The sequence below is a fragment of the Hipposideros armiger genome, unplaced genomic scaffold, assembly GCF_001890085.2.
Source record: "Hipposideros armiger isolate ML-2016 unplaced genomic scaffold, ASM189008v1 scaffold_356, whole genome shotgun sequence".
Taxonomy (NCBI): domain Eukaryota; kingdom Metazoa; phylum Chordata; class Mammalia; order Chiroptera; family Hipposideridae; genus Hipposideros; species Hipposideros armiger.
Window position 1 is genome coordinate 56,101 of NW_017731706.1, and position 71,743 is coordinate 127,843.

The window sequence follows — 71,743 nt, forward strand, 5'->3', positions numbered from 1 at the left end:
TGATAACTGAGAGGTCAGTTGGAAGTGAATACAGTGAAGTGGACAAGCCATGAAGGGGTCCTGGATGGGGTGGTGGCTGAGAAGCTGGAGGAACTAATGCCCTTGAGATGTTTTATGGGGGGGGGGCAGTGCGACTGCTACTGAAATGATGTGGGGGCAGGGAAAAGAGTGGAGCCAGGGATTCAACCAATCATGAATTCCTCTCTCAGCTCCATCATCATCCAGTCTTGTAAACTCTACTTTATAAACTCGCTTGAATCTGTTGTTTCTCTTCCGTTCCCTCATCCATCTCCTTTGGTCAAGCCTCTTCATCTCTTGCCTGAATTCAAGATCTCCCCTCCATTCCCATCAGCATTTGGCACTGCCCCCCTGGATAGTGGATATACCCTCCAGTCTTGCAGCCTACAGTAAAGGCAGACACCGAGCTTGCAACCACCACCCATCAAATCAACTCCCCTCTTTCCCACATGGAATATTCCAGCATTCCTTCAACACCCTCCCATCCTCTGGGTCACTGGAAGCCTTCTGCCCGGGGTCTGCTCCTACCATCTCTGCCAACTAAAATTCTCCTCACCCTTCAGGGAACTTATATGGCACATCTTCCAGATGTTCTCCCACCAGCAGTCATTCCTTTCTCTGAATACCCAAGACCCTCAAAAGTGACCTCTTTCAATGCCTTACATAGTCCATCTTATAAATGTCACCCTTCACTGGTTTATAAACTTTTGAGAAAAAAAAATGTTTTTCGTGATCATCTGTCATGCAGAGAGCTTGGCACATCACAAACAGCTCAGTGCTTTGTGGAGCTGAATATGTTAGCAGAGTGGAAGGCCGCTACTGGTTCTGTTGGTTTGACCCTGGCAGGTTAATTCCCTGACTTCCCCACGATGCAACCACGTAGACACTCCTCATGTCTTCCTCACTCAGAACAAGGAATGAGATTCATACAGGGCTAGGCGGCCCAGGCCTGGTCCCAGGTTCTCACCGGCATTCAGGACTGATGGTGGGAGCACAGGTACAGGAGACAGACTCTTTCACTGAAGTCTCACCACTGGCTAGCTGTGTGCTTTGGGCAACTCACTTAACCTCTCTGTGTCTCAGGTTTCTTATATGCAAAGGAAAGGCAATAATAAAACCTGACCAGGGATGCTGCGAAGATCACATGAGATCTTAGCACAGAGTCTGGTATATAGGACACTCTCTATTAATGTAGACATTATCAGTCAAGTGACGAATGAAGCTGGAAGCCACAGAGAAAATCATAACTGAAGACGCTGATGGGCTTTGATCATTTTAAGTATTTAAAATTTTTTAATGATAATACTTAACCTTGAGAGAGTGGAGTGGAGCCTGCACCGCTGGTAGGAGTGTAAAGAACACATCTCCTCTAGAGAGCTACTTACCAAGAACCTTCAAAATACTCACATCATTTGACCCAGTAACTTCATGTCTGGGGAATCTATATTATGGAAATTCTCAAAAATGAAGAAAAAGCTTACGCCAACAGTGTTAACCCCAGGATTACTCATAATAGCAGAAAATTGGAATTGAGCAACTATTATATAAGGAAATATTTAAGAAAAGGTTGGCTTGATATCCAACAAAATGTATGTAGCTATGAAAAGCATATTTACCAAGACCTCTTCATAACTAGGGGAAATGTTTATACTATTAAGTGTCAAAAGTAGGCTACAAACATTTTATATACATGACCATGATTATGTAAAATGAACGTACGTGAAGAAGAGTGTAAATATAGTATTAATGTGTTAATATTGGGTTATCTCTAAGTGATGAGATAATGGACAGCTTTGGCTTTCCTTTCTGACAGTTTGTAAAATGAGAACGTACTACTTTTCCAGTCAGAAAGAAAAATGCTCTTTTAAGACGTTTGATAATGGTGGGTTGCTATTCCAGAGCATATGTCACATGTCTGTGACACGCCATTGGCATCCTCTAAGATGCACTATTTGAACACATCGTGGAGCTCACTGATTTGTCCCTCTGAAACTCAGCAGTCTCACGTATGCAATGGAGAGACTAACCTTCACCTGTTGGAAGGCAGGTGGCCAAATCAGGTGCTATTGGAAAGGCTTTTCCAGCCCTGATGCCATCTGGTCTCTGAGCATCTCGCAGAAGCTTCCTTGATGAGAAAAGCTCTACTTTTCTCAGAGTATGGACATATGCGATTAGGACGAGACGGACTACAGAAACAAGGAGGGTGGGGGCAGCTTGCTTCTCCACGTCATGGCACTGAACAGGCGACAGTAGAGGACTAATTCAAGGACCACAGCTGCCCCGAGCCTGACCAGGCCTGCTGGAACCAACAACCTAGACAGGAGTTTCAGAGAAGAGACCTGGTTCTGTCCTTTCTTGTTCCCAGACTGTGGCCCTTCACCACAGGGCCATTTGGTGCCGGCCTTGGGGCTTCTGAGGCACAGGGCACTTCTGTAGTTCTCTCCTCTGAAATATTTGAGGTGCAAAGGGCCTTTGGGGCACAATTCCATGTCATTCCAGCCTCCCTTCTCCCCTTATCCGTAGGAATCAGAGGAAGACCACAACTCGTGCTCTGAAAACCCAGCCTGTGGCCCCAGGAGATGGAATGGGAATATAGCATCCACTTTGAGCCTGGTGGGACAGACAGGCTGTCACAGGACAGACACAGCAGACACCCAGCCATGGCCTTCTACCTGGAATTAGCAGTGCAGGCACATGAGTAACTTTCATGTGATCCTGCATGGGACTCATCTTGAGGAACGTTCTGACTAAGCTGCATGTCAGCTGTGAGGGCCCAGGAGTCCCCCTGCAGTGCCAGTTAAATCCAATGAGATGGGCCAAGCAGGTGTGTGTGGAGTCCCATGACCAGGGTTAGATCTACACCTCACTTCTTCCCGGCAATGTGACTGGGAATATTACCCAGTCACTTGAAGTGCCGGTCTCCCCACTTATAAAATGAGAATCAGGGGCCTGCCAAGTGGCTCAGTTGGTTAAGAGCTTGCTCAAGAGTGCAAGCTCTGAGTAACAGGGTCGCCGGTTCGATTCCCGGCCCGAGCTGAGCTGCCACTGAGCTGCCAACAGGTGGCAGGATGGCTCAGCTAAAAAAATAAAAAATAAAAAAATAAAATGAGAATCATAGTGGCTCCTACCACACAAGGTCCAGTGAGGATTAAATGAGATCATACATGGGCCGTGCTTTCCCAATGTCTGGCAGGTAGCAAGGGCTCGAGATGTGGCTAGCTCTTTTGTTATGAAGCTCTTCTTTGGGCTCCGCACCACTGTAGGCAATGAAGGGAACACAAAAGGTTAAACCACAATTCTCCCTCTGGTGAGGTAGATAGGACTACCCCCAGGAAACAGTTAAACAGCGAAGCGGCAGGTGATTAAATGCAAAAGCAACTGGGAGGCAGCAATGCTATTTATAAGAGCAACTTGCTGGAAGCAGCCCAAATGCCCAGCCATCCCGTAATGACTAAGCAAACCTGAAACTTCGTGACGTGACAGCCCACTGCAGCGTCTTTGGAAATGGCAGGCATGCTGCTGATGGCCATACATGGAAATGTGCCTCTGAAATAAACATTTCCAGAGGGAAATCGCTCGATGGCATGTGCGCACTGTTTGCAAAGAGGAATACATAGAGGTAAAGTCACCCCACAGTGCTCAGAAAAGAACTTGGGGGGAATGGAAGTGGCTTAACTTGTAAAGCTCATCAGTTATTCCCCCATCCCCCAAGACAAGTTGCTTAAGGACCTGGTGTTTGAAAACGAGAATGGTGCAAGTAGAAAGCTTTGGAGGCGTTCAGAGAAGGGAGTGAGGTGTGGAGTAGAGGGCTCAGGAAGGCTTCGCAGAGAGGATGGTATTAGCAGATGTGGAAACCTCTGTGGATTTGAATAAAGAGGCAGAGTTGCCCCAAAGGGAAAACTGGGGTTCTCCTCCCCCACCAGTCTCTTTGGCCAGCAAAAGTTAGGTTAGTACTATTCAGGAAAGTAAGAGAAGTGGGTAGGCGAGGGCACTGGGCGGAGACCAGGGCAGTGGCAGAAAAGCTGTTGGTATATTGAGCATCAGGGCTTGTCTGTGCCAGTTGGTTCTCACCTGAGTCTTGCCCAGGTACCTCTACGTGATGGAGGTCGGAGGCCTGGTGTGGGCCGGAATCCTGATAGGCTGTGTCTTAGGATGAAGAGGGGCTGATGCCAGGGCTGTTTCTTGACTGGACAGTTTGCATTCATAAAAACACGCATGATGCTGCAAAAAGGGTCCCAGAGACACCAGGATGAGAGCTTGGAAATAGTTGAGGAAATTCACCTCCATCTTTGCAGACCAGCAAAGATTGCTGACTGCACCACATCCTGCTGCAAACCATGAACCAAAACTCCAGGGCATTTCTGGGCCCTCGTCTCCCTGATTTAGTTTATAGGGTAAGTCTTCCGGCTGTTGCTAGTGTCTGGCCAGCCTCCAGGGATCAACTGTTGGGTCTGGCTTCTGTCTCCCTAACACGAGCCTGGAGGCACCATGGGAGGACACAGAACAGACGTTGGCGCCTGACAGACGTGGGTTTGAATCCAGCCTCTGCCATTTAACTGTGACCTTGAGCAAAATTTCTAACCTCTATGAGCCTCCGATTACTCATCTATAAAAAGGGGGACAGTTATGCCTCCCTCCAGAGCCTGAGCACGAGCAATAATGTGTGTAGATGTTTGCCCAGATTAGAAGCTCAGTGAGTGGTAAGCGTTGCCCTATTTTTCCTGCTGAAAATGTGCCTGTGACGGCAGAGTTCTCACTTTTGTGAGATAACCATACACTGGAGACAAGAACTTGCAGCATGAACATGGCTCCCTCACCGTCTCACACTCTCTCCCCTGCCAGCAAGTCCTCCGTGATCCGGATTTAAACTTCTAGACCCACCGAGGGCCAGAGGCCATTTGTGCATCAAAGACAGGCTCCCTCTGCCAGCAGGTACGGGTGGTATCCAGGGCAGGTAAAGGAGACAGGAGGCGGTTGTTGAATCCTCACTGCAAATGGCTCATAGAATTCCATAGGAGTGCCCCTCCTCAGGGAGCACCTCCAGAGTGGACTAGCCACCTAGAGCGTAGTAAGAAATATATATATTTGGTTCCTGACACAGAGCTCCTACATCTCTTGGCGTTTCCTGGGTGATAGGAGCATCTTGTAATGAGGGACCCTGGGTAGGCCCAGAATAACTTCAGGATGGGGCAGGTTGCCAGAAACCAAACTTTAATTAGAAGCCTGAAAATTTCAGACTCCCGCCCCCCCCCCAACTTCTGGGGAGCGGGGAGAGGCTAGACATTGAGTTAATAATAATCCATCATGTTCATGTGATGAAGGCCCCATTAAAAAATTGCAATAGCATGGGGTTCAGCGAGCTTCTAGGTTGGTGAACACATCTATGTGCCAGCAGGGTGGCACACCCCTGCTCCATGGAGACAGAAGCTCCCGGGATTGGGACCCTTCCAGACCTCATCCTATGTATCACTTCATCTGGCTATTCACTTATACCCTTTACCATATCCTTTAGAATAAACTGGAAAATGTAAATAAACTGTGTTCTTGAGCTCTGTGAGGTTTCTAGCAAGTTATCATTCAATCCCTGATTTATAGCCGGTCAGTCAAAAGTACAGGAAGCCCCAGACTTGTGCCTGGCATCTGAAATGGGGCAGTCTTGTGACAAGGAGCCCTTCGCCTGCGGGTCTGCCCTAACTCTGGGTAGTTAGTGTCAGAACTGAATTGAATTGTTGAATACACAGTTGTGTCGGGAGATCAGAGAAGTTGTTGTTGGCACTGTAAAACACCCCACCGTGTTAACTTTCAAAGGGTCCAGGGGCCCCCAGGATGAGAGGAATCCGTCACAAGCACACTCGCATTAATGAATGGCCTCAGGCATGGGCCTCTGAGAACCTTGCTGAAGACATACATGGGCCTGCCTCTCGTATTAGGAGAACCCAGGTCCAGGTCCATCTTTGCCTTGGTGCCAGGGTTACTGGAGCACGTTAGTGAGTCCTAATAAGTCAGAAAGCTTCCACACATTTTTTTCTTTAAATTTAATTCCTAATTCATCAATAACGCTGGTTCATTAAAAGATCCTAGATTGTATACACGCTATGCTACTATTTCAGGTTTTCAAAGGACAAAATAACACTTTTAATCCTATTTTGAATATAGTCTTTAAAAAAAAGAGTTCTAGTTCCTTCTTGTTTCCCTCAAGAGACGCCAGCAAGACTCTCAAGCACCGTTCCCTCCTTGTTGTATTGGACAGCCAGGCTGGCATATGACAGAATCATCAAGAAAAGGAAAATACGGTGGGAAAATTAATATACACAAAGATCTAGAAGCCCGATATTACAGTAACTTCCTGGTCTCCTCTGTTCTCGCCCCTCCCCTTATTGACTTCTCCTCAAATTGACTCAGACACCACAAACCCACGTTGTCTAAGAGTAAAGCACCTGGTTTCTCCCAGCCCTGGCTGCCAGCCCCACCTGACCCCTCCTGAGGTTCCACTTCCATGAATGGCATCAACATCTATCTTAGAAGTGACACAAGTCAGAACACTAAGTCATCTTTATCATTGGCTTTATTCCCACCACCCAAACCAACCACTTTACTTCCTAAATATCTCTAAACCCATCCACTGCTCACTGCCTCACTGCCACCACCTTAATCCGGGCTGGTTTTATCTCTTACTTGGACGATTGTGGTGGCTGCCTCTTTGGGTCCAGTCAGATTCTCTTCTAATCTGACATCCCCACACTGCATCTATAATGATCTTTCCAAAATGTATGGCTGATCCCAGTGCTCCCTGCTTAAAAACCTCCAATAGCTTCCCATTGCTCTTAAAATCAAAACCAAATTCTCTAACAAGGACCCTATTCAAACACGCCTTGTTCTCTGTGCTCTGGCTACACTAGCTTCTTTAATTCCCTTATGCTCTGACGGCCATCCCAAACAGGCCCTTGCACATACTGTTCCTTCCATCTAGAACGATCAAATGCCACCACAGCCACCCCTTCAGCTTGCTAGCCCCAGCGTGGCCTTCGTGCCTTTGCTCAAGCATCATGTCACTAAAAACCTTCTCTCACTGCTCCGCCTAGATGGCTCCTTTGTAACAAATTCCTCTTTAACCTTATTCTTTCGCTTCCTCAGAACATGCAATTGTGTATTATGAATGTGATGGCTTGATTGATTTCTCTGCTCACTATTGTATCCTAGCATCTTCACCAGTGCCTCACTAATAGTAGGTTCTTCACAAATATTGATTGAATGAATGAATGAGTGAATGAGCAAATAAGTGAGTTAAAATATGGGGGCCTTGACTCATTTTTGCTATGCTAAAATTTATGATTTTGCAAAATAGGTCAAGGTCACAAGTTCCACATCTCCACAGAGATAGGTCCTTACCAGACGGATGGGGTATTGTACAGCTAGGAATAACGAATAGGAAAACCATCATGCGAATGTGTGGTTATTCAAAGTCACTCTCCTAGAGGAGAGGTCGTACACTGAGAGAGGAGTCGAGCCCAAAGGCATTGAGAATCAGTCCAATTCCATTTGGAGAGCACACCTCCAATTTTGGAATGGCTCCAGCAGTGGCTTTGGAAGAGTGGTCGGGGCGTTTTTGTTATCACAGGGTCAGAAAGTGTCCCATTTGGAGCGCCAGGGAAACTAAAAGTGCTTCAGTTTTGGGCCAATCCCATGCAACAAAAATGTTTCCATGCTCTAATGCCAGTAGCACCTCTGGTGAGAAATACTGAAGGAAATTCGGGAGGGGAAAGGATAATAAAAGTATATATTTCCCCTGAACAAGCCCCACAATTCTATGGAACTGAGCCCTCAATACCATGAAAAGAGGAAATTGCTGTTTATTAACATACAGAGAACAAAGTAGTGGTGCCAACAGCAGCATTTTCTTGGGTTTACCCATCCTGGTGCCAAAACAAAGCAGGACTTACACAGTCTGGAAGATCGCTGGAATATATGCAGGTGTGTGTGCATGTGCGTGTGCACACACACGCGCATGCATGGACTCTGACTAACAAACACACACTCACATGTAGTTGGATATGGCCAGCATACATACATGTGGATGGATTGCTAGAACGCGCACACACACATATGCATGCACACACATACACACACACACGGATGGACTGTAGCTGGGGTACACACATTCATACACACAGGTGGATGGACTGTGGCTGACAAAGGAGGTGGTATGAATGGGTGGTCCTAGATGAGGACAATCGATATTCACTCTCCCTCCCGTGGCTTCAAATACCATGGGGAAACTGGGAGGCTCAGGGCTGGGTATTGTGGAGTCATGAACAGGGTGGATGCAGTCACCAACTCCAGCTGTGCAGGCCGGGTTTCCCTCTCTCTGGCTCTTTGGGCATAAGACCCACCCTGAGCAGTGGGGGCATAATTAGTATAGCTTCACTGCTCTATCTCGCATGGACAGATCATTTAACTAGTGTACCAGGATCCAAAACTATGTTATGGGCTATCTAAGTTGACCAAGTTCTATCTAATTTATAGTGAATTCCAAACCAAAACATATCTAGTACACTTCTTACATCTCCTTTCCAAGGTGAGATAATCATGAATGATATTATTTATAAAATGCCCTCTGCCCAGCTGACCCTGGCTTTCCCGTCCCTGCTTCTCTTCAAGGACACTTGATCATGAACAGAACTCCTAAGAAGTCCCCAATCCATGTCCTTGTGTTTAATAGAAACTTCTAGTATAATACGGCCTAATAGAATATAGTATAATATATCACATACATTCTTATAGTCTTCGTAAGAATACTGCTAACTTAACTGGCTAGTGTTCTTCAACAAAAACATTGCTTCTTTTTCTCTGATAACAAACACAATGCATGTTTATTACAGAATAGTCAGAAAAGCATACAAAAGAAGAATTGAAAATCACTCATATCTCACTATATAGATAATCATTGTTAATGTTTTAGCGATTCTTCTCCTCCAAGCATATGTAATATATATTTTTTTACATAAGATTGCAATCACAGGATATATTTTCCTTTTTAGATGGACCCATGCATTGAGCATTATATCCATCACATGTTCCATAACATAACGTATATGGTTGTATATCATTACATCGCATGGATGTCCCAAAACTTACTCAGCCACTCTCCTTATGCTGCACATTTGTAAACTCAAGTGACAGTAGCTCAACTCTCCACTAACCATTTTCCTTAGGGTAAATTCCTAGAAGTGAAATGGCTGGGTGAAAGGATATAAGTTTTGATCCTTACTGCCAACTTGTCTTTCCCAAGTTTCAGAATGGTGTTTACCTTCGCTACCATTTCCTCAGACGCTTACCATCAGTGATTGGTGGTTTCTTCTTGGCTCCTTAATTTTAAATGCAATGGGCCATGTTCAATGAAATTCATCTTCAGAATTCATCACCATCCTGGGGAGCCCTACAGGTACACAAAAGAGAGCACTTCTGAAATGATCAAGGAAACAAATGACATATTTAAATGTAAACTAAATGCTGAAATAGGTTTTATAAACTAAATGATAGAACAACACTGTTTTGCTGGCATATTATGGATAACATTTTTGAGCATATGCCTTGCTCATATATTTAAAATAACTTATTAGTTGGTGACAATGTCCCCATCACTTATCACTCTTGCCATTCAGTTTCGGGTGGCACAGATTCTACACTTCAGCGGTTCTCAACCTGTGGGTCGCGACCCCTTTGGGGGTCAAATGACCCTTTCACAGGGGTCGCCGGGTACTCGTATGTGGGCGTATCTGCATGTGGGCCTGGAGACGATAGAGGAGCGGTGTCTCGGTTCCTAAGACCATCGAAAATATGTGTTTTCTGATGATCTTAGGCGACCCCTGTGAAAGGTTGAGAACCGCTGCTCTAGAGGGTCTGTTTTCAGATATTACTCCAAGCTTTATTCTTCTACAGTCTCATGTCTCCTGCTTCTCATCTAGGGTCTCCCAGGCTTGTATCTTTGTGTGATTTCCCTGAGATGGAGAAAAACAAGGGGGTGCCCATCTAAGACCTGCCCCGGAGAGCACTGTTGAGATCTTACCATCCATCAAGGCCAAAGGTCCATCTAATAACACTAACTGCTGCCTCTGTAACACTGACTCAAGCCTAGAGGACAGCCATGGTATTTGAATGCAGGAAAATACCAATGACTCATTTCCCTCTGGAAGGCTGGGCAAGAAGACTGCGGCTCTCTCCTAAGGTGAAGGTGCCTCATTTGAAATTCACCAAAAATCCCCAATGTCTCAAACAGTTCCTTCTGTCTGAAAAGCTGTATAAGATTTGTTGTCACATTTGGCTACTCACATTTGGCCAGACCAAGCTCCAACTCAGGAATTTAATCATTGTATTGAGCCACTCATTTCTAAATCGGGCTTGTGATGAAGATCATTTTATAGGAATATTAATTGTTTGAAGTTTGCAGCCAGAAAATGCATGACAGTTTAGATTTTATGGCTCATTCTAGATAATGGTGACACATAACTGAGAAATGCATCTGCTTCCTAACTCCACAAATTGGATGTTGTTTATAATAATGCAGCCAGAGCTGTAGCACTTTATCATAAGAGCTGCTGTCCCCACGGAAAATCATCATTCAGTGTATACCTGATGAATTGGTCATCATTCAAAAGCAGAAGAGAAATTGATGGGGCCCATTTTATTTACCGGGGGATCAGGCAATATGTTTTCTCCTTATTAGACTGATGTTTTTCCCACCAGAAAGATTATGTTTCCTCCTGCATGTCACTGAGAATTTTCTCAATGTCATTAGTCTTAAAGGCTTTAATACCCACAGTACAGGAATAACCATTCCTAATCTCAGCATTATTTTCAGAGGACAACTTTGGAAAGGTATTTTCAAATACAAATTGAATCTCTCACTTCCCAAATGAAAAAACGAAGAGGAAATGATGGATGATGATGAGTAACTTTGTTGCCCAAAGCTGGGCAGGTTATGATAGGCAAGTCACAATGATGTCACCCGTCTTTTAAATTTGGGAAAGTAAGGGTTAACTGTGATTCAGTAGATGGTATGCTGCTGAGGCTGGGCCTTCCAGCCTCACTGACATGTGTCCCCACTGGAAACTTGGCAAAGTCTCCCTGGAGATTAACCTGGCATCGCTGCCAGGGACAGAGTTGTGCTGTGGACATTCATGGCTATGTGGTCTGCCCTCTCCTGCAAGCTCTAGGCCCACCTCCTTGGGTGTGAGCACTGCTGCCCCATCCACTGTGCTGCTGCCACCAGAGGGAGGCTGCCCTGGACCCTGGTTGTTGATTTCATGGACCACCTGCATGAACGAGTGAGCCCTGTGCTGGCAAAGCTTACAGGGGCTGTGCGACCTCTGAGAATGGCAGTCAGGCTGGGGATGGGCTGTGCATCACTCTTACTCACAAGGTCTCAGGCTCCTCTGGGGCCACGGATACTCTCCCCAGCTTCCAGTGCTTTTCCAGATTCTGGTGGTTTGGCTCCCAGGCCACGCAGCAGCCTTCAGTTTTTCAGCCTCTCCTGACTCAACGGAGTAATTCTTATTGAATTAATAATCTGCAGGTATTTATTGAGTCTCCTCTGCGTTGCCAACACTGTGCTGTTGCAGGAGGTGACACAAGAGGGGTTACAGATAGAGAGCTGCAATCCCATGTGTACAGTGTTTCAAATGCTTTTACAAAAATATTGTCTCCTGGTGATGAGACCAGTAACTAGAGTGTGAGCCCAGAGGTCCCACCTCCTCCACCACTGAGTCTGGGCTTTTGGCTGCTTCCTTGGTGGCTATCAGTGTCCATTTTCTCTTTTAAACAGTGGGGACCACACCAGTGCCTATGCAGTTGGGTTTCCACAGGGATCCAACAAGATAACCCATAATAAGCTTCCATTCGATATTGGCTGTCGTCCTCACACCATCCCTCCTTCGTAGAAAGAAACACAGTCAGAGAGGTGTAGAGAGTAGGATATAAATAGCATTTACAGTTTTCATCTGCTTTCACACAATTCATCTCAGTTGATTTTTTTCACAACCTTCCTCTTTTATAGGTGAGGAGACAGAAGGTAGGGCAGTGTTTCTCACTATCTGTCACTATTGACATTTGGGGCCAGAGAATCCTTTTTGGGGGCTTGTCCTGTGCATTGTAAGAGGTTTAGCAGCATCCATGGTCTCTATCCAACAGAGACTAGAAGCACTGTCCCAGTAGTGGCCACCAAAAAAGTCTCCAGACATCGCCAACTGTCCCCTGGGTGGACAGAGCAAAATCGCACCCCAGTTGAGATCCACTGAGGTGGGGTAATTTGTCAAAGGGCTAATGAGCAGCACGGAGCCAGGGTCAGTGCCCAGAAGCCCTGCATCTGCAAGTGGCTCTCATCCTGTATCACCAAGGCATCTCTTCAAAAGGACTTATTACAGAGTTATGGAGATGAAAACACCAGCAAGTTCTGCCTGATTCTTAAGTGCCATCTGAGTTTGGAAAAGGAGGCATTTGAGGTGAGGTTCCCGTGACATAAGGTCAAGAAGAATGAAGGGATGTGGACTGGATGCTGCAGACTAACAGAAAGACTGGACGGAGGGATGACCATGTGAGGTGTGACTGCTGAGGCAACTAGAGGCAAAGGCCAGAGGGGGACTACATGGGGCACCCTGAGGACAGAGGGGTCAAAGGAAGCTGGACGGGGTGTGGATGAAAGGACAGAGGCCACAGGAGCTGTCAGAGAAGTTTGGAGTGATGCCGGAAGAAGTCAGGCTCCGAGGGCTGGGCAGGACTGGTCCCTGTGGGGGTGAAGGGTTGAAGGCATATGCAGGCAGGCTGGAATGAGAAAATCCATCTGGAACAACAGGACCCCCGCGACCCGAAAGGGGCTCTTCCCTGACTAACACCAGTAGTTCTGACTACTGGCCTTTTATAGCTGGTCACCAGAGAAATGTGCTACGCATACAAACCTCAGTGAGGATTAGGTCAGCAGTGGGGCCCCTGTATGCCCGGCATTGACCTGGGCCAGTCAGCAGCTCTGGGCCTCACTCTGCTCAGAAGTTGTGGTTGATGACTTCCGCTAAAGACTGGCCAATTACCACAGAAACCATTGTCTTTTTCCCTCAGCCTCCCAAGGACAACAAGCCAAGTTGCCTTTGATTAGACCCCCTTCCAGTTCTGAGAGTCAGGCTACAGAGGTGTTCACTCCAACCGCCATCTGGGGAGCCAGGATTTCCTGAGGTGGGCAGCAAAGACTCATGGCTTTTGCACTCATACCCCTCAGGAAATCCGGCTGTGAGGCAACCAAAAAAAAAAAAAAAGAAAGAAAGAGAGAAAGAAAAGCAACATGTGGGTCATTGGTCTATTTTTACTCTTTGTGGCCCAACTTGGTATCTATGTGTTTGTAGCACTGTTTACCTGTGAGAATCCCAACACGGCATGTGTTCAGGATGATGTTCTTAGCATTTCCAGCCTGCAGGTTCTTAGCATTTCCAGCCTGCAGGGCTGTTAACAGAGGTCAGACAGTGGTCACTGGTAGTCTGCATAGAAGGTACCACATTTGAACAACTTGTGAGAGACATTGGTGACTGGCCCAGCACCCTTTTAATTTTTCAATAGTTCAGTAGACCAGAACTTTCTCCCACACAGAGACAAACCACTCACTGAGACATTCATAGAGTCATTTACATACTAATTCAGAAACATTTACGGCTACTGTGGGTCAGGCTCCATGCTCAACATTGGCTCTCTGGTGAAGAAGCAAACAGAAAATTGACCTAAAAGAATAAAGCTCATTGGAGCATCATGGGAAATTGTACCAGAGGTTATGCAGGGCTGGATGGCTCCTCCTTGCTAAGAATGCATCTTAATTGTGTACACACAACACGGGCAGCCAGAATGTTGGTAGTTCAGCTTAGGAAAGCAGGTGTTATCAAGTGAAGTATGACCAGCTGGACAAATTCTAACTTCATTTCCCATTATCAATTATTTTGGGGTGCCAAGAACATTGCTTGCTTGCTTGTTAACTTGCCGAGTTCACTTCAGCAGCTCCTGAGGCCTGGCGCTGGGTGCCATGGAGGCCGGCCGCCAGCAGAGGGGGCCTCAGGCTCGTCAGGGAGCCAGGCCTGCAACAGGGAAAAAAAAGGCCGGTTTGTGCCTAGCCAGCTCAGAGAGAACCGGGGGATGAAGTTGATCAGAAAACTATTTGGCTCAGTCCCCGCTCGCTGAACTGACAGAGCCTTATGTCCACGATGAAGTCACATACAATGGAAAAATGCCTGGCAATCAAAAGGAATTACAAACCCAGGGGAAGGAAGCCGCCGTCCGGGAGGGGGCATCAGGGACCAGGAAGTCCTGCTTTTCCTTAGGGCCAGCACCCATCTGGGACTGTGCCAAAGCCTACAGAGTTGGCGTAGGCTTGGGAAGCCCCCCACCTGGGTCTTTTCTTTGTTGCCAACTAGGAATCCTGAGGCTGAAATTGTATATTGAGGAATGGAGAGTGAAGACCCTCAAGATGGTCGCCAGGCGGGCTGGAGGTCCAACCTCTGACTTCACCGGCTAATTGACAACCCATTGCAGACATCAAGAGTTAGAGCCATTTGGCACACAGAAGGGGAACCATGAAAGCAAGGCTCAGACCTCCTTTCTTCAGGGAGCAGAGCCTTTCAGAGGCTGAGGGTCTGTGAGATGTGACAGCTGAAGGAAATTAAATGTGACTGCAGCACGGTGCCCGCATTATCTGGCCCGGCGGGCAGCCTGTAGCTTCCACTACCCTTGGGCCTAGAAAGGGTGCCTGGAGGGACAGCAGGACAAGAAAGTGCTGTGACAGAACCCCGTTTAGGAAGGTGCCTGCCCATTTGCTTATCAAACGGAACAGCAGCTCCTTATTACTCCAGTTCAACCCAGAGGAGGCCCTGCCTCTGTGACTGCAGGTAGCCTTACAGTCAGATTGCACCCCTGCTAGGAGACAGCCTGGCTGCTGCTGGAGAAGCCGGTGACTCAGACGAGGAGTTTTGTTCCCTCCTCCCAGAAGAGGCTGGGGCCTGCACCCTTAGTGGGTAGGGGGAGTATGCATAGCGTCCTGATGGCTGGGAGGGGTCCGGTGCCAAGGACAGACCACACAGGAAAGCACCTCGCCCCCACCCATCCCCTTCCCCATGCCCTGCCCACTGGTGAGTCCTGAAGGAACCCGAGGCCCTGGCTGCATGCACTCACACCGTGCCCAGGGCTGGCTTTGCCAAGTCACCCTGGAGCTACCATGGAACTGGAACGGCTGCTGTGCCCAGCCCTCCCCCAACCCACAGGGGTGACACTGGAGTCACCACAGGCTGGGTCCTTTTTGTAGAAGTGATATTATGTAGATAATAATCATTTATTCACCAGTCATAAAAATGATCCGTGGCCCGTGAGGAATTCAGAGCAGGGCTGATGAGCATCAGGCAGCAGGCCTAATCAGAAATTCAATATTCTCTACCCTTCCTTTCTATTAAGGATCACAGCGCTCCAGGAGCGGCATCGCAGGCTTTCCCTGCAGTGCGCGGAGCCCGGTACTAGAGGTGCGGGGGGTGCCATTGCTTTCGGTAACATGTGGGTGATGTCAGGGCGGCCGGCCCTCTGCCTTCCTGGGCGCCCCCTCCATCGTCTCCAGCAACCCCTCCCCATGGAAATGGGTCCCAGCCCTGCATGTCGGAAGCAGAGCCTTCCGCAGCTGCGTGGTCGGGCTGCCTCCATCTCATTTCCGAGCCTGCCTGAGGTGCTGCTTTCCCACCTGCTTCTGCATCGCTTTATAAATCATCCTGGCCTTTTAAGTCAATCTGGGCCATCTTTCAGGTTGCTCCTGAGCAAATGAAAGTCAGGTCTAAGGGAAAGAGTGGTAGCTATCCTCGCATTCTTTTATTTCCCTTTTTTTTCAAAGACTCCTTTATTTGTTCTCTGGGCTGCCCAGGCTGTGATTTAAAGGAGGTAAAATATGGTAGCAGTCTCCTCTTTCTCTGCCTTTCCTCCTGCTTGTCAGCACCCCAGGGGCTCCTGTCCTAGAGGAAGCTGGTCTATAAACTCTGAGTGCAATGGTCCTGGGGGAATTTGCACTTCGCAGGATAAGAGACTGCCTAGCTCCCACAAATGGTAGCATTTCTGGAATGGAAGGCAGCAAGGAGTTGTCTCCTGGGTCCCTTCCATCACAGCATTTGGAACATCCCGGAGGCCTGGGCCCATCAGCAGTATATGCCTGCCTCCTTTTCTCCTAGTCCTTCCTTCAGCCTCCCCCGCTGGTGGTACAGACAGGCTGCCCTCCTTCCTGTTGCGACACTGGCTTACAGCCAAAAGATGGTGGTCTGCGTCTTTCACCTCAGTCCTGATCTCCAGGCTGCTGCCTTCTTTAACGCATGCGAGACTCAATAACAGTTTAGAAAAGGCCCCATGCATTGTGAGAGAACCACACCTCTCCACTTATGAGGCTGTTTTCTCTCAAATCCTGGGTGTTTTACCCTATTCCCTTAGGCCAGGGGTCGGCAAACAGCGGCTCATGAGCCACATGTGGCTCTTTGGATACGTTCCATCTCAAAAGTTTGCCGACCCCCAGAAGAGCCAATCCTGTCTCTCACAACAATTTAAACTTTTAAAATTTTATAAATGAAACTATGATAGTTTTATTTTCATTTTCAATCTTACTTCAGAGCCACATGTACGCACCCAAAGAGCCGCATGTGGCTCGCGAGCCACAGCTTGCCGACCCCTGGTGGCTCTTCTGTCTCAAGTTTGCCAACCCCTGCCCTAGGCTGTAGTGGGATGTATGGAGGGTTTTATGGGCAGTTCCATCCAGCCAATGTGCCTCCTGAAAACGAAGGCTGAGGCAGGGGTCCCCAAGCGAGAGGTGGGATATCTAAGAAAGGGGCAGTAGTAGCACAGGAGGGCAAAATATGTGCCGGATATGTGAAGACTCGACCAGTGAGTTCTGAACATTTGCAACTCATTGGAAAATACCAGCGCTATTTACCCACCAGCCACTTTACCATGGACCATGGACATGTATGTACCTGGTGGTGATCTTCGTAGGGAAATTTCTGCATAAGCATAAGATACAGATCTAAGTGGGCAGCAGGAACTACCACTGACCGGATCCTAAACTGTGCTCAACACTGGACCAGAATTTCTCAGGTATGAGCTCTCACTGACGCTCACAATGGCCCATGAACTAGGGTTGCTGCAGCTGATTAGCAGAGGTGGAAACAAACTAAATGGTCGGCGTGGGAATTTGTCTTCCATCTCACTATAATTTAGTTTCCTTTTATAGTCTTTCTAACAGCAGGCTCCTGTGGGTAAGCTCTGTGCAGCTTTCTGAAGAGGGGATAAGAGAGACATCAAGCCAATCATGAAAGAACGTAAGACGTTTGCCTGCTATTCCTGGCCTCCGACACCTTGGCCCCAGCCCATGCACCCATGCCTCTTGCTACTCTTCCGGGCGGGGTCCAGTGGAAAGAGAGAACCTCACACTCTTGGGACCTGATACTGAGAGAGGACGAATTCCACCTCTCCAGTCCAAGATCCCCATGTTTAGTTAATTGGTTCAGGGAGCGGTGATGAGGATCAGTGATATGTAGGGTTTTGTTTTCCAAAGGCTAGAGGAAAAGGTACAATGTTTGACAGGAACATGGAGGCCTCAGCATACCCGCAAGGAACAATGAAGGAATGAGCCATTTGAATGGTATTTTCCTTTCTCTCCGAGCTCCTAAATTCACTGCAGGAAGCAGATGCAGAAGCAATCTGCTATTACCCAACGTGGCCTCTTTGCCCACACATGCTCCTGCTTCCTTAAAAGTCAAAAAGGAAAGGCAAAAAAAAAAATGCGCAAAAATTAGTGCTTTGGGTTCAGGAAATCCCAACTCCTGGAACCAATGGGTTAATATGGGGTCCATTGATAAATTCCAGCTGTTGCAGTGTGTGCTCCGCGGTGCATGCTCAACATTCCAGCTGGAGGCCATGTAATCAGTGTCGGAATGGGCAGAAAGGATAATATCTTGCACGGTTTCACCTTTGTTCCTGCTTCCCAATGTGCCTATGCTAAAATTTCAATTCCTTGCTTCAGCTTGGACAAGCGAGTGTAAAGTTACTTTCCAAAGAATCCAGAAGAATATTTTGTGTGAAGAAGGTGGGGCAGATGGAGCTGGCCCACATTTGATGGAGAACAATTTCCACTTGGGGCTGGGCCTGCCTGCCCCAGGCTTGCACTGAATGATCCCAGCTGTGCAGCTTCTGGCAGGCCCCTGCCTCCCGCCCACTCGGAGGGAAGGACGCCTCCCCTCCTTTACTGGGGCATCCGGGAAACAGGCGGGAGAACAGGTGGGTCACAGCCAGATGCAGACTGTGCACCAAGAGGACCCGGCCAAGTCCAGAGAGCCTGTGCGGCTTCTCCACACGAGGCAGCATCAGCTCATTTGGAAGAAAGCAACTGGGAAAACAAACATCAAGTCAAAAGAGGAGAAACCATGAGCTTTAGAAGGAGCTGAGAACCTTTTAGGCTGTAGGAGTTTGTTCGTGCCATAAACTTTTCGGTCTCCTTGGCCAGAACCAGCACTAGCAATGGTGAAGTTCTTTTAAGGAGAGGCGCATCAGAGTTACAGTCCAGCAGAGGCCCATATGCACTTGCTCTGGGCCTGAGTGGTTTTTTTTTAGACTTGAGAAGTTGGAATGGATGACCGTGAAGGTTCCTTTCAGGTTGCTCTAAGACTATCCAAATCTGGCTATGATCCATTTGACCAATAAACAGCTATCTATAGAGATGCACTAACACATCGTAAGTGTCCCTTGGCTAGTATTGGGCTCACTAGTGTCCCCAGACATGAAGGAGGTGGACACCAATAAAAACCCTACTGTAATGCTAGTACAGAGACACAAATGTGTGGTCAGAGCAGAGGGAATTTTATTAGGATAATTTCTAAGCAATATCCTGCAAATGATCGCTATTTCAAATCCTCACTAACTTGAATCTCTCGGCGGGGGGAGGTGAGGGGGGGTCTCAGTAGGTCACTCAGACGCCATAGCTTAGCATGAATAGCTAAGAGTTTCCACCTGAATCCACAGGCCTAGGCCATTCCACTTCACTGAGGGCTATAAGCAAGATGGAGACCCTGATCTGCCCCCCACAGCCCCCAATTTAGGTGTGAAGCACCAGGTGATGGGTCTTCGTTTCAGACTCAGGGGTATGGTACTCAAGACTGCATCTTTATGTGTATATTTCAGGACCGTTTATGTGTATATTTTTATGTAGAAGGCATCTTGCATGTGTCAACTCAGGTTCTCAGATCTGAAAAGAACTGGAATCACTGAATCAGAAAATAATTTATTCCATCCAGCTGTATTTTAAATATCTTATGAGTCACCTTAAATGCTTTCTAGAAGAAGGTAAGTATACATAAATAAAATAATTTAAAAAGAGTAAATGATTCAGCACATATTTGTTCACTTTCAGAGTGCAGAGGACTGCTAGGCTTTATGAGGTTGGAGAGTCAGGGTGTGGAGGAGGTAAAGATGGGCAGGATATGGTCTCATAGGAAGATATGACAGAGACCCCAAACAATGCAAGACTGCATGGGAAACATGAACCATGGGTTGCAATGACCACAAGTAAGGCAGGATTTCACAAGATAACAGTACTGGGCTGGTCAAGATGATGGCATAGACATTGAAATGAAATGTATAAGGGGCTATTTAAAGATCTCTTACCTGCCTATGAGGCCTGTACCAATGCTGAAAGGTGCTTATTGACCCCCAATACCCCCTCCTGTCAGTACATACAGCTCACATGGGAGTTCTTTCTCCTGTCACCTAAGCCCCCTCAAGGTCCAGCTGAGGGCAGTGCAACTGAGTTAACAAGGAGAAACAGGAGACAGGGATGCTGAAGAGATGGGCAGTTTTCACACCCTAGGAGGTCATGCACAGACCAGAGTATGGAGGCTTTTGAAGCCACAATTGTCCTCACTCTGTCCTCACATCACAAGGGCTTCTCATCCCTCCCATGACCCAAGCAGACCCAGAGATCTGGAGGGGAGAAGGAGCCTGCACGTGGCCCTGTCAGTGTCAGGCAGGCATTGGGAACCGAGCCCCAAAGGGTGGCCAGGTGTCCTCAGTGGTCACTGATGAAAGGATGGAACCAGAGCTGAGGACTCATGGCAGTGAGCTGGAGAGAGAGGCTAAAGACCCAGTTTCTACCCTAATCAAATCAAGTTTTTCTCTTGTTTTTATTAAGAGGATCCCCGTTTAGCATGAGCCCACCCCCCCACACTCAGGACCCACGGACAGAATCCTCAATGTGACCACTTCAAATGCCCCTGAAGTGGACTTACAGTTGGAAACTGCCTCAAAGTCCTTGGCTTTCAAAGTTTAAGATGGTGGCTTTTGGTTACGGAGGCTCTTAAATGAAGACATTTCAAACATTTTTGTGTGCGTGTGTGATTTGTCTTCTTCTTGGTAATTAGAGGTGAGGAGGAGAATTTCATTCCCATTATGAGGTAGCCGTCCTTTCATGCCATCAGCAAGGTTTTCTTGTGCCTCCTGCCAACACAAACCCAGTCTGGTTTGGTTTATTTTGCTGACTACCCAGGGATGGCCTCTCGCTCCCTCACGGCATCCTGGGGAGCCTGTGTGCACCCAGACACAGGAAAGACGGGGCCGTGGAGGAGTGGCTTCCAGCTCTGCTCGCCATGCTTCTCAGATTCAGCCGTCCTCAGCAAAGGGAGGGCTTCTTTTCCAGAAGTTCCAAAAGGCTTACAGAGGTTTTATTTTGTTTTTTAACAATTACCAAGGAAAAGAAACATAAATCAACCTGAGTGAAAGCAGAAATCCCTACCCCCTGACACACACGCAAATCAAGCAGTGAAATGATATGGACTTGCAGGCATGACTTGCCTAGCACCAGAGCTGTTAAGGGTCCAGAGTGGGTGTAATTGGCCCGGTGGACATTTTCTTTAGCTCTGTACAATTCCCCAGGCCTGTTCCTCATTGGATAAACTTACTCATGAATTAAGGTTTCAAAATTAAAATATATAGATCCCCAAGGGCAACTTTCAAATTGCCTAGTCAGAGCATTACACAACTACTGGTTTTCAACAAGCGAAGCTGAGGCTGCTCGAGGCTGACCCCATTTTGTGAGTGTGGCTCAGGCCCATGAACAGTGGGGTCCACTCAGGATGCCTTTTAACTGTTAACTCAAGTCCCCTGATTGTTGTTGGTGACCATCGCTTATAGTCCAGGAACAACATGGGAAAGGGACTCATGAAAAACTCTCCAAAGACTTTCTGAATAACCTATTTTTGCAAAAGTTCATACTATGCTTGTGTGTTGAAACTTTGAAGGTTCCCTAATTTTCCAGGAATGAATTTCTCTTCCAAGTAATACATGAAAAATCACTTCTCATTAAAGTAGCCATCAATACAAAAATAGCTTTACAAAATATATAACATGACATTGGAGAGATCCTAAAATATTAGCTACATGGTCATGACATTCGCATACTAAACAACAGATCGGAGTTAGGGTCTGGAGATGAGGTTCAGAAGCATGTGACTGGATGGGGTGAGGGGGCTGCCCCAGGTATGTGAGTCACCTCACTTGACCCCCCAGGCCTGGGATGGGCCTGGAGCAGTCCAGGATGGAGCTGGGTACTCAGGTAAGCTCAGGGATGGACCAAAGTGGAGGTGCTCCAGATGGGCCACCAAACCTGTGAGGGGACAGTGTGTAGTGCCAGCAACCCACCTTGATGCATGCTCTGAACCTGCCCTCCAGAGAGAAGAAGGGGCACAGATAGAGGGCTCTTTCTGAAATATACCAGTCTGTTGTGGGAAAAGAGGCAGCTTGCTCGGGATTTTAAAATTTCCTAAGCCACCTAGTCAAAGCATATGTAGCAAAATGGAGTATAGTGAGAACCACATCTCAATATTTACATTTGAGGAAACTTCACATTTGAATAGAGTATTTCCCAAGTCATATTTTCCCCTAAGGTGATGGGGCATTTGGATGGAAAAAGAGACGGAGAGGAAAATTGCCTGGAGTGAATTGCAGGGAGAGCTAAGAATATTATGGAAGATCCACAAAGCCTTCCAAGCTTCTAAATGGACCAGCTGGATAAGATGACAGCTCAAAATGTGATCAAACATTTCAAGTTAAAAAGGAATCCTAGATTTACTGAAAGCTGAACTCAAAAGCGTAAGGCTGGGTTTTTACATTTTCTAACTTTAATCAATCAAATACTCCTTTAAAAAATATAGTGCAGCTGAGTCACATAAGGCCCTGTGGCCCTGCTATGCTCACCAGGGGTTGTGGGGGTGGCAGGAGCAGCTTCCTCCTACCCCAGGTCAGACCCTGACGGCCACTTCAAGAGGCCTGAGTAGGAAAGTGATTCTTGGAGTTCTTGACCAAATGAGCCCCGATTGAATCCAGATCAGCACTCCCCAGAAGGTGCTCAGCTGAAGCCCAGGGCCTAACTGGAAGCAGAGTACTCCGAGTTCACGGCCCCTGGGAGGAGGCGTGTAATAAAGCACTGTCTGCCCTTGCGGTAACTGGCGCCCTTCACTTTCCTGTCCCCAGCCCTGGAACTGATTAGCAGGACATGAGTAATTTACCCATTAGACCACCTCAGAAGCAGGTGGGGTAGAGAAAGCAGCGGGCAGAGACAAATAAAAGTCTCCATTTTCACTCTGCGAAGGCAGCACTTACGCGAAATGAGGGGTTTTCATAGACTTCTTTGAAACCAACCTGGGAGGACCAAGCTGCAGCCTTTTTCTTGGCAAAGGCTGTGGCTGCTTTGTGCTCCCACCCCTACAATTAGGGCAGAGGCCACGTCGCTTCCTGAAACAAGATCTGCACTTTAGCCCTTAGCTCTGGGCGGGACCCAGTTGCTGCTGTGGCAGTGGCGTGGTCGGAGGGACAGGACAGCCCACCAAGGCGGCACAGGGACAGTGTGCAGAGATGCCAGGTGGGCAAGGCGCTGGCATGGCTCTAACCCCAGGTGACCGGTCCTGCTTTGCTCCTAGCAACCCAGTGGTCTGGAGAGAGTGGGCCAGGCTAGGATTCCTGAGCACCTTCCAGAAGGTTGGCAAGACCTTACATTCAAAGGTGAGCTCTCTGGCCCAGCCCAGGGGAGGTGTTGGGGTCCTGTCACTGGGGCTCCATGAGCAACAGCCTGGGATCATTTGTTCCCTCTTATAACGGGAGTTCATACCTAATATGGAATAAAAATATGTGTTTCCCAATGTATAGCCCACCTTTTCCAGCTTCCTTCATCACCTTGGTGGTGATTTTAGGGGCTGACGAGCCAAACGCTGCTTCCCAGCCAGTGCCAGCTTCTGCCGTGTCCACTCACCAGTGCCAGCTGCCACCTGCACCTCTAATAACGTCAGGAGGCTCCAAAATGCTGACATGTGCTCCTGAAGTTTGGTTTTAAGTGCTTTCTCAGAAATCTGAGTTGACTGAATCTATCTGGAACGTCATTTGGAAAATGCTTGACATTTCTATAGCAAAGCACTGCTCATTTAGGAAAAAATGATGAAGAGGAAATAAAGACTGGACTCCCAAGCCAGCTCTTACAAACCCCCAACCTTCCCACTACCAGGAGCAGCCCACAGTCTCCTCACCCCTCTCTGAGTGTGGCTTTCGCGGCCTCAGTTCTCGGCTGTCACATTTCAGACAGTGGGAAGCACAGCTCTGACTGGCAGTTGGATGTTTGGCAGCTCCAGCTTCTGTCCCCCAAAAAAACCTTAGTCCCAGGCTCTTAAATGGGCACACGTCATTTACTTTCTTTATAATTACTAAACTGCAGAAGATTAGGTCAAACTTTTTTATTGTTCAACTCCAGGTCATTATGATCATGTGCAATAAAGCCCACTTGGTTCAGTTATTTAAAGGAAGAGCTTAAAAAACAAGTACAAAGCTCCTGGCGGCTTTGGAGCAGAGAAAGGGGATTTCTGGGAGAGGAGTATAGGAAGTGTTTGGAACTCTCTCCTGCATGGATACGGCTCCTCCTGCTCCACAGTGGAATTCACACGAGAGCCCTGACCTTAAAGTCTTGGCTTCATCAGAATGTCTAAACTGTTTCTTGGGAGATGGGGGTAAACGTGCCTTCAGAAGAACTGCCGAGTGGATAAAACTGGATGTGGTCACAGAGCTAGAAGAAAACGTAAGGGGAACATGCAGAGTGGAGGAAGCTATTCCTGTGGGGGCTCGTGGCAGGGCCTCCTCATCCCTGGGCTCACATTGTGCTTCTCCCTCCCGTGGACATGTGACTTCCCATGGGAAAGAGTTTAGGGGCACGCCCACAGAGAACGGAAAAACTCACATTTTCTAAGACGTTTCGCACTGCCTGTCACAGGAGCTGCATCTCGCCGTATGCTCCTTGGCTCCCTGCTGCCCACCTGAGGTTCTTAACCTGCTGCCTCTGCCCTTCCACATGTGACCTTCCATGAGGGTCAGAGCAGGGTCCATTAGATTGTGTCACCTTCCCCCCTGAGGGGCACCCTCCACAGCCCCAGTGGAAAGCTGGGAACATGAGCGCAGACCTGGAGTCTGGTCACCTGAAGTCCGGTTACTCTTTGTCACCAGACTCTCTAACTCTCTCTCAGTTTCTCGATCTCTCGATCTCTCAATCTCTCGCAACCCCCAGCCCCCATATAATGTTGTCATCTTATCATTCCTCAGAGTTCAGCTTGGGTTTTCTAGAATTCAAGTGCTAACTGATTATTTGTAGACCCCAAGGACTCACCTACAATGTTTTCATTAGCACTGAAACTATAGAGTTGCCTCAAATGAAAAACCCTCAGACCCAAAGCATGGTGGGTGAGTGTCAAATGAACTTGTTGCTATATATCTAATCCACCATCAACCACCCTCCATCTCATGTCTGAAAGCAGGGCCAGGTCCATCTGGGTGTTTTCTCGGGAGCAGCTCCTCAAGTCTGGTTCTTCTTGTTCTGAAGATCTGTGAACGAGAGAAAGAATGCCATGGCCCTCACACATTCAGTGAACAATGGTGATATCGGGGTAGGAAAACTCCATTTAACACCCTCCATTCATAAGAAGAGAGGAAAGGAAGCCTAGATCAGTGATTGGTCCACAGCAGTTAGGAAATCTGGTCAGGCACAGGTCTCCATCTCGTCTCTGAGCAGAGCCAGGTCCTGAGTAGAGCCCAGAAGGGCTCCAGAAACTCTTTGTCAGGAGCTATTGTGGGCAACACTCTTAACATTTTTTTAAGCCCTGTTATCTAACTGAGAAATCCTACAACACATGTCTTTAAGACTCTTAGAAGCCCTACTAGGTATATTCTGAAATCTTTCTAAGGTCTTGAAAGAAGTCTTACAGCTTCAACCTTGTGATTGTCACCTGGAGGCCATGCTATACAAACATGGATTTGATCTTTGTCCTAAAGCCAATTCTCATCATGAGACACTTTGGCTGAGAGACAATGAAAATGAGGAACAGTCTCATTATCATACCCAGAAAGTCCTGGCCTCTTTAGATTTTCCCTAAGCTCTGCTCCGGGCCTTAATAGTTCCTTTCTCAGTCCATTTCTTTTTTCTCATAGTTTATCACAGGGAGCTGGAAGAAGCCAGTGGTACTTTCTGTCTTCTGCCTGGTGTCTCCTCAGCCAGGCCCAAGAGTTTATTGGGTACCCTTTTTGTTTTCCATGTTACCACAGGCGACAATACTGCCAAACTTTCTGTCCAGCCTTCAATAACATTTTCCTCACTGTCCTCCAAGCTCTCATCAACAGTCTCCTTGAGGTCCTTCCAACTTTTATTAATCTTCTCCAAGTCCTCTCAGCTTTTGCCCCATGCCTTGTCCCAGAGCCAAAGCCATGTGTTGGATTTTGTTATGGTAGCAATCCACTTCTAGGTACCAAATTTTGTCCTGATTATCTATTGTTGCATAACAAACTACCCCAAAGCTTAGTGGTTTAAAACAACGACCATTTTTCACAATTTTGTGGATATGAAACTTAGATAGAGCCCACTGGATGATATATGTTTTTTCCTCCACTGGATCAGTTGGTGATACTCACCTGGTGGGTGTGCTGACCCATTGGGACCAAGATGGTTTTGTTCACAGAGCTGGCACTTTGGGGGAGATGACTAGAAGGTTGAGCTAAACAGAGACTATCAATCAGAGTCCCTACACACAGCTTCTCGAGCAGGCAGTCAGGATGGTCACGTGTATCACATGGCAGCGCAAAGCTTCCAGGAAGAATGTTCCTAGAGACTGTGGAAGCTGCCATTTTCTGATGACTTGGGTTGAAAACCAGCACACCATTTCTGCCATCTCCTCATGAACAAAGTAGTTCACTCAAAAGGAGAGGACATAATTCTCACTTCTCAGTGGGAGAATTGTAAAAGAATTGATGGCCATCTTTTGTCTTGCATACTCCTTCCTCATCTCTTCTTTCTTCCTTTGGCCTGGAATGACATGTGAAGGCTGGAGCTGCAGCAGCCATCTTGGACCATGAGACGTTTTGGGGAATAAAAGGAATGCACTGCAAATCGACAAGCTAGAAGCAATCTACAGCCCCAACACCATGGAAAACCATCAAATCTCTGACCTGTCTACCCTGAAATTTTAGAATGTGAGAGAAAATAATTTTTCTTAAGTCACTGTTATTTGGGGCTTTTCTGTTGCTTGCAGCCTAAAACCTAGCAGTAGTTTGGGGTACCATGTATCCTTTGGTAGCTCAGAGTTACAGATTGAGGAGACTTTTCTGCACTCCAACAATCCATCCTCTACCCCATAGCCAGAGTTTCCTGAAGCGCCACATATACAGGTGGTAAAAGCTCCCCTACCACACCTTCCATTATCCGAGTCCTTGACTCACACTCTGATCTCATCGCTTCTTTTGAAACAAATTTTCTGTCCGATTAAAGTTCAGTATACAAGGCCCTGCATGGTTCGTCCTGCACAGTTTGGCCTTGACCCATCTCTCCTGACTTGCCCGCACTCCCCTGCATCCCACCTGGAGGGCGAGCCACTGTTCAATGTGCCCTGTGGTATCCTGCCCGGGGGGGTGTATATGCCTGCTGTCCTCCCCCACCTACACACCTTCCAAATTCTATCGTGTTTTCAGGGCAGAGGTAAAATCTCTCTTCCTTGGAGAAGAATTTCTATGATCACAAAGAAAGGGGTTTCTCCTTCTCTTGGACTTTTACAAGGAATCATTGTCCAAACCCCTTGTTTGACAACACATTTCACTGTCAATGGAGTGTTTGGTTGTTTTATTCTTCCCACATGGACACGTCTCAATTCTTCAACTCGACTCTGAGTCACCAAAGTGCAAGGGCCCGCATCACCATTCTTTGGGTCTCCAGTGTCTAGCTAGTCATGGCTTTGCTTCCAGGAAGCCACCCGTCTGGCATAAGCAGAGTCAACCACTGGCCAAAAAGGAGAGAGGAGGAAGAAAATGCAGTTTATCAAGCCACTGCTTTCCGGTCCCTTGCATACCAGCCGGGCACATGTGGCCCACCATTCCTAACTCTCTTTCCCTAACTCACTAGTCACTCAGTGGTGTAATCACCTCAGAGGACTCACTGTGCCACTGTAAATCCAAAGGACCGAGGCCCAGGCCCCAATCCCTGGGCAACCTCATCAGCCACTTGAAACATAGACTGATGCTGAGGCATAGGGGGGATGTCCTGGTTGCTTGGATTTTGTTCCACGTCAGCACTTTGCCCTACAATCATTAACAGAGATCAGGGCGGGACATGAGTATAGACATGAGAATGTCTCAGCTTTGCCTGTGATCACCTGGGAGGAAAACCCAATGTGTCCCCCACTCAGTGCCCTGCAAGACCGCCCCCGCTGCAGTCTGAGCCTGCAGAGAACCAGGACGGACTCTGCTGGGACATCAGATGGCCTGGGAATCAGAGAAGCAGCCCAAAATGGCAAAGATTCTGACTGGAAACTTTAGCTAAACTCAGCATTGCTTTTCATGAGACCTGAAAGTGTGACAATGAGTAGAACTGACACCCGGGGAGATTACATTTAATGAGTTGTTTGGCAAAGGCTATTTCTGAAATTAATTATCAATCACTTCTAATTATTTTTAAATGACGTTTATTAATCCACAAGGCTTGGGGAAATGTGTGTACTACTTTCGGGACCCACGTGGGGGGCCGTCTGGTGCCCTGGCTGAGCCTGCAGCTCCTGGCCTGGGGTACAGCCTGGGTCCAGGTGGGTGGACCCAGTGCCCACTTGTCTTCCAAGGGGAGTAAGCAAGAGCCAGGAGAAGCTAGACTCTGGCCTGAGCTCTTCCTTGCCCAGAACCAAACCCGGATCTCCCCTAAGGTCCAGCTTCAGCTCCAGGCCTCACTAATAATTCAGCCCCATTTAATCCAAGACACCTGAAAATCTGGCACCCTCAATGCATGCCACACCTGTGGAAGAGGTGTGCCTGGTGTGCCCTTCTGCACAACCAACAGAAGCTTGGGAAGGAAGCTCATGAGCTGAAGCAGAATCAACCCCGTGCCTTAGCATACCCAGCCAGAGCAAGGGAGCTGGGCTCTAGCTACTGCTTCTGCCTTCTCAGGACCCTACCTGGTCTGCAAATATTTAAATTAGTGTCAGAGAAACAGCCAGGCACACACACGGGAATCTGGTCAAACATCAGAGTGACAGGAGCGCAGGCCAGCAACCTCTGCCCAGTACTTACCTGAATGGTCTTCCTAGAAGGAGGAAGTGTGTGAGGCTCACCCACCAGCTTCTGCTACCCTTGCCGAGACTCGACTTGCTCTCTCTGCCCAATTTGCTCTTCATCAAGCACACCACACCCCTGTACCAGGGCATTCTCTGATGGACCAAAAACAGCTTCCCTCTAGCACGTGCCAAGGGCAGAGGTGGCAACTTTCTTCCCAGTTCTTGTGGTCCCAGCACCCAGCACAGAGCCTGGTAAATGGCCAAGGCTTAACAAATGTTGGTTTAATGATGACAGATGTTCCCAGGCCTGCCTCCCATGAGTTTTACCATCAGCCATCACGGTGTTGGGATTGTCATCAAAGAGAAGACAGAAGGCTGTACTCGTGCAAAGGTCCACACTTTCCCCCCCTCTCGCCAGCTGCTCTGTAGGCTCCAATTAGCTGGGGCGTTGCTCTGTTCCTGTTCATTAAAGGTGGCCCACAAGGGCATAGGAACCGTGGCGAGAATTCAAAGGGTCTGTTCAGAGCCAAGCACTGACTCCCACAGTCACTATAGGCCACTTTGGAAAACCATTTTCCTTTGAAATAGGGAGAGTAAAACTTAATGGGGAAGTTTGCAGAATCTCATTCATCAAAAAAGTCCAGAAATTCTTTCTTTTCCTGGAAGCCGTTCATCAGCATTGCTGCAAACATTCATCTGTAGAATCCTAAGAGGGACAATCCCCACAGGATGGCCCTTAGAAGACAGGCAAAGAATTAGCATGTAGACAAGTATTGAACAACCATCAAAATGAACAAGATGCTGCTGCTTGTAGGACCTTGACAGAGACAGGATTTATGAGTCCCTGGTTTCCATAGGCTGCGGCAGAGCTAGGGCCTCCTCATCCTTACAGCAAGTGAGGTCCTCAGTCCTCACCTCTTTAGGGTCAACCTGGAATGTCTTTGGAAAGAAGACTCAATGCAAGTGAAATGTTGACTCCAAAAGGGGGCTTTCACCTAGGATGGGGCAGGGTGGGGTTGGGACATCTGCCTCGGCCTAGAAGTAGTTCTCTGAGTGGTATTAGAGGCTGAAGGAGACAAGTGACAGTGTAACAGGTCAGGGAATGTGCACTGTCACCCCGGTCTGGACCAGGACAGGCCTTTTCCAGGTGGCCTGAGTAGGCCATCCCTGACTCATGTCACCCCTGGTGCAGGTAGTCCTTGGGAGGTGTCCACCATGAACCCGCCCCACCCCATTCAGAGCAGCACACAACAATCGAACTCACACAGCAACTCAACTTACCCTGGGGTGGACTGGAATGGACCCAAGTAAGACTTTCTGGAATCTCAGCCCTTTTAGAGCCATATGGAAGCCACTAGATGTCTGTGTTCTATAGACAAATGTCCCTGGTGTTTGTCCGGTCTATAACCTTACATCCTCTTCCCATGTCCTTCCCAATATTACAGGGTCAGGAACATTTTAACTCAGGGCCTCCGGGGCTGATGTACTGCTTTGTGTTGTTGATTTTTTTTTCAAATGTCAGATATTGATTGAAGAATTTTCCTTTAATTGAGGATGTACTAATCACCCTACAATGATTTACACCTAAAAGATGAGGCACACTCAAAGAAGGGCTAAATGGAAGTGGATGTTGGTATCAAACATCAAATTGGCATGGGGTCCAGTTCTGGCCGCATCCGCCTGACCATGTGCCTTGAACAGTCATGTCACTGCCTTGGCCCCCGTTTGCACATACGCAAAATGAGAGTTAGGCCAACCCATCTCCTCTCCAGGCTTGAGTCCAATGGCATTCTGACACGTGGCACTGGCTTCATCAACTCCTGCTGGTGGACAAGTGAAGTGCTCCATCACCTTCCATCTAGGAACCTCTGGTGAGCTTTGAGGTTCAATGTAGCAGTTTGTCATCTCTAGAGGGACGTCCTGGCAGAAATGAGAGCAGGAGGCACCAGCTGGGTATCCTGGAGGGATGGTATTTAGTTGGGAGTTATTCCTTTTAAACTGGTTGTAGCTAGTCCATACTGCCTGGAGCTGAGCACAGCAGCTTCAGAAATACGCACATGTCGAGTTAAATCTTCGGTGACTTCCATCGGACAAACTCCAAAGGGTGGATCCAGGGCTGCAGAGCCACAAATTGGGGTGTTCAGGCTTAGCACAAACTCCAGGCATCCATCTCTAGGAGCAAACTGGCCATTTGGCACAGAGATCCGAGACTGTGGCCTGCCAACACTCAACACCTAAATCACAGGGTGCTCTGAAATGGGCCATTCCATGTGGGCGGGAGGGGCCTCTGGCCTCCCTGAGTCTTATTCCATTTCCTTGCAAATGGTCTGCATGGCTCTTGTTATCACCGTTTCTAGCTCCACGCTCACGTTTTATGTCTCAGAGATAGTGTTTATTGATACTAAACAATGCTCGGCTGCTATGCAGAACATCTGTGCCGCAGCTGCCACAGCCCCCATGGAATTTTTGTAATAGTTGTGGGGTGATTTGCTAGCACGGTACATACAGCACTGAGAGAACTATGTTCTGCTACTCAAAAGGATTTGGGATAACTGGAAATTTCAGGGTTTTAAAGGTTGTTGAGTTGGATGTGGTTGGGGGCCGGGCATTTTGTTTGTTTTTGATATGTAAATATCAGTTGGAAACTTGTTTATAAATCTCAGCAGCAAGAATTTTGTACAGATATGCCCTCCCACTGCCCCCCCCCAAAATCACCTAAGAATTAACTAGAAAAGTGCCCAAGGCCACAGAGCAAGTCTCTGGAATGTTCTAGAACCAAGTCTGCTGGTAAAAACTAAACTGCCAACAATTGAGCCACTCTCCTGCACTAGACAATGAAAGCAGGCCTTTTATGACCTAATATATGTTTTTAAACTACACAGAAAGAGGAGGTGTTGGGAGAAGAGGTTCTGATCCATCCTTCATTAGCATCTTAGCACAACACCGTGGCTGTTATACTAAAAGCCCTAAGAGGTGTAGATAAGGAATGTGTGTGGTGCCCTTGGCTTCTCCAAGCACTTTTCCTGTTACATTTTCCTATTAGACTTCTCTAAGGTGCCCAGGAGAGCAGAGCTGAGGCCACACACACTCAGCATTCTTTTTGTTCTGGAAAGTAATTCTTTATGCTCTGGAAAGTGGGCATAAGCTCACCCAGAACACTCAGCTACTAAATTCTAATGCTCCCAGCCCTTCCAGGTCTTACATTCATGCCTGCATTGTGTACCTATTGTGTGCCTACTATGTGCCAAGGACTCTTCTAAAATACAGTAGTAAGTCAGAGAAGATGCCTGGTCTCAACAAGAGACACTGAAAACATACGCACATAAACGAGAAGCAGAAGAAACATACAAAATGCAGACAGTGATGAGGCTGTGCAAGACTGAAGAGGCTGTGGAAGACAGTGATGGTTGGGATAGGGCGGAGGCTGCCCTAAAGCGGAAGGTCCAGAGAAGGCTTGCTGACACTTGAACTGAGATCTGAACTGTAAAAAGAATCCATCATGGGATGATGAGGAGGTCAGTGTTCTAGGAAGCCCAGAAAGCCATAACACTGGGAAAGCTTCATCCAGGGATTGGAGGACAGTGGCTGGGGTGGGGGTGGGGGAAGACATGTGTGACAAGGTAGGCAGAAGCTTACAGAGCCAGGGTGTGCTGCTCCAAGTGCAAGGGAACCCACTGGGGAGCATGGTGCCATCCGGGTGCACTATCCCACTCTCTCTTCAGGAGAGAACCTGCTGGGAAGCGATGCATCAGCGGACCACTTCCAACCGCAATGTCATAAAGACCCACCCAGCATTTGACCTGAGGCCTCACTCTGACCACTACAGGGGTATGTGGAGCTCCTCGCTGGGCTGGCACAGGCTTTGCAGAGCTGCACTGCTGCCGACGCCCTTGCTACCCCTATCTTCCTTCCTCACTCCTCTCCCTGCCTCTTCCTGCCCCTTCCTTCACCAGCCTCCCCTTGTGAGCCTCCTAACTCTGTCTTGCCTTTGCTTCCCAGAGAACCTGGCCTGACGGGGCAGCAGGTTTTGAGCAAGGGCTGGGGGAGGGTGCAGGAGATCAGTCAGGAGCTGCTGAGGAGCAAAGCTGCAGACAGATAAGTCTTGGCCGTGCTCTGTTTGAGGGGCCTTTCAACACTTGGATGAGATCCTAATTGTCCTCTGAACCCAGGGGAAATGAAACTGTCTTGGATGTTGCTGTCAAGATTAACAACAGCTGCCATTTAGTGGGCATGTGGCACAGGCCAGGCATGGTGCTAAGCACCCTGTAACAGTCATTCTACCCAGTCTTCATAACAATGCCACTTAGAAAAACGAGGAGATGGACTCAGATAGGTTCACAGTGCAGCGTTTCACAGAGAAGCGAGGGCACAGTGGGCATGAGAGCGGCCCTACACCAGGCATCTGTCTTCCTGGTTATTTCATCTACAGCTGGGTCTCCTATTCTCAATTCTCTCCTCCCAGAAATTTCTGAGCCATCTCTTAAGTCTTCAGTATCAACACCAAGCGTTTGCATACAGGTGCCCACGCACAGGAACTTCCAGGAGCTTCATGGGCCCATACGAATGCTGGCAAGCATCCCCTGTTCAGTGACAGTCCTGGCATCCCCAGCTACAAATAGAGGCTGGAGGAGAAAGCAGGTCCTGGTCACTAGGACCTGGGATGGCAGGGACCTGGGGAGAAAAGAGACCCCTGCCCTCACCCTGCTTCCCAGGCACTGGGGAGCCAGGGCCTCCTTCTGCAAAAATAGCTTTTTCTCCTCTTTTAGGGACCATGGGGCACCTGCTCTGAGTGTCCAGCCGAGGCCCACTGGCCCCCGAATCCCCTGGGAAGCTCGTGGGCAGAAGCCGGAACACCATCCTTCCTCCCCGGAAGAAAGCTGGCTTGTTCCAGGAGCACAAAGGACAGCCAAGGGGCCTGACAAGCTGTGCATGCTAATGGCCCGGGGGCTCCGAAAGCAGGCTCTGTGTTGGGGGAAGGCAGCAGCTGGGGCTCCTGCCCTGTGCTGGCCCTGGCTAGACCCGGAGTGGATGGCTGCTGTGCTCCCCCTCTTCCAGGGAAGGGCCCTGGACCGGATGCCTCCCCAGGCGGGCCCAGTCCTCCCCCAGGCCACGCTGAGTCACCTGTGCCCAGCACGTGGGGACCCAGGCGAGCATCTGTTGCAGGCAGCACACCGTCTAAACATCCGTGCAAACTTGGACCAACAGGTCCTGTTGAAATGTGCTAACCATCTGCTTTTCCTTAGCTGTTTTTGAGCAAATTATGTTTATTATGTTAATTTATTTTACTGTCAACAACACCGAATGACACAGTTGCTGCTAAACAACATCATTATATATCTCATTCTGGCATATTACCAGAAGGTCTTTTTTTTTTTTTTTTGTAAATGCAACAGGAATAAATACACATTGAAATGTTGGTCTATTTAAAATTACGTCTGGGACGGCAAAGCTGTAGGTGCAGGCGTGCCTGCGGGCTGCTCACTTTTTTAGGGACGGCTTTCTCTAGGAGACACAGGGCAGTCTGAATGAGGCTTGGACATGAACATGGGGCTTCTCAGAAGCCTGCAGGGTTGGGAGAGAAAGAGGCCCTAGAGCATCTGATTTCCCCTCTCAAAACTTCCTCTTCTCTCAGCAAATCCCCCATTTTCCAGATGGTTAAGCCAAGAGGACCAGGCAGTGTCCTGAGCAGAGAGAGCGTGTACCCTAGTGATTCACTGGGGACCCTAAAACCAACATGGCCAGGCAGGGGTTGGAATTTATAGTAATTATGTTTGTGACCATCCCCTGCCCCTTCAGAGACCAATGAACTCCATATTCCCAGAGAGACGGGAGAAAAAAGAGGAGAGCTAGTTGAGAGAGAGAAAACGTTCAGCATAGAACATACTGCTCTCCACCAGCTCCTCAGCACAGAGCTCACGGGGAGCTGAAGAACCTCACAGCAGCACCACGCTGACTCGAATAGTTCCTCAATTAGGTAATAAGCAACATGAGGAACAGGCAGCTTCCTGGGAGGAAAACAGAGCCTCAGACAGAGACCAGGGCAGCCTGCTGTGCAGAGGATCAGGGTTTCTTTCATTCAGCTCCCAAGCCCAAGTGAGGTTGAATCTGCACACCCCAACCCGGGCCTGCCTGTGTCAACGAGAGGGCAGGCTTCCCTGTATAATGGAAGGCAGCTTTGCCTGCTGACCCCTCGGAAGCTGAGAAAACCCCCATGTGGGATTTTTACAGCACAAATGACCCGCCTGATCAAGAGATTTGGTAGCCAGGTGGCTTCTGGGTGTCCTCGCAAATATTTGGTTTCAGAGAACGAGTCACGTTACACAGTTTAATATTGGGAGACTGAAGGGGCTGCAGCAGTCAGCCTTTGTCCCCCCACTTGTCCTGCAGCCGCCAGTAGACAGCCCATAAAAAACGTGGGGCTCATGTTCACACAGATGGCTGTGGGTTTTATGGGCTGGGCGAGAGGAGCGGAAGACGATGGCCGTGGTGAGGCTGTCAGAGGGTCTCAATTAAATGGGTCTCAGCTGCTAGGGACACCTGGGCTCTGGGGGCCCAATGGGGACTCGATGTTCTTTGAGGGCTCCCTGCCCACCCCGGAAATGTGCAAAGGACTCTGTCCCATCCTGCCTCCCAGAGCTACCACCTCACAACCTCCTAGTCCCAGCACACGGCTGCCTTTCAGCCCTTGAAGGATGGCCACAGTGCCAGCTCCTGCCCCTCAGGGTGGGCACCCTGCCTCTTTGCTTTTACCCTTGGGAAAAGGTAATAAACTGCCTCACCCTAAAATAGGTTCCTAAATTCTATCTCTTCAAGGGCATGTTCCATTTAATTGGGGCTCAGCCTTAAATCAAAGGAACTGGTCTGTTATTGTGGAATAGTAGATGACAGGAAAGGAGAGCCTCTTGTCCCCTGTGCTTTCAGCTCATTCAGGGACAATAGGAAAGGAGGGCGGGGCCATTTCAACCTATGGTGGGGGCTCCTCTGCAGCCTGAATCCTTCTGGGCACTCTGGCTCTTGAACGGCAGCCTTCATTGGGACCACAGGGACTGTTCAGGCTCCTGGAAAAGGGAGATGAAAAAATGCTTGGAGAGGGGTGCTGGCCACAAGGTGGCGCTATTGTCCAGGGTGGTCATTTGCCCTAAGAACCGGGGTGGAGGGTGAGAAGCTGCTAGAACCACACTGGGGAAGGAGAGAGGGTAACTAGAGAGTGCTGTCTTTGTGGGGTGCGTCTAGTCTGTACTCAGAAGCGACCGGAGACAGGAGCTTAAAGAACAAATTGCAAATTCTTCCACATCCTTCTCTATCTCTGTTACAAAGCCTTGATATTCTCTTGACTGCTGGGGTGATGGGGTTGGGGTGGATCAAGGAGACATTGTGTTGGGGTTGGCGGGCAGAGGAGGGGTGGGGCGGGGACGGTTTAAGCAGAGTGGTCCTAACAGGTTATTGGACAGTAAGTATTTTCGGGAGGGTGTGAACCGAGCTCCGCTGGCGGCCTGGGCCGCGCTGGGTCCAGGCTGGGCTCTCAGCCTCTTCCTGGGCTCACTGCTTAGCTCTGGAAAAAGCAAAAGCATCTCTTCATGCTGAGCTTTCTTCACATAAAGTGATTACCACGTGTCAGAAATAAACTGCTGTTTCTGTACATAATCATAGACCACTTCGGAGAACAGTGACTTTGGGTCAAAAAGGAAAACTACTTCAAAATAAAAAATGCTGCAAGCTGGTTTCTGCGCTCTCGCTCTCTCTCTCTCTCTCTCTCTCTCTCTCTCTCTCTCTCTCTCTCTGGGAGGAGGGGGCCGCAGGAGGATCGAAAAAACAAACACGAAAAGTCAGTCGGTATCTCCTCACCACTGCAGCTGATTTCCTGTGTAAACGAAAACCATGTGATATTCCATAAATGCTTCCAGCTCTAAAAGACAGGAAATGAAAACCATCATGGAAAAGGAAAGCTGCAGAATAAATTCCCAGGGCAGATAGCATTACAGCGACATTGCACGGGGACGAACGCTGGGCCGCCTGCACATACCTGCAGGTCATTAGAGTGACTGCTAATGGGGACCCGGGAGAGTGGACCAGCTCTGTGTTGCTTCTGCGGGAGAAACTGGGCGGCGGCGGTCACACCCACGGCGCTGCGCCTGACAACTCCGCTTTCAATTAAGAACCGAGCTGAGAAAGTAGTCTTTTCTTTCTGCACGCCTCCCGAGGTCAGGTTACGACCTCTCAACCGAATTCAATCGCGGTGGCATCCATATGCATGAGGGCTAATTAACTCTGAAAGGCCCGGCCCGCTGGGTCCTCCCCGCTGCGCTGGGGTGGGTGAGCCCCCCCCTCGTCTTCCCCGAGGCCCGGCCTCTGCAGCTGCTCCCGCGCCGGCCGAAGTGCGCACATGTGCGCGGGGAGCGCGGCGTCTCAGCGGCGGGGACCAGCGGGGCGAGGGGAATTAGCCGCGTCATTTGTCGCCAGCCTAGCAACACGTGCGTGCTTATCCTGATAGCTCCCACCTGGCCTCTGAGTTCTGAGGCCACATGTGGGAAATGGACGCTCATTCTAAAGGGGATTTCAGGTTTGAGGTTACACTGGGCCTTGCAGCCAGGAGGCTGGGATCGGAGTTCCAGCTCCATCCAGGCTGCCTGTGGGATCATGGGCAAGTCAGCCCACCTCTCTGGGTTCTCTGCATTTGCTGTGCTGGCACATGAGGCAGTTGGACTGGAGAAAAGGTCAAATCCGTTCCACTTACAGATAAATCCCAAGAGGTCTTTTCCAGCCACCATAGTTTTCCCAGTTCTGAGCATTTTTAGGTTTCCCAGTTCATGATAAGCCCCGAGGTGCCTAGTTTCCAGGAGGTGGCAATCTGTGGGGTAACATTTTCTACTTTTTCCTGTATCAGTTAAGACCCTCCCATTTTGTATTTTACAAACTAACTTGAACAAGCTTCAGCAAACTAGAGAAAATTTACTGCTCGTGGACCCACAGCCTGGGATGCAGCCGGGCTAGGAAAATTCCTACTTTGTCCTTCACTTACCCTTTCTTCTCTATTTCTGCTGCTTTATTTTTGTTAGCCAACTGGTTTCCTCTAGGCCTGTTTCTTAGAGTATGTGGCATAGAAGACAGTCTCACCCAGCATTTATCAGGTTAGAGCTGCTGTATTCAATAGATGGACGCAAAGCAGCCCAGCCTGAAACTGCCCAAATTTCAGGCACAAAAAGATCAGATTGGCCCAGGTTGGATCACGTGCCTAATCCTAGCCCAATCAACTGTGAGGGGAGAGTCAGTCACATGATATAAACAAGGGTTGCCATAGGCTTATCGCTGTGGGTAGAGGGAACTTAGGGGGTGAGCAGGCCAGGCATGCCAAAGCTATCTACTACAGTGACTCAAATCCTGATTTCAATTAGGTGCAAGGTAATTTCCTCAGAGACAGCTCCCTCTGGACTCCTGGCTCAGAGCTGGCTTCCCCTGTAATAAAGAGGGGCAGGATTCCCTATCTGGAGTTCAGGAACACCGCGATGAACATGCTTGACTTTCCTCAGCGTCTAGCAGAAAATCAGGAATGAAGCCACAGGCCCTGAAGCCACAGAGAGGAGGAGAAGCTGCCTCTTTCTGAGAGAGACATCTGTGGCCTGGTCCTGAGGCAGGATGGTGATTGCCAGGGTGGGGCGCTGGCTGGCTTGGCTGCCTTCCATCCTGCAGTAGAGGAGAGGTCCAAGTCAAGACAGTAGGAAAAGAGGAAGATACGATATGAAATGGATTCACTCCATAAAAGAAGCCACAGGCAGGAGTCTACAGGAACTGAGCAGGGCTGTTAAGGACAGGATAGTGTGGACATCACTCAGTCATAGAGTCACTAGGAATGGGAGCAGACTCAACCCGGCAGGTAACACACCAAGTCAAGCCCAGTGCCTCCTGTTCTGAGGAAACCAGAGCCTACCTACAGATGCGACTACCTAGTCAACAAATCAGACCTCCTGAGGGCAGTGAAACACTTAGAGCTCTTAGTCGTAAAAAATAAAATCTACTTTGGCTAGTTGAGCAGGAAATGGATTTATTAAGCGTATTAGTCAGGACAGGCTAACCCTACAACAACCCCCAAATCAAAGTGGCTTAAAATAATTAGCGGTTGATTTCCCATTCACGTCACAGTTCAGTCAGGGATTCAAGGACCCAGACTCTTTTCTATTAGTGGTTCCACCATCTTCTAGGCCTCTTATTGCCTTCCACTGCATCCTCTATACCCTGCTGGGAGATAAGGACATGGAGGATTGCCCCAGAGGTTTTAGGGACCAGGCAAGAAAGTCTGTCACTTCGGCTCACACACCAGTAGACAGAACTCAGTCGTGTGACCACACCCAAGTACAAGGAAAGCTGGGAAAGGCAGTCTAGCTCTGTGGACAAAGAAAAAATGGATCAAGTGAGCATCTAGATTTTCTCTTAGATGTTAGCTCGCAGAGTCATAGGCAGGTGGGAGTGAGCGGAGGCTGACCTCCCAGGAGGGCTCCCAAAACCCAGCTACAGATTCCATGAGTAGACATTGGTGGCCTCTGCACTCAGAAGCACTAAATGCTAGAAACCTGCTTGATTGCACATTCCACCTCTGCTAGAACTAATGAAACTTCCAGTCCCAGGGCTTGTCCTTGCAATGTCTGGGAAACCGCTGCCACCATGGAAGGCCAGGTGTCTCTGCCATCACCCAAAACGCTTTTTTAAAAGTCTAGAGGCACCAGGGAGAATTCACTCCCCTCACTTTCCCCCTCCCCGCTTCAGGTTATTCACTTCCAAATTCACGTTTTGAATAGGAGCCTTTGAAGGGTCAACTCTTCATTCTTCCTGCAAGAGAGGCTGGGAATTGGAGTTCTTTCATTCTGGGAAGGCAGGACCCATATTGTGAGCCTTTCCTGTAATAAGGAGATAGACAGTCATAAGTGAGACAAGTTTCCATCATTTGTAGGGGGAGCGGGAAAGGAGGCCTCCTGGCAATTACAGCTCTGGCTGGGCCTAGGTAAAATGGTGTTGAGGAGGAATTATAAATTATTTTCAAGCAGTTCCAAAAGCAAAAAGGCTAAGTAGCGGAAACATAGGTTCTTGGAGTTGGGAGTAAAGTTAAAGGTTATCTGTCTGATCTTCCGCTTCACACAGGAATCCCCTTTACCCAAGCTGCCCTGTGACAAGTCAGCCCCACTGAAATCTTCACAGTGATGGGTGACTCAGTACCTCTTACAAAGCAGCATTTTGAGTCACTTTTTCTTCTTAGAAGGTTTGTTGTTGTTGTTTTTTCCCCCAAGTGAAGCAAAAATCTGACTTTCTAGAACTTCTACCTCTAGCTCCAGTTCTGCTCTGGGAAACCACATAGAACAAATCTGTCCTTTGTGCGTATGACAATTTTTGTATCTACCACCCTGTCCTTTTTCTACTTTTGTTCAGGTTGAATATGCCTACTTCTTTCACCTCTGTTCCTCATTTGGTGATCTGCTTAGGCGAGACCTGTGGGCAGATCAGAAGGCCATATCCCCAATGGCAATGGTATAAATTTGACTACTCTTTAAAAGTGTCTCAAAGAGATGCATAAACACTCCAACTGGACTGATAGGGAAACTGAGATGCTGAGAAATCAGGCAACAGAAGGAATCCAGAAATCCAGGGTCAGATCAAGACTTGAAACCACTGTCCCGAGTTCTGCAGACACCTCTCCCACTAGGTCCCCTCCTCCCTGGGTCCATTTGAGGCCCCCCTTTTGTGTGCTGGGTCCCTTGAGGCTTCACAGGTTTTCAAGCTTGGGGAGGTCTGGCCTAGCGGCGGTCTGACAGCCCCGCCATGGGGGATGTCACAGGGACACCTTTCAACTGTTACTGCAAACAGTAAAAGATGCTGCCGTGAGGACATAGGAATAAGTTCTCCTGTAAGAGCCTCTACCATATTACCCTGAATGTTCGAGTAGGGTGCCTTAGAAAAAAATAAAAACAAAAAAGACTCACTTAGCCTAAATTTTTCTTTTAGGAAAAAAAATATTATGTTATATTTCTGAAACCACTACCTGTCATCTCCATTGCACTTGGCCTAATGGGCCCTCACCGGAAAGGAAGGAGCCTGTTATTAGAGGAATCACCTGCGGTTGTGCAGAGCCACTCTGGAAATGACAGCTATAACAGACATACATCACGGGCACGTTCAGATGTGGATATTTCACAGGATGCCTGAACCATCCAGTTCCTGGACTTAAATTATGGTTCGTTCCAAAAGTCCAGGATCCTTGGCTCTATCTATCTACCTTATCCACTGTTCTCACGATCATAAAGGAGATGGATGCTTACTGTAAAATATCCCGAAAATACATGCATGTATAAAGAACAAATAAAAATGGCCAGAAATAACCACAATTTAGTGCCTTTTGTCTGGGTTTTTACACATACATTTATGTGTAATAATGTCAACGTCATGCTGTATGGACAGTTTGGTACACATTTTTCTCATTTAACACTGTAGTTATGAGCGTGTTGCCATTTGCCAGCATTTGTTGAGAATGTGGCTGTAAGGCTGACTCATATTCCTTCTTTCACTTGCTATTTCAAAGTCAGGTAGCATCGCATATGCCGGGAGACAATGCGTGTGTGTTGCAGACTTGGGAGCCCTCGTGAGAATCATCACCTGGTAGACGAGGAACCAGTCATTGCAAAAGTGGCAAGCGCTACGGGGAAGGACAGGGCATCACACCAGCATGGAAGAAAGGGACCCAACATGTGTGTGGGGGGGTGGGGCAGGGGGGTTGGGAGGCTACCCTGAGAAAGCCATGCTCTAGCAGAGCCCTAATGGGTGGATGCTGATGGAAGTGGTCAGATGCCTGAGGGAGGAGGTGGAAAGAACAGAACTTGGCAATGAACTGGATGTGAGGGAGGAACAAAGGATGTCTTGAAGGTTTCTTGCTCCAGCCACCAGGCAGATGGCCCCACGACCAACCTCCTGGTCTAGAGACTTTAGGTTGTTTCCACGTTTCCTTTTTTTTTTTCCTTTCTATGAATAATACCGCACTGAACATTCTTAAGCATAAATCCGTGCCTCTCTGTTTATGGCCTCAGGAGAAAGGAAGTCCTGGGTCCTATGGTATGACGGTTTTTAAAGATTTTGATAATCATCTTCTGGAGAGGCCTTCCCCAATAGCCAGGAGGGGGCGCGTTCCGTAGCTCCCTCAACAACAGTCACAGTAACCCTAACGATAATAATAACAGTGGAATGTGTGTTAGTTCTCCCCATGTGGCAGGCACTTCACATATTTGTCCTTATTACATTCTCACAGCCGCCACTCCGAAGGAGGCACTCTTGTGCTCATATCACAGAGGAGCTGAAGGAGACACCGGTTAACTAACTTGCCCACTGTCACCTTGCAACTAAGCAGCAGAGCTGACTCTTAACCCAGGCAGTCTATACTTACGACTCGAAAAGTAGTGTTTTGCTTAACATGGTCGATTTTATATATTTTTTTAAATTTGTATTTCTTTGAACACTAGTGAATCTGAATATTTTAATATTTTTTCTTTTCTGTCATGTGTTTTGGACACGCATATTGGTGTGTATGAGGTAAAGGGGTGGAGTGCTTGGTGTGTGTGTCATGTGGGGTGTATGTTTAGGTATGTAGTGTATGGGTGGTATGTGGTATATTAGTGTGTGAAAGGTGTGTGAGGCTGTACATATGCCTGTGGGAAGCATACACATGTGTATGTACCTGTGTGGAATGTGTGTGAGTGTGGTGTACGTACATGTATGTGTGAGAGTGTGTGTGTGTGTGTGCGTGTGTGTGTGGTGTGTGTGTGGTGTGTGTGTGAGAGAGAGGTGTGTGTGTGCCTATGAGGAGTATGTAGGTTCGCATGTGTGGAGTGGAGTGTGTACAGTGTCAGGTGTATATGTGTGGACTGGGTGTTTGTGTATCCGTGTGCACTGCCCACTTATATGCACGAGATCATGTGAATCCATGGAAACTTGAGCAAATTATGTTTCTGAGGTGGTTTTTTCCTCTGTAAAGTGGGGATAATAGGATGTTCCTTTTCCTTTTGGAAGAGTTGGGGAGCAAATGAGAGAAGGCATGCATGGAGCTCTGCTCACAGTGAGGCTTGCTGTGTTGAGCATGGGGTCATGCTCCCTGGTTGCAACTCCGAGAATCTGCTTGAGTCATGTCTCCTGTCCATCTGACTGGGAGGTTTCCTGTCGCACAATGAGACTTGAACGACAACCCGAGGCCTGGCCTGGGGGAATCACTGAGCTTTGCCCGGCCCTCTTTATGGGGTCAAGAGGCAAAGGTGTGCTACTCACAGTTAAGGAGCCTGATGTGAAACGCCACATTAAGTGACAGAAGTCTTTGTTCCGCTTCTCTCTCCCTTTTTTTTTTGCCCCACTGAGTAGCTTTCACTACGGGTCTTGAAGGAACCCCTCGTCCTTTTGTCATCTTCCTTCTCTTCCACGTAGAGACATTGGGGCACATTTGCAGGTAAGGGACTTCCCACATATTGAAGACTTTGCATCTTGCTTGAGCACAAGCAAACACAGTACAGGATAGAAAATAGTAAGTAAAGCCCACACAGGACAAGAACCCACATCTCAGGAGGCTTGGTTGTCCATAGAATCCCTCTCAGCCCCGAGTCCCACCGTTGTTCCGGTGAAGCCAGGAGAGGACCTTGTGCACCAGGGTGGCCTGATGAATCACCCTTCCCTAAGCAGTGACTTCCAGAGGGTGCTCAGGCCAGACCCAGGGAAAGGCCCTCGGACCTTGTGGGCACTGTCCTGCCTGGAGCAGGTTCTCTCCAGCAGGGTCACTGTCACTTCCACCTCAGCTGGAAGGGTAGGGAGGGAATCCCAGGCCTGGGCAGGAAGTATAGTTGTAAATGGAGTGAATCTTTTTTATTTTACCAGAACCAGATGTATAAATGTACCAGGAAAAAAAGAAGCCAGAGGTTAAAAAAACAGACTACTGCCCTCAGGAACAATGAAGTTTTATTGCCATGCTTGTCAATGGTGTGGTTTACGAGTGAAAACGCAGTGGCAGTAGACACACTGTACAGGACAGAGCGGGGCAGAGGCGCCTCCTGCCTGGAGCTGGAAAGCCACAGAGAGGGCAGGTGAGCTCATGTGTGAGCCGAGCGCTAAGCGCGGCCAGGGCCTCCTCTGGCTGAACCTCTGGGCGCCTGGGTCCCTCGGTGTGGACCATGCCTGCAGTTTGGAAGTTTATCTGTGCCTTAAATTCCCCACCATCAGCCCTGATGCATCTATGACTACAGTGCCATCGTTGTCCAATTGCTCAGATAATGACTTCAATATTGCCTCCCCTGGCAGCTATGCTTAGCTGCCACATCTGCTAAATGACAATCCTGTGAATATTAGACTGAACCATGTTGAGACCTGGGTTGTCATCAATGTGTGGGTGTGTACACAATTCAGATATAATCAGAGCATCACCTCTGCCCAGACTCTTCAGTGAATTTCTGTCTCCCTCCTTCCTTCTAAATAAAAGTAGACCACGTGGTCCCAGGGCTCTTCAGGCCCCACAGTGGCACCCTGCCACCCCTCTGGCTCACTCCCCCACCCCACTCCCACCACTCTGCCACTTCTCCGCCAGGCAGGCCCACTCCCACTGGGCCTTGCCTTGTCTCCTGGCCGAATACTCTATCTCTAGGTATCCACATGTCTCTCCTCCTTCAAGTCTCTGCTCAAATGTCACCTGCTCAGGAGATCTCCCTGAGCATCTTGTTTCAAACAGCAACCCCTCTCATCTGCACTCTCTACCTTCTTCCTGCCTTAATATTTCTCCAGACCATTTCTCACCTTCTGGTGTATTATTTAATTTACTATGCTATCCATGACCCCCCCTCCCCCATAGTGTAAGGTCTCTGAGAGATTTGTTTTCTATTTTATTCGCTGCTGTGATCCCAATGCCCGGAACAGTGATTATTTGTTGAATAAATGAATCACATGTGAGTTTTCTGTGTGGGGCATTTCAAAAACCAGGCTGGGTTTCCCTTCCTGCTCCCATCCCTGGCTATCTGGGTGTGTTTAGGGCATGAAATCTCTGCATTAACCTGAGCTAAACTGAATTAAAAAGGCACATGTTATATGTATTCCAAAATCAATCATGTTTTCTTATCTCTGATTATCTATTCCTCCATTAGCATGAGCGGTTATATGTGACATCCCACATGCATCCTATCAAATCCCCTTGGCTACCACTTTGCGCTCCAGCCCCACTGCAGTGACCAGCTCCATGGAGACCAGCTGGCTTTGACAGATGCAACTTGACAGCACTTGGCCTCAGGTTTCTGCAGTGTACCCACCTCTGGATTCCTAATTATGGGCATCTCCTACGCCAGCAGGAAATGGCTTGACACTTACATATGTGTGACTTGGAAGTGCGAGGGACATAATGCACATAAGTCCATCCTCAACCAATGGGAGACAGGAATTGATGCATAAAGGTTTCCGCCTTTTGTCTCCGCAGCAGAAAGTTCTGAGCCGCCACTCATAAATTCCTCAGAAGGTCTCTCAGAAAGAAGTACCAGTTACCTGTAGTGGTGTCCATGTGGGAAGTGGGTGGTGATAGCATCTGCTATGCAAGAGCATCATAATTACTCAGCCTGTTACCTATGATGCATTGGAGAAGCTGCAGGTACAGGTGAAGTTTTGGGATGTGTGGTGGTTGTGGTGTCCGATCAGCACTGAGACAATGGCGATTGTAAGGCCTGTGCAGTTGACCAAGTGTTGTTACCTGATAGGCTCAGGAGCACCAATGAACAACTCAAGGCACCCTATGGAAGCCAAAGGGCCTGTGTGGCAGCATTAAGGGGGAAATGATCACAGGGCAGACTGTGCTGAGAATCAGACCTACGATCTAATCGTAAGTTTGGCAGAACCACAATCAATATTGAATGCACAGCCTTGATAGGTCTCCCATGTCAAATTCAGAGGACCGATAGAAAAGAGTAGGCGCCTGAGATCTGAAATGGGGACATTTGGGTGGAGAAGCCCAAATGTCTTGAACCCTAATTTCCCTGAATGCTCCATGCTCCCATTTTATAGCACATAGCCAGGCCCTCCTTGCCTGGTGACCCTGCAAGGGCCTTACCAGAAACAAGTAGCTTGCAAAACGACACTTGTTTCTCCTTTTCAATGTTCAGCCCACCACATGTGATGGTTAATTTTATGTGTCAACTTGACTGGGACACGGGATGCCTAGCTAGCAGGTTAAATGTTATTTCTGAGTGTGTCTGGGAGGGTGTTTTTAGACGCGGTCAGCATTTGAATTGATGAATTGGGTGAAGCAAATGTGGAAGGGCATCTTCCAATCCACTGAGGGACTCACTAGACAAAAAGGCAGGAAAAGGTCAAATTCACCCTCTTTGACTGTGTGTTTCAGCTGGAGCGTTGGTGTTCTCCTGCCCTCGGCACTCCTCTAGTCCTCTGGGGGGATAATTGGGGTTAAGTCTCAGTGGGTGATCAGCCCAGAGGGAGGCGGCACCCATGGCCTCACTCACTCTTTTTAGTGTCTGGGCTCTTTATATTTTACAGATTCCAGAATTAGCTGTAAAAAAGGCTTATTTTAGAGCCAAGCAGGATTATCATATATCATTTTTCTTGTTTAAGAATTTGCAACCTGTATTTGTCTCTTTGTCCACCTTGCCGCGCCCCCCAACCCCACACACACCATTAGATGCCCAGCCCGGCTGTAGTAGGTGGACACATCTGGAGGCCAGATCAAGTCCTGTGAGCATCCTCACACAGCCACCGCGGTCCCTCTCGAGTAGGCCTGCTGTGCAGAAAGGGGTTGGACGATTCACACCTACTGTGTGCAAGGCACTATAGGGACCCCAGACATGAGCTGTCCTCCGGAGGGAGGCACAGCAGCCACTGATGCATCTCCCCGTTCCTTGCTCTCAGCCAGCTGTGTCCTCAAGAGAGCAGTAAGCCAGTTAGCATCTCTCCAACCACACACATCCAGAACCTGCTCTCCACTTCCCGCTTCCCTCAGCCCAACCTGCCCAGACAAAGGTAAGGCCCCATCCACAAACTGAGACAGTGCTGGACGTGAGTGATGTATTGCTGGAGACCAAATGTGCTGACTGAACATATTCTAATAACATGGAGGGAAAAAATCCATATTGCAAATCACCTTACTTACTTGGGCTTTACGAGAACTATTTATTCCATGGGAACCACAATGTGTTCGTCATTTTCATTCTCCTAGAAGCAGCACAGAATGGCACAGAGATGAATTAGGGAAATTTCCCCTTCCTAGCTATAAAAGGAGGGTAGGAGACAATGTGTATACGCTAGAGTCCTGGTAAAATAATTGATTCAGGTGGTGGCTTTGGTCATTATGTCTGAATACTCTCCACGTTTGGTAACATGAAGTGGTGATCTCCCTCCCTGAGACAGAAGAAGAAGTCATCTGTGACCTGGTCTACACAGGTCCCTGTAAATCTTCAGGGTGCTCAGCCCTCTGCTGGGAGCTGGAGGAGATGGAGAAGTCAGAACAGGAGGGGTTACTGCCCACAGGCAATTGTCAATAATGCAAGAGGGTATAAACTCAATGTCCTCTAGAAACTCAAGTGACAGGGTGATTACCTGTCCCTTAGAAATACAGAGAAGAGGGATGCACAGCATGCCTGCCACATTTGTGCCTGGCACTGCACCCATCATGCGTTTAACCATGATGGAATAAGGCACACGTTGCCCCATTTTGCAGCTTAAGTTTCCAAAATCCTGGAAGGTTCAATAACTAGCTGGGGATCATACGGCTGGAAAATGGCCGACCCAAAATCAAGCCCTCGGACCCGTGGTCTACTTCCCTGTCCCCTGTCCACTACACTTTGAGGGGAGGGGAAGGAAGGAGATTATTTTAAGTTGAAAACACAACATAAAGGAAGGAGGGAAGGAAGATGGCCATGACAAGAGAGAACACTTGAGCCTGCAGTGGAGGGGCTTCCTAATGACAAGAGATCCCGACCTCACAAAAAGGCCAACTTCCAAGGTGGACACACATTGGCTTCAGCCTCGGTTACATCTTATTGTGACTCAATTTCTCAGTCTCTTTGAAGGGGGCAGGGTAGACAGAGGCATGCGCAGTCACTTTAGGGCAAGTGGCACTGGGAGTTTGGGGAAAGGCTAAAGAAAAATCTGAGGTCCATAAAACATATTTTTCTGAATCTAGGGGTATTCTGGAGTGTTCATCAGAGGCCAGGATAGAAGTGCCCTTGTTTAAAATTCATAATTCACAACTTCAGACATGTCAATCACATCATATAATAAAGAGGATTTCCTTGAGAGCCTAAACATTAAAAAGCCTTCATTAAAATTTCAATTAAGCCTGAAAACAGTATTTTTTCTGAGCATTATAGACTGTGCCATTAATAATAGAACAACTAGTTTTAATTCCATGGCATTTTGACCCATTTCATTAGCCATCCAGGTAAAACCATATTGCCTGTTCTTTTAATATTGTTATTTTGCATCAGGTGGCAATGATATCAATTTGAATGACTCTTTTTCTTGATGTGGCGAGAACTTGAAAAAATTAACAGGTAACTTGCAACAAGGCCTGCTTTGGTTTTTCCCATACAAGCATTTCAACTTTCTTGTCTCAAGGACAAAGTCTTGTGACATTGTAGAGAGACAACTCTGTTCTCCTACAGCACCTCACAAAGGCTCCAGCCGCCGAGCTAAGTGGCTCAGAGACAAGAGGAGGAAGACATAGTCTCTCATGGGGCTGAGCCTCCAGCAGGGGCTTGAGAAGAGCCCATGGATAACTGTGGTGTAAGTTAGAAGGTGCTAAACATCATAGGAGAGGGGCCAAGCACATGGAGCTTACGTAATGGAAACATCACATTTGGTGAAAGAGTAAAAAGGTCCTCAAACGGAGATGGTGTTTTGAATGTGCATAGCAGCATTTTTCATAAAAACAAATTCCCAACAACTGTTGAATGGATAAATAAAATGTGGCCTATCCATACCATAGACTATTATTTAGCCATAGCAGAAATAAAGCTCTGGTACATATTGCAGCGTGGATGAATCTTGAAAACATGATGCTAAGAGAAAGAAGCCAGAAATAAAAGCATTGTGTGATTCTTTAGAGACAGAAAGTAGAGTGGTAGCTGCCTAGTATATGGGAGATGAGGAGATTGGGGAGGGGTGATGCCTAAGGGGTGCAAGATTTTCTTTGCACAGTAAAGTGTTCTAAAATTGATTGTGGTGAGGGTTGCACAATTCTGTGAATATACTACAATAAAAGCCATTGAATTATATACTTAGTCATGTGAATTGTGTGGTATGTGATTTCTATCTCAATAAAACACATATATTTTTAAAGGGATGATGTTTGAGAGGCCTTGGAGGTTAAATTGCAAATCCAAAGAGGACATCGTAGCTCCTTTCATGGGAAATCCACCTTTAGGTTTGAGCTGAGAAGCAATAAGTTTAGAGCCACTGCTTTCTCCCATCCAGAAGAGCCGGGCTTGAGAGGTATTGCAGTTGAGATGTGGTGACTGCACTCAAGCTTTGGACATCACAAAGCTTTTTTTTTTTTTTTTAGCTTCATTGAGGAATAATTGGCAAATAAATTGAAATATATTTAAAGTATGCTAACATGATGATTTGCTCTCCTGTACTCAGTGAGCATCTTTGTGACTGTAATACGAGTAAATCACTTATCTCACTGTTGAAGCTACCAGCACCATCTTCCCTGAACACAGGTCAACACAAGGTGTTCTCCACTTGGTCCACATTGCTATATAAAGCCCTGCAGCCTTCAGAGCCTCTTAGCATTGGGAAGCAGTGAACCCCTCTCTTTCTTTAGCATGCCAGATGTTTTCCTGCCATGTGCTATATTTATGCTGATCACTCATCCTCAAATGGCTTCTTCTCTGATTAAAAAATCACATCCAAGATGTGAACAAAATTGAACCTCCATGAAGTGTCCCCAGTTCTCCTGCTTGGAGTTGATCACACTTGCCTCTTTGATTCCACAGCATTTTTCTGGTGCTTGCATTATAGCATTTATTTCATTTTGCTTTTCGTATTTGTTTATATTCCTTTGACTACAATATATGCTTCTGAATGACAGAAGGTATTTCTATACATCCTTTAGATATTGACTTGGTGTTATTGTGCACAAGTCCTAGAACTTGATATTATGTCAGAGACACATTTAATAAGATGTAGACTTTTAAGAAGTTCAAAGTGCATATTTTCAACATATTTGCTAGAAAGAGATATAATCTCTTAAAGAGATATAGTCTCTTAAATATAACAAGAGCGTTTACAAATCAATAAGAAAATGAGAAAATATCACTATAAGAAATAAAAATAATTTCAGATGCTGCTAGTGAGAGTATTCATTGTCACCACTTTCCTGGAGGACAGTTTGACAATAGACATTGAAAATATGTATAAACTTGGTTCAGTAATTCCACACTAAGGAGTTTTGCCTAAAGAAGCAATTAGGCTGTGTACAATGATTAAATACCAATGTACATAACATTATTATGTTAAAGACAGTTATTTATAATATTAAAAAATGGAAATAGCACATCCATAGCATATTTTGCAAAACTGAGAATCATGTTTTCAAAAGTATATGATGGCACAGAAAAATATCTAAGATAAAATATAAACACACACACACAAAAACCCACTTTAATACAAAAATGTATCACTAGGAAGTGGTATTTTAGGTTATTTTTATTTTATTCCTTAAAATTTTCAATAATGATTACATATTTATTTTTAAATAAAGAAAAAGAGTTTTTGAAAGAAAAATATTAAGTCTAAAAGTTGAGCTAAGGCAAATACAGGAAGGCCCAGGGAAGGGATTCAGCCAGCACACTATGGTATGTCCCAGTGCAGCTGTAATGGTCAGTGGCCATTGATGGTTGGGGCCTTGACATGCTGGTCATTAAATATATTTAATATCGCCCATACATAATCATTATCAAAGGCCAACAATGATAAATTCCTTAAAGCTTGATAGAGTTTTAAAATATGACATCAATAAAAAGAATTGCTCAAAAACTATTAAGAAAGAAAATGAAATAGACCATCATGCTCCATAGACATTTAGAATCACTGAGCTTAAAAGAGCTGGAAAGTATCATAAAGATCAGCCAAGCCACATCATAGATGGAGAAAATAAGGTTCAGAAGTATTCACCTATTCAACCAAGATCCAAAAGGTAGGGTGGTATTATGAGTTGAATTGTGTACTCTCCAACCAACTCCCCAAATTCATACGTTGAAGACCTAACCCTCAGTTCCACAGAATCTGACCATATTTGGAAATAAAGTTATTGTAGATATGATTGGGTAAGTGAAAATGAAGTCATTAGGGTGGGCCCTAATCCGATATAGCTGGTGACCTTATAAAAAGGGGAAATTTAGACACAAATAGGCACACAGGGAGAACACCCTGTAAACATGAAGGCATAGATCAGGATGATGCTTCTACAAGCCAAGGGTTATATTCAAGGATTGGCCAAAGATTGCCAGCAAACCACTAAAAGCTAAGAAAGAGGCCTGAGACAGATTGTCTCTCACAGCCCTGGGAAGCAACCAACCCTGCCAACACCTTGATCTTGGATTTGTAGTGCTCAGAACTATGAGACAATAAATTTCTGTTGTTTAGGCTGCTCAGTTTGTGGTACTTTGTTTCAGCAGCCCTGGCAAACTACTCTAGGTGAGAAGCCAAGGTAGAACTCAGGTGTGCTGACTCCCAGCCCAGGGCTGAGGCCTTTGAACAGGTTGCACGTGTCTAATATGAGTTTACTGACTCAGTGAAGTCTTGGACCCTCTTTGCACGGAGGTTTTTGTGATTTTCACGCTCAGGACAGAACTTGCTTTGAATTCCAAGCCAAGTTGAGATCGGAACTTGGACTGGAATTGAAGGGTCGGGAGGAGCCTGATACTCCCGGTGTACACATGTGTGTGGAAATGGGTGCTGAAGATCCCTTACCTGAATGTGAGGCCTGGCAGGATGGCAGGACCTAGGCTATGAGGTGCTGGCTATAAAGGATTCGTGTTGCCCTCGAGTGTATGATTTCCTGATGAAGACTAAAAATGGCAAGTTTGTCGCCAGCACCTTTATCCCAGGCCTTTGGCTGCTCTTCTCAGATTCCTCCTTCAGATTCAGATGTCTGAGGCTGGAGCACTGGATCCAGGACTTTTAATTCAATCCAGATTATGTATTGAGCCCTCTTACCATTTGGTCAAAGAAAAGAGCTATAAGAGATGATAGAGCATACTCTGCATCTGAAGCCAGACCTGCTCCTAGGAGGAGAGGCAACAAGAATCCACCATGTCTGAGATTGCACCACCCACAACACACAGAGAGGGTGAGAAGTCCAGAGGTGTGAGGTGTCATTGCCATGATCAGAAAACGAAGGCTGTCAGCCTCACAACACTGTGTTCCATGTTCAAGGCCACCTGGAACTCAGAAGCCACTGGAGGCTCAGAAGGTCAAGGTAGCTGATGACCTTTGTGTCTAAAGGCCCCACTGGAATGCAAAATCTTTAGTATGAAATAAATACACAAAGGCAAAAGATAAGTCCCTAGAACTCCAGTTCTTTAAGTAAGGGAGAAAGATGGGGGACGCATGAGCATCTGGAACACATTCAGCCCCGGAGCTGACCCTGGCCAGCCCTGTCCTTACCCAGGCAGGACTCCTGGAGCAGCTGGTCCAGCCCTCGGCCCTGGCCTGAATCACCCAGAGCACCAGCCTCCCCGAGCCCAGCCTGGACTAAGGCCAACTGTTTTATGACCCACAGAACCTCTGAAAATGGAGTGTTTCTACAAAGAAGATTTAAATACAAATAACAGCGTTTGGAATCCACTGCCTCAAGCAGTATGAGGCAAAAAAAAAAAGAAAAAGAAAAAAGAACAACCCACAAATTAAAGTCCATAATACATTTTGTACATAGTTTGTGGTTTTATAGTCACTTTAATCTTTTTTCCCCCTAAACTCCTCCAAAGATTTGAACATCAGCTGAGCCAAAACACAGTTGTACTTCTAAGCAACAAAGCTGTAAAATTAGACGCTGAACCCCGTCCACAACAGTTTTGTAACATCTCCAAGAGCAAAGGGTGACATGAGCTATTGAAACAGATCCAAGTACCCATTACTATGTTTTGTGTCAAAGAGCTGCTTTGTTAAAGTCTTACAACCATAAATCAGGCAGCTGAATGCTGTTTTCCTCCTTATCTCCATACCGCAGGCCCACACAATCAAGTCCTATGGTCCTGGAGGCCACACTGTGTGCACCCTGCATCCACCCTGAGCTCAGCCAGCGGGCTGCACTGTCACAGGCTGAGGCGGGTGGCACCGAGGAGAAACAAGGCTGGGATGGTAGAGTAAAAGGTGAGCATCCTACAGTTGGTACTGCACTTCATGACCCCAGCACTCATGGGCTCCATCCAGCCCCCAGCCCAGGCTCTCAGCATGCGCCTAACCCACGTCTGAGGGGACAAGGCACTGTTATTTATTTCAGACAAAGAGGAGAATTGTGTCTCTAGGCCTGGCCTTTGTCCCCTCTCTTTTCTGAGGGGAAGCCTCAGACCCATGGGCCAGGACGCCCATGGGTCTCAAGAACCTGTTGGACAAAGAAAAAAGGGAGTTCATTTCATTACAATACTTAGCCTCACAATCTAATAGAAGAGTGTTAACATGGCAATAGGTGTGAAAACAAGGAATCTGAGTGGAGCTAATGTATGCACACCACAGTGAGAGGGCCTGGCTTTTGGAATCCGATGGCCTAGAACTGAGCCCTGCCTGTGTCAGCTGGCTGTCCCCATCCTCACAGGAGACAGCAAATCGCCCTCGTGGGGCAGCCATGAGATCGTGAGGGGGTGGTCACTGCCCAGCGCTGTGGAAGCATTTGTCTGAGGTTTTGCAATCACCTCAATCTCACCCCAGACGGGACCTTCGTGAGTTTTATCTCTACTGGCATCTCCCACCCTGAAGGAACCAGGTTTGGGCTTTCCCTTCCGTCTGGGTAAACACATTGCACAGTCACACCCAGGAGTGGATCCCAATGAAGCAGCACCCCTTATATTGTCCATGACCTGAGCATTTAGCCTGCTGAGAAGTTGGAAAATAGGTGTTTGCAGAGTGATCCTCCTCCCCCTTGGGAGGTTTTCAGAAGCCAATGGTGGCCCAGTCAGCCCCACAGCAGGTGGGTGGGACAGGCGGGTGCCCACTGGCTGGGCACACAGTGGGCAGAAGTCCAATCCCTGCACTCATCCAGCAGAGAAACCTTGGGCAGAGGGACAGCTGGCACTAAGAGTCAATGGAAAGTTGTAATGGGGCAAGTATAGCTCTCCCCTTCACCACCCTCTCCCAACCAGACCAGATCGAAACCCTCTCCTTGGAGAGAATGAGCTGTCTTCAGAAGGGGTCCCAGGTGAAAATGCATATTTGGGGGGGGGGTGGCAGGTATAGATGCTATGAGACTCATGAGAACCTTAGAGTAGATGTGTTTGCCAGCAAAGAGTGACCCCTCCGGGGTGAGGGCAGGTGCAAGAGAAGGTACAGCACCTTTGTCTGATCGGAGAACACTGCCATATTGGCTTGGGACCTACCAGAAGGGTACAGGCTCAGCCACTCCCTGAGAGGCTGGCTGCTCAGGCCCGGGGAGCAGGTCCTCAGGGGACAGCAGTTCCTGTACCCAGGGCTAACTACCGTGTTTGGAACAGGGAAATGAACATCACAGGCTGCTGGTTTTGATCCTGGGGCGAGTGAGTCTCTCTTTCAAGGACAGCCCTACCAACATGATGATGCCAGACTCAGCTTGTCTTTTGGGCGCAAAGTGTCCAATGGCCTGGAAGCCACAAGGCCATGCCCTCATCATCGACAGGTCCTATGGCATCATACTGACCTGGTGGTAGGCTCTGGGGACCCAGAGACACTCACCCTCCCAGCCCAGCTCGCCCACCAGGAGCACAGTTTTACAGGGGATGTCCAAGGCCACTGAGGCCAGCGAGGTCATCTCATGGTCTTCGCGATTAGAGATGTCTAGTTGGCTCTAGGCCCTTTGCTGCACCAAGACAAAAGTGATGGGGAGAGAGGGAGGAATTCCAAATAGGCGATGAACAGGAGGAACCATCTAGAAGGCAGGACGGCAGTGCCACAGCCAAGGAAAAGGGTTTCGACAGAGGAGGGGAGTTGAATGCTGCAAGGAGATATGGCATGATCGAGACGATGATGAAGCCACAGAACTGCATGACCAGGAGGTCTTTATGGCTCGAAAGACTCAGCCACATCACAGTGATCTGAGGAGGAAAGGACGAGTCAGGGTGACAGTGATAAATGGTCTCCCAGCATCAGGCATCAAGAGAGACCAGCCACCCACAAGTAATCCCCAATTCTGGTGAGAAGCAGTTCCCCTCTCGATTCTCGATTCTCTTCCATTCCACTTGGTGCCATTAGAGAGAGCCTGTCTCACACTACTGTGTCCCCAGCACCCCTTCCACGCTGACTGATCTTTCTCCTGATAAACAGAGAGCAGGTCCCAGGCTTAGCGCCTTCCACAGGCCACAGCTAAGTTTTGATGGTACTGTTTTGTGTCCATTGCATTTTTTTATGGGTATCTTCTATGCTTGACAAATGATACTACTTTTCCCATTTAGTGAAGTAGGAGTCAATTTTCTTATAAATTAATTTCTTGAAGTAAAAATGTGAGTCCATTTAAGGAAGAAAACTTGAGTAAACCGCAAACTACAGGTGATATGTGGATATGGTGCTCATTAAGGTCATGTGTGGTGGTGCAAAGTCGTGGCACAAAGAAAGATACATGTAGGAGTGAGGTTGGCAAAGGCTCTGGCAGAGGGAGGGTCCCGGGGTCTGCGTCTAAGGAGCTGACACAGCTCCTTCCGAGAGGCCACGGCAGAGGCCTTGTTTCTCAGGCCCACACAGGCTGCTGTGATAACTGAACAGGAGGGTAGCCACTGCAAAACTGCCTGGCAGATTGGCCAGCCTGTATCAGCTACTCAATCCACGTCCTTTAAAATCTGAATTTTTACCACTTATTAGGGTTTTCGGTAGCTATTTTCTGACAACAGGATACTATTGCCAACAAGAAGCGAAGTAACACAAATGTCAATATTGTGGCCTCAGCCTGTTTATGGTTTGGTGAGTTCTGTTTCAAGACTCAAGCTGTTTGGGAATGAACAGCAGAAGAGAAATGCAAATAATTGTTGCTATATATATATATATATATATGAAAAACCGAGTCCGTGTCCGTCCCTGGTGTAGAGAAGGAAAGAGGGGCAAGGTTATCATTTAATCAAAGAAAACCAACATGCAGTAACGCCATGCAGACACAAACAGAACGAGGGGTAGGGCTGTCTTCTTTTTCCCTTCTTGACCCCATAAAAACAATAAAACACACCTGTGGAGAATGTAAACTAGTGTGTGCTGTTACCGAGTCATCTGCATTCAAATTAAAGCTTTCAGGTCTGATATGGAAAAATGCATGATGTTCTGAAAACAAGACGTTTATCATTGATTTTTCTCCCTCATTTCCCCCTGGAGAACCCACTCTCTGGTTATTGCTCCATGTTCCCTCTGCAGAGCCCCAGTGTCTCTACCAGAGAAGAAAACCGGGTAAAAATAACAGGTGGCCTGTGGGATTTGCCTCTAATGAAACTGTCCGGGAGGCAGGAATTAACTTACAATGTGACCAAACTAAAGCTCCAGTTTAATTGAATCCACATTATGTCTGCCTTTCTTCCTTATTAGCTTTCTCTTGTGTCTGCTTTTTTCTCTTTGCTCCTTCAATTTGAGAGCGGTTTTTGTCTCAGAAACCTTAGAAAAATGAATATAGGGCGAATATATGGTTGCCTCTGGAGCATTCTCCAAGTCTGGTCACACAGAGCCCTGTCGAGGTCCTGGCCCTTCTTAACCCCCTCAGGACAACAAGCTTCCGGGGGCCGGGGCCAGGCCTGCACCAAGCCCATCCACCCCACCCCACTCCCTTCCCCCCTGCCAGGAGAGAGCCCTGGGTGCTGCAAATGTCAACTTACCAAGATGAACGCTTAAACGTGTGCATTTTACTGTATGGCAATTATAGAATTGTACTTTCATGAGTCTGTGTAAAGGGGGTCAGGGAGAAGAGGGAGGGGTGGAGAGAGGAAAGGAAGAGGATGAGGAGAAAGGAGAGAGAGAAAACGCCTCTGCCCCCTTTAGTTGGCTGAGCAGACTGGGGGAACGCAGACTGCCAACACCTCCCTCCCGCATCTGACTTGGACCTGACACCCCTTGTTAGATGGACATTGCACAGCCAGGGAGCCAGGGTGTGAGCAAAGGCCTTGGCTTTAGAGTCTGACTGAATTTAATTCCAGCTCATTCAGCTTATCTGTGTGCAGCTTCTGTCTGTCTCTCTACCTGTCTCTGCCTCTGTCTTTCTCACTCTCTCTGTCTGTCTCTCTACCCCCCCTTCTTCCCCACCCTGGGATCGCCCACTCACATAGAAGGTCCTCAACAAATCTAAAGTCACACCACCATACTGCATGGAGCATGGAGTCCAGCTCCAGCTTTGTTCTTCGATGTTCACTGGCTCGGGAAAGAAAATGGCCGATAAGATCTTCAGAATTTCCAGACTGCAGGAATTTGGGGTCTGTAAATGCAGAGGAAGAATCAGCAATACAATGTGGACAATTACAGACAAACCCATCTTCATCCCTGGATAATGAACGTGGCACCCGTAGAATCTCCTAATTACTGAGCTCTCTAGAGCCGGGCACTGTCGGGCACTTTGCCTACAGTATCTCCAGTCCTTTCACCTTCCTTCCATACGTCAGTGCCCTCATTTCACAAATGAGGCAGTTGAGGCTTAGAGATTTTGGTAATCTCACTAGGTCCTACAGCCGGGAAGGACGGAGGCAGCTCTCATGTTAACCTGCACTCTTTGAGAACTTGGTCCTGTAAGCCCCATAGACGAGGGGCCAGCAAGATTTCACTTGGAGAAACGGAGACTGGATGGAGATGGCTTCCTGATGTTGTTTGCACAGAAAATGGGGATGAGATTCTCTTCGCGATAACTCCCTGTGGAAGAAGTAGATTTCCGTGGGTACCTCAGGAATGACTGAAGTCACTGTGACAGAGAGTTATTCCACCCAGGGAGGTTTGCCTTCTCCTCTCTGGAGATGTAGATTCGCAGAGGAGCTAGCCGCATGCCAAGGACTGAATGAGATGTCCCGTGCGAGTCACTCAGCATTCTGGTCCCATCTGAAGTTTAAGCAAGCCAAGAAGGTGATTCTGGGAGAGAGAAGGCCTTTTCCAAGTCAAGCTTCTTGTTACTCTGACATGGGGCAGGCACAGTAAGTAACAACAGAGCCCCTTACCACTCCCAGGGGGTAGGCACTGGAGGAAAGGCGGGGGGCAGACACAGGGTGCGCAGCGCTGCAGAAGGAGAGCTAGTTCGTGGACTTGGGCTACTGTTTCTATGGCATATGGGCATGCCCTATTATGTGATCACTGAGAAAGCAGAGCATGGACACATCCTTCCCCTGGGTGAGGAATGCAGTCGGCAGCCCTGCCTGCACAGCTCTCCTCCATTACCTACCAGCCATGTGACCTGGGCAGGCGAATTTACCTGCTTGCTTTCCTCACCTGTAAGATAGGGAGAGCAATCCTGCCTTCCTTTCAGGGTTGCTGTAAACACAGAAAAAGACAATGGCTGTATAATCATTAGCACAGTGCCCATCTCCCAGACAGTACATGGCCAATAACAGCTTTCAGAAAATATTATCTTATGCTATATCATGCTTAATGGATTCTGAAACCTCCTCTTCTTTTATCTTCATCACAACATTAGTAGATGGATATCGTTGCACTCATTTTTCACGTGAGAAAATAGGTTAAAAAAAGCTAATCTCAAGACCAGTGCTCATCCCACCACATCATAACTCTTTTTTTCTTTTGTTTCCCTTTTGGTTAAATCCAACTGCCACCTACAAGCCCCCTTCCTGTGGAGGCCGTCAGCAGTATTCAACAGGTGGCTCTCTTGCTCACTAGCAGCGAACCTTTCCGTGCTGCCCCTGGCTCTGGGATCACTAGCAGCGAACCTTTCCCAGGATCACTAGCAGCGAACCTTTCCATGCTGCCCCTGGCTCTGGGGACAGGTGGTTTTTTTGCTTTAGGCTCTTCTAGCCATCTTCAATTTAGCAGGAGTGGGCCTTTCTTCTTGCTCCTGTCCCAGCTCTTATCAACTCAATTAAAATGCATTCCGCTGCACCAAGGTGGAAATGTGTTCCCGTGGCTGGTGATTGTCTGTGGAAAGATGCATTTAGAGTAAAAATAGTCTTCTAAGAGGCTTAAAGGCTTACAGCACAGTGAAATACTAGCTTTTGTCCTTAGAGGTGGCTTTGCAAGGCAAATCACAGCTACTGCTCCATCCCCCATAAACGCCATGCTGGCATCAAAATCAAGGAAGCAGAAGTCCAATGATGAACTTCACAGACAAGGGGGAGGGGCAGCTTAGTGTTCTGCCAGCAGGAAAACTAGATGCTGAATTACAGGAGGAGGTTTGGCCTGCTTCAGTTACTACATCAGGATCCAAAATTCCCAGATCAAAAAGAATGTCAAACACACTCACCATTCCAGCAGGCTCTTAGCTTGCCCCATGCAGCAGAAAAAAATGTGGTCAGCGGAGCTTCCGAGCTGTGGATCACCTTGACCTTCCCATCTGCCTCATGCCATCTTGACTTTTCTCTGCCTGCACCTTCGAGGCCCGAGTGTGGCCAGGGGTGGTGGAATTAAATCGTACTACCCAAGAGCTTTGCTGATGTCTTAGAATTTCTAGAGTGACCTAATTCCCGGTGTCTGTTTTTCACAATTTTCCCATTTTTCCCCCCTCTCTTTTGTAAGAGCAAATTGCTGGACTGAGATCAAGCAGTTTGTGATGCCAAGAAACTAGAGCGATTGCAGTGTCTTCAAGTGTGATGCAAAAAGGCTTCCTGGCACCAGCACCACCCCTCTGAGGTTGGCCCCAGTGTAGCCCACGCATGCACCCAGGCCAAGCAGGACTCACAACTCAGGGTGCATAACAACCACTGACCCAGGGGCTCCTCAGCAGTCTGGCCTCAGCTCTAGTGGGGGCCTCACTTTTATTTTAGGTGAGGGAGAAGGTGACTCTCACTGGTGTTCTACAGGATAAAGAGAATATATCTGTAGATAAAACACTGGACAGAATAATACTTCCTGCCGGCTCTTTACTCTTCCCAGCACTTTCCTATTTTGTGCACTGTTTTTTTTTTTTTTTTTACCATGGTCCTACCCTGAAAGGGCAGAAGGGCTCTGTTCTTATTCTCCAGTCTTCACATGACAAATTGGAGGCCAAGTTAGGGCATGGACACCCTTGCATTTGCCTCTAATATGAGCTCCTGCCACTTACAGCCTCAAGCATCTATTCTCACCGCGGTGCCTCTAGGATTCCTGCGAGCTAAACAGGGCGAGATTACCACCCTGACCTTGGACAGGGATTATAACATAAATGTTATACGGGACTTGCCCAAGGTCATTGAGCTAATAAGTGGAGAAGCCCCAATAGAAACAGATTTTTCTGACTCTAGGTCTAAAAAGAACTTATATGTAAATGAACATGTTTAAATTGTATTTGTTCTGTTGATCATACTGTCAGTGGCAGAACTAGGAATCCTATGGTGACTCCTCTGTGACCCCTATGTAATCTGTGTGATAGAACAGGTTTTCCTCTGTGCATGTGCATTCCTTCAAGTAAGGCCTCTGAATGGGTCTAGTTCCTCCTGACTCAGAAATGAAAGCCCTAGCCAACCATCTAGGCCAGGGGTCCGCAAACTTTTGAGATGAAGAGCCGCCAGGTGTGAGCAAACTGTGGCTCGCAAACCACATGCGGCTCTTTGGGTATGTACATGTGGCTCTGAAGTAAAATCGAAAATGAAAATAAAACTATCATAGTTTCATTTATAAAATGTTTAAAGGATATTGTTCACATAATGGTGATTATGTAAAAATATATTTGTGGCTCTCGAATAATTTTTAAATTGTTGTGAGGGACAGGATTGGTTCTTCTAAGGCTCGGCAATCTTTTGAGATGGAATGTACCCAAAGAGCCGCATGTGACTTGCGAGCCGCAGTTCGCCGACCCCTGGTCTAGGCAATTCTAGGCGCTTCACCTATCAACTCATCTAATGAGTACCCTAATCATCTTCACCATTACCAGGATCCCCTATCCCCATTTGGCCAATGGGGACATATAGGCCCAGAACCTTAACTGACCTTCCAGAGTCCACCCAGTGGGGGATGAGAGTTTTTAGTTCAAACCCAGAAATTTTGGTTCCTGATGTCTACTTTTATTTTCTCTTTTTTTAAATAGCTTTTTATTTTTTAATTACAATTGACGTACAATATTATATTAGTTTCAGGTGTACAACATAGTGATTAGACATTTATGTAACTTATGAAGTGATCACCCCAATAAATCTAGTATCCATCTGACACCATACCTAGTTATTGTAATATTATTGACTATATTCCAGATGCTATGCTTTACATCCCCATGACTATTTTGTAACTACCAATTTATATTTCTTAATTTCTTCATTTTTATCAACCATCTCCCCAACCCCCTCCCAGCTGGCAGCCATCAAAATGTTCTCTGTATCTATGAGTTTGCTTCATTTAGCTTGTTCTTTAGATTCCACATATAAGTGAAATCATATGGTATTTGTCTTTCTCTATCTGATTTACTCCACTCAGCAAAATACCTTCTAGATCCATCTATGTTGTCACAAATGGTAAGATTTCATTCTTTTTTATAGCTGAGTAATATTCCATTGTATATATGTACCACCTCTTCTTTATACTTTCATCTATTGATGGATACCCAGGTTGCTGCTTTATTTTGGCTATTGTAAATAATATTGCAATGAACATATGCTCCCTTCAAAGTGATGTTTTGGATTTCTTCAGATGAATACCCAGAAGTAAGATTATGGAGTCTTTCTTTGTCTCTTGTTACAGCCTTTGTTTTAATGTCTATTTTGCCTCGTATAAGTATTGTTACCCCAGCTTTTTTTTTTCTTCATTTCCATTTTCATGAAATATCTTTTTCCATCCCTTTACTTTCACTCTGTGTGTGTCTTTCAATCTGAAGTGAGTCTCTTATAAGCAGCATATGTACAGGTCTTGTTTTCTTATCCATTCAGTCCTCCTATGTCTTTTGATTGGAGCATTTAATCCATTTACATTGAAAGTAATTGTTGCTAGATACATAGTTATTGTCATTTTATTATTCATATTTTTAATCTTTTTTTTTCTTCTTCTTCTTAAAGGTGTCTCTCTAAAATTTCTAGCAATACTGGTTTTGCTAGATACTGGTTCATTTCTAGCAAATGGACTCCTTTAGCTTTTTCTTGTCTGGGAAGCTCCTTATCTGTCCTTTGATTCTAAATGATAGCCTTGCTGGGTAGGGTAGTCTTGGTTGCAATTACTAGCTTTTCATAACTGAATACTTCCTGCCAATTCCTTCTGACCTGCAAAGTTTCTGTTGAGAAATCAGCTGACAGCCTTATGGGAGCTCCTTTGTAAGTAACTAACTGCTTTTCTCTTTCTGTTTTTAATATTCCCTCTTTGCCTTTAACCTTTGCATTTTAATTATGATGTGTCTTGGAGTGGGCCTCTAGGGTTCATCCTGTTTGGGACGCTCTGTGCTTCCTGAGCTTGTATATCTATTTCCTTCACTAGGCTAAGGAAGTTTTCCATCATTATTTCTTCAAATAGGTTTTTAATTTCTTGCCCACTCTTGTCTTACTCTGGTACCCCTATGATGTGAATGTTGGTACACTTGATGTTCCAGAGGCCTGTTAAACTATCATCATTTTTGGGGGGGATTATTTTTTTTCTTTTTGCTATTCTAATTGGGTGTTTTCTGCTACTTTATCTTCCAAATCACTGATTCTATCTTTTCTTCATCTACTCTACTGTTGATTCCCTCTAATATATTCTTTATTTCCATTATTGCATTCTTCATCTCTGACTGGGTTTTTTTTGGTGTGTGTTTTCTATCTCTATTTTGATGTTTCCTATCTCTTTGTTGAAGTTCTTATTCAGATTGTTGAACATCCTTATAACCAAAGTTTTGAACTCTGCATCTGGTAGATTGCTTGTCTCCATTTTGTTTAGTTCTTTTTTTGGAGTTTTGTTTTTTTGTTTGTTTGGGGTTTTTTGTTTTGTTTTGTTTTTTTCATTTGGGGCATGTTTCTTTGTCTCCCCATTTTGGCTGCCTCCCTATGTTTGTTTTTATGTATTAGGTAGGGCTGCTATATCTCCCAGACTTAGTAGAGTGGCTTTATGTAGTAGGTGCCCTGTGGAGCCCAGAAGTGTGGTCACCTGAGCTGGGTGCTCCAAAAGTTTCCCTTGAGTGAGTTGTATGTACCCTCTTGTTGTAGTTGAACCTTGGTTGCTGTTGGGACATCGATGGTACGGATTGACCCTCAGACCAATTGGTTGTGAAGACTGGCCATGACTACAGTGGAGAAGCTATGTACAGGGACTGACCCTACAGAGCAAGCTCCAGTAAGGCCCCCGTTTCCACCCAGTCTGCCCCTCAGGCTTGTTGTCCTTGGACATAGCTGGGTGGTGCTGGCATGAAGTCTGAAGTCAGCCACCAGGTGTGCCAGTCCCATGACCTCCCAGGAGGAGCCCTGCCACAGGCCAATTTCACCTATTGCCTGTGACCTGCCTGGGGCCACCTGACACAATCCACAAAGTGACCTGCAGATGGATGCCACTGGCATTGGGCATGGAGGTGCCTGGGGGAGGCTAAGATGTGAACCCAGGTTATCTACCACTAGTGCTGGGCTTGGGGCTACTTAGCAAGAGATACAGGGCACACAAAGGCCAGATGCTGCTTGTTTGGGGTTTGTGGACCTTTGAGAGATATTAGGAAATCTATAAGCCAAGACAGGCTGTTTGTATGGAAAAGCCACTTGAAGTGGCTTGGGTGGGATCACAAGTTGGGTGGAATGGGTCTGGAATCTCCAGGGTGGGGCGAACAGTGTTAGCCAGGTTGGTGGAGATTCATATGTGGCCCACTTGAGCATGCAGACTAGATGAGGAAGGGGATGAGGAAAGGGCTCACAAAAGAAACAATGGCTTCTGCCAGCACTTCTGTCTGAGAAAAAGCCCTTGTCCTGAAGCCAGAAAATTCGGTTCCTCCCCATATGTCCCTGGTCCCTTTTAAGCTGCTGCCCAGCGCTGGTGCTCAGAGAGACTGAGTTCATCAGCAAGCAACTCCATGCGCAGGCCCTTTAAGAGGAACACCTGGGACTTCAGCAGCCACCCTCCAGCTCACCAGCCACAATCTCCACTGGTTTTCACAGCCAGAAGTTACGAGGACTTTTCTCCCTGGCACTGGAACCCCGAGATGGAGTGTCCAGTGTGGGACTGGGACCCTTTCTTCTTCAGGGGAAATTTCCACAGCTGAGATATTCCTCCCATTTTTTAACCATCACACGTGGGTGTGGGAGCAGCCTATTCTGTGATTCCACCCCTCCTACCAGCCTCCATGTGGCTTCTTCTGTATATCTTTGGTTATAGGGCTCCTGTTTATCTAGGCTTTAGGTGATTTTCAATAATGGTTGTTCTGTAGTTTAGTTGTAATTCTAAGGTGGTCATAGGAGGATATGAGCACAGTGTTTACCTACTCCACCATCTTAATTAGAAGCCTTGTCCGAGTCATTCTTGATGACTAATGTTTACTTTTAACCAGTTTGCTCTCTTTACCTTTTTTGAGGCAGCCCTCACTTCTCTTCTTACTGTTCTGTGAAGGGATGTGTACATAATCAAATGTACAGACAAAAGCGTCAAGCAAATGGCACGGCTATCCTGGATTACCCTACTTAGAGCTGTAGTTCAGCTGGGAGCCTAAAAGTCACAGACTAATTTTTTTTGTTTTATTTTGTTTTGTTTTGTGTGTGTATAAACAACAGAAACTTATTTCTCATGGTTCTGGAGGCTGGAAAGTTTCAGATCAAGAAGCTGGCAGATTCTGTGACTGGTGAGGGTATGCTTCCTGGTTCATAGACTGCTGTTTTCTCTCTGTAACTTCACATAGCAAAAGGGCCATGACTAATTTTTAAGAAGCTTTATCCAGGTATTTAGAATAATGCAATAGAGGAAAAAAAATATTCAGTAAATCCCCTGGATCTGCTTCTGAAATTTTAATGCATACACAAATTCCCTGGAGACAGAGTGAAAATGCAGATTTGGATTTGACAGGTCTGAGATGGGCCCAGAGGCTCCATTTCTAACAAGAGACCAGGTGATGTGGAAGTTACTAGTCTGAGAACAGCACTTGGAGCAGCCCAGCCCTGGACCACAGGTTTGCAGACTACATTCCTGGGGTTTCCTGAATACGCCACAGGGGCCAGCCTGGGAGTGGTGGGGGGTTTTGAGTAAGATTTCCCTTGAAAAAAGAGGTTTTCATTCTTTTAAAGAAAGTTTGAAAAACCACAGCCCTAAATACAATATCCCATACATTTGGAGATACTTACTAGAATGTGTGGCAAGAAATTTCTGCCCAAAAGACCTTTTTTTATATATATATGCTTTGCTGACTCAGGGGAATTAGCAGCCATATTTGGACAGCTGGCCTCACAATGACCTCCCTGCTACCTAATGGAAAATGTTGAAGGTACTCTACTTAGAAATAATTATTTTTATATAGCCTCTGTTCTCTCTCTCTCTCTCTCTCTCTCTCTCTCTCTCTCTCTCTCTCTCTCTCTCTTTCTCATAGATGCTTATAGAAAAACAGAATACTTGCCTCTGAAATTCATCAGCTCCAGCTGTTTACTTCCATTTGAGGCTAGAAATTTACTTTTTTTCCTGTAGTTGTTTCTTATGGAAGGGAGGTGGGAAGAAGGCTTCTAACATTCAACTATCAGAAATTGTTATCATCACTTAAAAAAAATCACATTATCTGCCCCAAATTTTGAGAGCTTTCCACCAGACCAGAGGAAAAGAGATAGTGGGATATGGAGCTAAAAGAACCTTGATATAATCCAGTACTCTTAATATAATCCAGTGCCGTCTACCATTTCCTACTGTGCTCTACAAGGAAAGGATTCTGTGATCAAATAATGTGGGAAAATGCTGAGCTAATCAAATTCCTCTATTCTGGGATTCCTTAGAGTCTTTTATAAGCTAACCTGGTTATAATGCTCCAAAGGCAATAAGAGTCTGCAGTGCCACCCAAGTGTCCTTGATCACAGAGCCCACTTTTCTATAACATCTCAAGGAATACTAGAATTCCATGAAACCCAACTGCTGGGACCAGCTGGTAGAGCCCCAGCTTCAGAGCACCTAGGGAAACCACTAAAACCAAGAGGACATCTTCCCTGTGGTCCGCTTCTCAAACTGACCAGACACCAAATGACAATGCCAGGAAGTTCCTTCCTAAGACTCTGCACAGCCCTGGGACGATATGACAGAGGCAGCAGCCAAGTGCCGCTCGTGCAAGGCTGGAGCTGGGCTTCACTCCCCTTTTTTGTCTCTCAAGTGGTTCACAGAGAGCCATATATAAAAGTGGGTCACACTGGGTGTGGGGGGATCATAGGAAGATGGTACTGAAAGAAGCATGGAGGGGGTGCCCAAGCCTGCAGGTGTGCAGAGCTCCTTTATGGGAAGGGCAGGTGGGTGCAGGGCAGTGGGGAATCAACAATTGACTAAGATTCCACTCGGGCAGAAATCAGGCAGGGCTTTGCTTTGCATTGAGTTCCTTTTAGCTGCCCCTGAGTCTCAGTTTACTCATCTCTCTAACAGGGTAGTTTGATGATTCTAATGACCCTGCCAGGTCTGGCGGTGGAAGTGTCCAGCACAGCATGTACCAAATGCGATAATGGTACATTCAAAGCCAGCTAGATGACCTTGGTGGTACACAAAAATTTTTTTTATTTTCATAGTTATGTTTTTGTTTTAATATTTTTTCAAAAAAAAATGTGAACCAGAACCTCAAGCCTGTGCTTTCCCAGATATTTTTGCTTCGATGGAGGCTGAAGCACCTGACCCCAGGGTCTCCAGCATATGCTCAGCTCTTGAATTTTACTCAAGTGGGAGCAGAAATGACAAAACTGTGACCAGGCAAGTGGTGACTGCAGTTATAGATGCACAGGAAAATTCAGAATACCCTCTAGGAAAGATTGTCTCCTGACTGCATGAGGGAGCTGATCCCTGGGCCGCAAGGGGTGGCTGTGGGGTCACAGGATTACCAGCATGCACTCCTGGCCTCCAGGTCCTCTCCAGCCAGCGACCAGGGGCCATGAGCAGCACAGGCACTCAGCTGGTTTTCGGAGCAGCAGCAACAACACGCCCTGGGACTTTGCTCTGCTCACTGAATCTCTAAAACTCAGCTTCCAAGTCAAGAACTGCATCTCTCCTGGTTGTCCCCAAAAGTGACAGATGCCTGAGGACATGTAAGAAAGTCTGGAGATGAAAAAAAATGCCAGAATGTGGGCAGTTTCCTGCCCATCCAGCTGCCTTACGATCTGGCTTCTGTCCCTTTAGATTCCAAAACCTGGATTTAATTTACTGAGCAAGATTATCTTAATTTGTACTGCTCCCAAACACACCTGGTGAAGCTGTATTTAAACTAAAATGTAAGAGAGCTCCTTCAGGTAACTCAAAATAGGTCTCCATTTGGTCCCTTAACGCTGCAGTTTAAGGTGATAGGACTCGGCGTATGCAAATGGCCAGGCTTAAATAATGTAGAACATTCTATTTTCTGACTATGGCTCCAACCTGGTTTAGGCAAGAAGGCTTTGCTCATTTATCACTCTCCTCCAGGGAATAATAATAGTCACTGGGATTTAGTGTCATTACGTGTCAGCACTGTTCTAAGAACTTGACACTTATTATTAATTCATTTAACCCTGTGAGCCAGGGATGGCTATTATTCCCACCTTACAGATGAGGAGAGTAAGGCACCGAGAGACTAGCACTCAAGGTCACATGGCCAGTAAATTGTGGAACTGGGCTTGGAAACCCTGAGCACCACCTGGGCCCCAGGGAAAAGGTTCAGGAACTACATCCGGTCTAGTCACATGGTCAACAAAACAAAACAAAAAGCAAATACCAGATATCTGGATTTCCAGTCAACAGTGTTCAGTGTGGTTGGAGGTGACCAAAAAGTTTTCTTGAGAATAATATGGGAATCTAAAACTCCAGAGGAATCTCCAGGTGACTGGTTTTTAGACATGCAACTGCATGCCTGAGGAAATACCTGGTAGCCTTGAATGCCAAGCTGCCCAGCGGGGAGAGGGGCTGTAGGGATGGGAGGGGGAGATGGAGAGCTGAGAAACCTCTCTCAAACCTTTGTCCTCAGGTTTGAAGCAGGAGAATAAAAAGGTTCAGACCTTCCATGGGAAGCATCCAGGGTCACAAGGGGAAGCAGATGCAACTTGCTGCGTATCAGCTCCACGGAATTACAGGGACTTGTACAGAATTGCAAATGCTGTGGAGTTACCGACTTGTCCTTGGATCTGGAATCCAGCGGAGCGACATTGAGCGCTGGAGGCTGGTTAGCAGCACTGCTAGTTTGTGTGGGTCTGTGAGCAACTTACTGCCCACCCTGGTCCCATGCCTGTAATGCCTGGTTATGGGCTATTCTTGCTGCGTGTGGCCTGGAGGGAGTGCTATAGACAAGACAAAGTAGGCTGGGGGCTTGTCTTCTCAGGCCACAGGAGCTGGAAAGGGCCAAGCCAACCAGCATACGCAGCTACAAACAAACACTTTCTAGACCAGCAGTTCTCAACCTGTGGGTCGCGACCCCTTTTGGGGTCGACTGACCCTTTCACAGGGGTCGCCTAAGACCATCAGAAAACAAAAAGATATTTACATGACGATTCATAACAGTAGCAAAATTACAGTTATAGAGTAGCAACGACAATAATTTTATGGTTGGGGGTCACCACAACATGAGGAACTGTATTAAGGGGTCGCGGCATTAGGAAGGTTGAGAACCGCTGTTCTAGACCCTGAAGGATAAAGTGGGTCTAACCTCCTCTGCCCTCAGGACTCAGCTCTGGCCTCTAGTAGCCATGCCCACTCCCCTGGGACTGGTGCTCTAAACACCATCTCTATGCTGCTGAGTCCAACTTTCTATCTCTGGCCAGCACCTCGCCTTTAAACTCAGGCTGCACACATACAACTTCCCACCTGACATTCTCACTTGGACATTTAATGGTTGTCTTCACTCCAATCACGCCCATACTGCCTGCTGCCTCCCTCTGTCGATACAACCCCATCCACCGAGATGCTCAGGCCAAAACCCTTGACATTATCCTTGATTTCTTTCTTTCATACCCCACATCAAGGTTGTCCACTCAAAACATAGGGTGCTCATGCCACTGCTAGCATCTAGTCCAAGACGCTGCCTCCTGCCTGCTTTGCTGCTGTGGCCTCAGCCCTGTTTCCTGCTCTGCAGGGCGTCCCCAAGTCCACAGAGGGCGCCCTCACTACCTGAGCCCTGTCATTCAGGGCTCTCCTCTGCTTGGAGCAGAAGGCCATGACCTGGCCCTGCTCTTCCAGCCTCATGACCTCAGCCACTCCCTCCAGCCTCTCCAGCCCCTTGCTTGTCCCGAGGCTGAGGTTGGCTCCAACCTCAGGGCCGTGGCCTCCACTAGGAATGTGCTTCCCGGACAGCTGACTGGCTGGCTTCCTCACTTCTCCACGCCGGTTCTGACTGACACTGTCTCTGTGTGACCTCCTTGAACCACTCTATGTATAATGACCACCCACACTGGCCCCATGACACTTCTACCCCTTTCTTAATTCCTTTTCTCCTTCTCGTACACCACGTACCATCCATATTTGTGTTCACTGTCTGCTCCCTTTACAGGGCGGAGGGTGGGGGGCATTTTGGTCACTGCTGTTTCGGGCACTAAACCACCTGCCATCTAGTTATCACCTGAAAGCTCTGCCTGTCCCCCACAGGGCCTCATGAAGAAATGTGCTCTTCAAACAGATGGGACAATGAATGTTCTGATTCGCAAGTCTTAAACTGAAAACCTTCTGATACCTGGCCCCAAGTATTCCCTGCGTTCCGAGGTAGCTCCCAGCTGTATTTGGTCATAGCTCTCTGGATTTCAGCTGCAAAGGGAAGAAGGAGGATGGTCCTTTGGGGGACTCTGAGCTGTGACACAGGGACTTTTGTCTCTCTTTGCTGGGGCATTAGCGAAGCCTAGGAACCAGAAGCTATCTCAATAAGCTGTCAGGTAATGAGGGTACTTGGTGGTTTGCCAGGCACAGGCTGGCAGGTGACAGGCTGGACACTAAGTTTAGATGGGCAGGTGAGAAGCACTTTGCTTCACAGAGCCCAGAGTAGGTGGAACATTCTGGCCTCATGTTATGTCTTCTCACCAGGCTGTGAGCTCCCGGAAGACAGGGCTCAGCCCATCTTCTCTGCTCGGTGCCCAGCTCAGACCTGGTACACAGTAGATATTCTAATAAGTAGACATGCTGGTGAGGCATCCACCAACGGGCCTTCGGGACACTTCCTTTGTTTGCACATTTCTAGCATGGGCAAAGCCTCTGTGGGGTACATGCGTGGAAGCCATAGGTCCCCCAAACTTTGCCTTGTGGCTGGTTTCTTGGAAGCTGCCAGCCCGCTTTCAGGAAAGGCAGCTGTGTCTGTTATAAGGGTGTTTCAGAGAGCCTTCACTCCTCCACCCACCCTGGGTAATTCACAGGACACATCCTGGAAACCAGAAAAACAGTGAGCCAGCTGTCTCAAGAGAGAGAATTAAACGGCTGCAAGCAATTTGGAAAGAGCTCAGAAACTGAGACCAAGCAACATCTTCTCATACCCGTCCCTCCTGCTCATCCGAGGGAACGTGATGGAAAGGACCCGATTAGCCAGATGGCCCACCACTCGCCCTTTACAAGGGATCCTGGTTGCACCTTCTCTCCCTCCCATGGAAACACCTTCCCCTTCTAGCTCACTCACAGCTCTCCCTTTTCCTGGCGGTGTGCAGCTTTGAGGGGCAGGAATCAAATTCTGAGATACCTCAAGCCCGGGATACTTTTCCACCAGTGTGCTTGGCGCCTTTGCAGGGGACTAACACTGCGGCCTCCCGGCATTGTGTAAACCCGGACAGCTCCCTGGGCCCCTCCCGGCCTTTCAGTCTTTTCCCTTCATGCTCCCCAGGCTTTTTCTCCCAAAGGGAGCCCGATAAGCCAGGAAAGCTGTCCCCAGCCTGGAACCCCCTTGACCCCCAAAGCAGTGATGAACCGCTCCGTTTTGCATGACAGCTACTTAGCTCCTGGATCATTGGAAAACTCAGCCACATTGTGAGTAAGAAAGTTGGAAAGAATGTCGGTCTTCACTGGGATTTAATATGACAGGTTTCTGGCTCTGAACTTGGAGATTAACTCTTCGTTCTTAAGGAAAAAAAAAAAGAAAGAAAAAATACACCTTCCAGCTCTCTGAAATAGCAGTTTAGTGGAAAAAAGTGCAGCTTTGAAAGCGTCACAGGCAGTCCGATTTTCACGTTCCCTCTCTCCGGGGCTGCATATTTTCTGTGTCTGATAATATGTTTGCTACACCTCCTCTCTGCCAGGGACACATACAGTCAATTGTCAGCTCCAACCATGTAATCTCTTAACCATAAGGCTCCCACATCTGTTGGCCACTTGCTGCATGGTTGGATCATTAACGTGGCTTCTAATTTTACTCTTTGAATTTAACATAAAAAGTTTTAATGAGTATATGTAATTCATACTTCCCAGCTTCAGAGAGTCCTGAAAGAGAAACCTATGCTTTTATAGCCCACATCTCTGAAGTAGATGGTTTTATTTTTAAATCCGACTTCCTCCCCCCATTCCCTTACACAAATGCCTGACACAAACAGACCAACCGGGCATTATCTCCCTTTCCCCAAAATGCATTCAAATATTTGTCTACGTTTGGGTGAAGAGCCCCCCTCACCATCATGCTCCTACGACATGTCAGATGTGCTCATTGTTCATTTCACAATTAGACTTGTGTTGTGGGTTTCCATTCATCCATCTATAAAAACAAATTGAAAATTGGCATA

General features: G+C 47.3%; 1 protein-coding gene and 1 long non-coding RNA gene across 3 annotated transcripts; one reads left to right on the plus strand and one right to left on the minus strand.

The window, feature by feature from the left end:
- The first annotated feature begins 22,628 nt into the window (after positions 1 to 22,628).
- LOC109392902 (uncharacterized) lies at positions 22,629 to 33,917 on the plus strand. Its single transcript, XM_019661605.1, has 2 exons — positions 22,629 to 23,106; positions 32,384 to 33,917. The coding sequence occupies exon 2, from the start codon at positions 32,958 to 32,960 to the stop codon at positions 33,912 to 33,914; it is 957 nt and encodes a 318-aa protein (XP_019517150.1). The 5' UTR covers positions 22,629 to 23,106; positions 32,384 to 32,957; the 3' UTR covers positions 33,915 to 33,917.
- On the minus strand, positions 23,828 to 36,892 carry LOC109392903 (uncharacterized). Of its 2 annotated transcripts, none has more exons than XR_002126135.1 (3): positions 36,685 to 36,892; positions 36,507 to 36,567; positions 23,828 to 24,963 (listed from the first exon to the last, which is right to left on the minus strand). It is a non-coding gene; the product is annotated as an uncharacterized LOC109392903 (long non-coding RNA). The 2 variants fall into 2 exon arrangements; XR_002126134.1 differs by lacking the exon at positions 23,828 to 24,963 and adding an exon at positions 34,056 to 35,719.
- Positions 36,893 to 71,743: the final 34,851 nt, after the last annotated feature.

Coding starts and splice junctions, on each gene's coding strand:
- LOC109392902 (XM_019661605.1), top strand. CDS start 32,958: ATGCCACTTAGAAAAACGAGGAGATGGACTCAGATAGGTTCACAGTGC.